The 61,886-nt window shown below is 34.3% G+C and overlaps 4 protein-coding genes across 7 annotated transcripts; 1 reads left to right on the top strand and 3 right to left on the bottom strand.

Moving 5' to 3' along the window:
* Positions 1 to 27,442: 27,442 nt before the first annotated feature.
* LOC11433738 (subtilisin-like protease Glyma18g48580) lies at positions 27,443 to 45,615 on the top strand. 4 transcript variants are annotated; one of them, XM_003624249.4, is made up of 12 exons: positions 38,948 to 39,130; positions 39,234 to 39,343; positions 39,441 to 39,538; positions 39,646 to 39,801; positions 42,283 to 42,406; positions 42,709 to 43,264; positions 43,371 to 43,465; positions 43,550 to 43,668; positions 43,759 to 43,945; positions 44,034 to 44,163; positions 44,261 to 44,477; positions 44,904 to 45,615. In XM_003624249.4, the coding sequence occupies exons 1-12, from the start codon at positions 39,038 to 39,040 to the stop codon at positions 45,446 to 45,448; spliced, it is 2,430 nt and encodes an 809-aa protein (XP_003624297.2). In that variant the 5' UTR covers positions 38,948 to 39,037; the 3' UTR covers positions 45,449 to 45,615. The 4 variants fall into 4 exon arrangements, with proteins under 4 accessions (XP_039683435.1, XP_039683436.1, XP_003624300.1 ...); XM_039827501.1 differs by lacking the exons at positions 38,948 to 39,130; positions 39,234 to 39,343; positions 39,441 to 39,538; ... (6 more) ...; positions 44,034 to 44,163; positions 44,261 to 44,477 and adding exons at positions 27,443 to 27,602; positions 27,713 to 27,822; positions 27,916 to 28,013; ... (5 more) ...; positions 31,567 to 31,696; positions 31,957 to 32,173 and having other exon boundaries at positions 44,904 to 45,608; XM_039827502.1 differs by lacking the exons at positions 38,948 to 39,130; positions 39,234 to 39,343; positions 39,441 to 39,538; ... (6 more) ...; positions 44,034 to 44,163; positions 44,904 to 45,615 and adding exons at positions 27,444 to 27,602; positions 27,713 to 27,822; positions 27,916 to 28,013; ... (5 more) ...; positions 31,567 to 31,696; positions 31,957 to 32,173 and having other exon boundaries at positions 44,261 to 44,388.
* LOC11427469 (MDIS1-interacting receptor like kinase 2) lies at positions 34,350 to 37,894 on the bottom strand. Its single transcript, XM_003624251.4, has 2 exons — positions 34,968 to 37,894; positions 34,350 to 34,852 (listed from the first exon to the last, which is right to left on the bottom strand). Exons 1-2 carry the CDS (start codon positions 37,789 to 37,791, stop codon positions 34,473 to 34,475), a joined length of 3,204 nt encoding a protein of 1,067 aa, XP_003624299.3. The 5' UTR covers positions 37,792 to 37,894; the 3' UTR covers positions 34,350 to 34,472.
* A 2,346-nt stretch (positions 45,616 to 47,961) lies between the features above and the next one.
* LOC11433737 (glucan endo-1,3-beta-glucosidase) lies at positions 47,962 to 49,021 on the bottom strand. Its single transcript, XM_024771013.1, has 2 exons — positions 48,946 to 49,021; positions 47,962 to 48,761 (listed from the first exon to the last, which is right to left on the bottom strand). The coding sequence occupies exons 1-2, from the start codon at positions 49,019 to 49,021 to the stop codon at positions 47,962 to 47,964; spliced, it is 876 nt and encodes a 291-aa protein (XP_024626781.1).
* Positions 49,022 to 52,376: 3,355 nt separating this feature from the next.
* Positions 52,377 to 53,432, bottom strand: LOC11437460 (glucan endo-1,3-beta-glucosidase; the record flags this gene model as incomplete). The annotated part of the gene is made up of 1 exon (XM_024771012.2): positions 52,377 to 53,432. A coding segment is annotated over one exon (978 nt), but the record flags the coding sequence as incomplete, so codon positions are not given.
* Positions 53,433 to 61,886: the final 8,454 nt, after the last annotated feature.

Raw genomic sequence — 61,886 nt, 5'->3', positions numbered from 1 at the left:
TTCACATAAAATTTTGGCATAGGGAGGTTACTTTGAAGTACCTCATTTAGGCCATTGGTTCGTTTTAGTCCGTTTTGTCAATTTTATTTTTTTGTTTCGCTTTACGTTTGGTCAAATTACGTTTTTTACTCAATTTTATTTTTAATTGCATTTTGGTCCCTCAATTGAGGTCCCAAAATTGCATTTTTGTCCAAACAGTTTAATTTCATTTCAGGTTTTTTTATTATTTTATTAATTTTGCGGTTTAGTCCTCAAATTTTTTGTTTTTTGCAGAAAGGTCCAAATTTCATTTTTTTTTCCAAGCCGTGCCATTTCTTCTCCAGGTCCAGGTGTCAATTTCCTATTGGTCCCAATGCACACATGGCAGCCTATAAAAGGCGCATTCAATGCACAGTCAAAAAAAAAAAAGTCAGAAATTCATCACAAACAGATTTCTTTTCTCTCTCCATTCAGTTACAGATCAAAACAGAAAAATCATAGAAGAACACCAAGAACAAAAACCCTAGAAAATTTTCCAGATCACAGTTCTCAGTGATTCATTGGAGAATCATCATCATCGAACCGAATCCTTCACAATTCTAGTGCGGATCCGTCACCAATAGCAACGAATCCAAGCACGATCGCGAAGGATCCGAAAGTTTGAGAAGAAGAGGGAAAGAACCGATTCGGACCAGCAAAGAGAAAGAAAGAAGAACCGATTTATTTTCGGATCCAAGCCAGAGAATCAACAAACCGCACCAACAATCAAGTTTTCCGAAGATCTTGTTCAAAATCTCCAGTCAAAAATCACAGGTAAACACGTGAAACTCATCTTCCTCCTTGAGGTTTCCGGCGAGAGAGGGAAGAGAGAAGTGGGAGCTTCTCTCACTAGGATGAGAGAAGAGAGAGAAGGAGAGGAAGAGAATGAGGAAAAAACCGGATTTCCCCCTTTGTATAGCCAGTGAACCGGACCGGTTTATTTCCGGTCCAGTCCCCCTTGTTCCTGGCCGTTTGATCTAGGGTTTCAGAATCCTAGATCAATCGTGTGGCTCCTGTGCAATCTGAGTTTTGAGTGTGGGCTTTGGGTTTGGGCTTAGTTTTCTTTCACGTTTTTTGCTTTTTTTGCTACTTGCACCATACTTGCCTACTGTTTGCACCCTCTGTTCATGTTAATTTTTATCAATAAATTCCAAGAAATTTACTATGTCATTTTACTATTTTTCTTGATAATTTTCAGTGGTATTTTACTTGGAAAAGTTGATAAAAATTTTAGTGTTGTTTTGTCAAGGGTTTTTACTATTTTAAGTCATTTTTCTCGCATTTCTACCCGTTACTTCATGTACATAATGTTCGTGTTCGTCATGTTTGATTTGCATACTATTCCATGTGAATTTTGCTACTGTTTGCTATGCATATGTCACTGTTTTGATGTGTTGAGTTTTATTCTTGCATCATGCGCATTATTCATCACATGTTTCCGGCTTATTTTCATCGTCACTTTACCGTCTTATGCCATACTTTCTTCTATCGCTTTATGCCATATTCTTTTTTTACCATTTTCTACTAACATTTCCTTTCATGTTGATCACTTCATAGCACTTCATTATCTTCACTATTGTCTCCGTTAGTTTAGTTTTCTTTTTTTTACAAATTGTAATTCATTCGGTGATGTAATATTTTACCATTGGTTTGTAGCTTGGCAAAGAGGCCATAGAATGTATTTAGGCAATGTTGTAATATGGACTATGTACACTATGACGCACCGGCACGCACACACTCACCTTAGATGTATGCATAGGATTGTATGGTTCGATAAGCGCTTAGGTTTAAACACTTAGAAAAAATCAACCTTTTTCCAAAACATGCAAATAATCTCACTTGAAAACCTTTTTGAAAATAAAATAGGAGTCAAAACTCCTTATTTCCCTTTTATTTTTTTTCTTAAGTAAAATTTTCAATAAACCTTAATCCTCCTTGGACTTTATTTTTGCAAAATGACTAATTCCACCTCACACTTTCCAAATCTTATGCCCTTGAGGCCTCTCATCTCTATTCTTCAAAATCTCTTTTCAAACTTAAAATCAACCAACAAAAACAAAAAACCATTTTTGAGAATGAACTACGATCGGTTTTGATCCCTTAAAAGGGTACGTAGGCAATGAGTCAAAACTCCTCCAAGCCGAAATAAAATCAAAATTCTACTTCTTCTCACCCCCATTCTTAACTAATCACACCTCCTTTTTTTTACAAAATAGCAATAAAACTAAAGCGTAGAAATCAACTTAGGAAAGCGGTTCTTATGGAATACCATAATCGCTCCGGGTGCCTAACACCTTCCCGTAGCGAAAACGACCCCCGAATCTAGAACTTTTTAAGGGTTTTTCTCCTTTTACCCTTCCCAAGAAAAAAGAGAGATATCAACGGTCAAAAGGTTCAAGTCCAATTAATGGCTTGGCACCCAAAAACCATGATAACAGAAATGGCGACTTCACTGGGGACTTTTTTTTTTAGCGGGTCGCGCCTAGTTTTCCTTAGTTTATATTTACGCTTTGTTTTATCGCTTACATGTGTGAATACTTGTTTACTTTCATTTAACGTGTGGGGTGAGAATATCAAAAGTCCTAACCCGGGCTGAGTGAACTTATGTTTAGGTAGAGATATAATCGACAATTCGATCCGGGGGTTGCCTCGTGTATTGGATTATGCGATCAATCTCACATAGCTGAGGCATTTTGAAGGTGATATTGTCGGCGTGTGTTGTCATGCTTAGACACTTCACTTTCAATTGTTCGACGAAGCTATGAACCGTAGTTACCAAACCCATCCTAGCCTTTTTTATGACGTAGTGCGGTGGCTAAATTGAGTGTTGTCTCAAACTTTAGTCGTCACGCGATACTACACTCAAACTAGACCTTCTCACAAATAATCATGGAACGGGTGTCGTCCTGTACTACCATGATATATGTGAGAGAGGTTGCAGTTTGGGAACTGTGTTAGAACCTTGGTTACTATTATCCAAAGCCTTAGTTCACCGGACGCCGTGTCCATCCGTGGCCCTGTTACTTTGAATCTCAACCCACATTGTAACTAAACAACACAACCATGCATACATACATTCATGCATAAACATTTTTCATGCATTCATCGAAGGGTTTAAACAAATGGAAATTTTTGTAAATAATCACAGGTATGAAGAAGACTAAGTGCTACAAGTTCAAGGAAGTGGATTTGGTTAGTTTGAGAGAGTTGGCACTCAAGGTCAGGAGTCAAACAGGTTTCCGACTTCGGTATGGGGGATTGCTTACTTTGCTCCGAACCGATGTGGACGAGAAGCTAGTGCACACTCTAGTACAGTTTTATGATCCGAGCTTCCGCTGCTTCACTTTCCCGGACTTCCAGTTGGTTCCTACTCTCGAGGCTTACTCCAATCTAGTGGGTTTACCTATAGCCGAGAAGACGCCTTTCACCGGTCCCGGGACTTCTCTTACTCCTCTGGTTATTGCTAAGGATCTCTACCTCAAGACTTCCGACGTCTCCAATCATCTTATTACCAAGTCTCACATCCGGGGTTTCACTTCGAAGTATCTTCTTGATCAGGCTAATCTCGGTACTACTCGTCAGGATACACTCGAGGCTATTCTTGCTTTGCTTATCTACGGGCTCATCCTCTTTCCGAACCTCGACAACTTCGTGGACATGAATGCTATCGAGATCTTTCATTCCAAGAACCCGGTTCCTACTTTGCTAGCAGATACTTACCACGCCATTCATGACAGGACTCTCAAGGGCCGTGGATATATTCTTTGCTGCACATCTCTTTTGTATAGGTGGTTTATTTCGCACCTTCCGAGTTCCTTCCATGACAACTCGGAGAATTGGTCCTACTCGCAGCGGATTATGGCCCTCACTCCTAATGAGGTCGTCTGGCTCACTCCTGCCGCTCAGGTGAAGGAAATCATTATGGGTTGTGGAGATTTTCTCAATGTACCTCTTCTTGGTACCCGTGGGGGAATCAACTACAACCCCGAGCTTGCTATGAGACAGTTTGGTTTCCCCATGAAGTCGAAGCCCATCAATCTTGCTACATCTCCAGAGTTCTTCTTCTACACGAATGCTCCTACCGGACAAAGGAAAGCTTTCATGGATGCTTGGTCCAAGGTTCGAAGGAAGAGTGTGAAGCATCTAGGTGTGAGGTCCGGTGTCGCTCATGAGGCCTATACTCAGTGGGTGATAGATCGAGCTGAGGAGATTGGTATGCCTTATCCAGCTATGAGATATGTGTCTTCATCTACCCCATCTATGCCTCTACCTTTGCTCCCCGCAACTCAGGATATGTATCAGGAGCATCTAGCTATGGAGAGTCGTGAGAAGCAAGTATGGAAAGCTCGGTACGATCAAGCTGAGAATCTAATCATGACTTTGGATGGTAGAGATGAGCAGAAGACTCATGAGAATCTGATGTTGAAGAAGGAGCTAGCTAAAGCCCGGAGGGAATTGGAAGAGAAAGACGAGCTGCTTATGAGGGATTCCAAGAGAGCCAGAGGACGACGAGACTTCTTTGACAGATACTGTGATTCAGATTCCGAGTCCGATGATCTTCCGACTACTTCCTATGCTTGAGGGCTTCAGTTGTTTACCTCATTGAAATTTCAAAGTCTTCCTTTTGAAAATGCTATGTAGTTTTGATTATTTGCAAGGTTTCTAATTTGTTTAAAAATCCTTCGATGAAAAATAAGTCTTTTGCATTTGCATTTGCATATCATGCATCATATGCATCATGCATCGGTCACAAAGGCTTCCAAGTGCTCACTATCTCCTGGTTCCTCTGCCACAGTTTGAAAAGTGGCTCGTGCTCAGAAGGTCTACGAACCCGATAGAATCGATCGAACCAGAGAATACAGAAGAAGGAAAAAGGCTATGGAAGAAGAGAACGCTCAGCTCCGTACCGAGTTAGCCACTCTAAGGGAGGAATTGGCTAAAGCTAATGATGTCATGACTGCTCTGCTAGCCGCTCAAGAACAATCAGCTACGGCTATCCCTATAGTCACAGCTGTACCGGTGACTACAAGCGTGCTCCCAATCGCATCTGCAGACGCTCGCTTTGCTATGCCAGCTGGGTTTCCGTATGGGCTTCCACCGTTTTTCACTCCTAGTACTGCAGCTGGCGTTTCTGGTACTGTCAATAATGGCCAGATTCCTGGGACGAACCCTGTCTCTGTCAATACCAGCTTGCCTCAGACAACGGCCACTCCGGATCGATTGAGCTATCGGGGAACTCCCTTGGGAATGAGCACCTTTCTGGTTAAAGCCTTCGACGGATCCCGTAAGAACATTCTTGGGGAGATAGATCTGCCAATAACTATCTGTCCCGAAACCTTTCTGATCACGTTCCAGGTCATGGACATCAATGCTGCTCAGCTACCTCCGTCGTACACGTATGCGCAATACTCTCAGCATCCCTTCTTTCCACCATTCTATCATCAGTATCCTTTGCCATCGGGTCAACCTCAGGTACCCGTTAATGCCGTCGTCCAGCGAATGCAACAACAGCCTCCAGCTCAACAACGACAGCAGCAACAGGCTAGACCTACCTTTCCTCTGATACCAATGTTATATGCTGAATTACTCCCGACTCTACTTCTCAAAGGGCACTGCACAACCAGACAGGGCAAGCCTCCACCTGATCCATCGCCTCCCAAGTTCCGTTCGGACCTCAAGTGTGATTTCCATCAAGGTGCTATGGGTCATGATGTCGAAGGATGCTACGCGTTGAGGTACATTGTAAAAAAACTCATAGACCAAGGAAAATTGACCTTTGAGAATAACGTCCCTCATGTCGTCGACAATCCTCTTCCGAATCACGCTGCTGTAAACATGATTGAGGTATATGAGGAAGCTCCCAGATCGGACGTTTGTAACGTTGCAACTCCTCTGGTGCCACTACACATCGAGTTATGCCAAGCCTCTCTGTTTGACCATGATCATGCCAGTTGCCCAGAATGCTTCCATAATCCTCGGGGTTGCTACGTTGTTCAGAATGACATCCAGAGACTGATGAACGACAATATCGATAATGACATCCAGAGAGAACTGAGCTGGCTGGCAAGTTAATACAACTCCTTGAGAATAAGCATAAAGAGGGTATCGGATATTCCCCAACTTCAGGAGTCTCCACAGGAATCTTTTACAGTGCTGAGTTTATCAATGCAATTACTGAAGAGGCGACTGGATGTAGTCCTAGGCCTATGTTTGTTATACCAGGAGGCATTGCGAGAAATTGTGATGCCATCAACATTCATTCAATCATGCATGTTTCCGAATAATGTGTCTTGTTGCTTAAGTGTTTTGTTTTTCAAAATAACAATCCTCTCGCTCTACCCGAAGCGAAAGTGATATTTCTGGAAGGGCGTGTTTGTTTCGGCATCGCCGTTATTAACAAAAATCGTCGTTTCTTTCACGACTTTTATTTTTTAGTGATTTTTTTTCTTTTTTTCTTGGAAATAATGGTAATACCAGAAAAAACCAAAACATCTTTATTTTTCTTATCAATTTCAAAGAACTGCATAAAAGAAAAAAAAAAAAAAACCATTTTCTAAAATCATTCAACCATTCTATGCAGTTTGAACCATAATAAACCCGTTGAACACAGTAATCCTACGGTTCCTCCAAATTTTGAATTCCCTGTGTATGAAGCCGAAGATGAAGAGGATGATGATATACCATATGAGATCACTCGACTGCTTGAGCAAGAATCAGCCTATTGTATGGAACGATGAATGCCAAGAAGCTTTTGATAGCATCAAGAATTACCTGCTGGAGCCCCCTATCCTTGTCCCTCCCGTGGAAGGAAGGCCTTTGATTTTGTATTTGTCAGTGTTTGATGAATCTGTGGGATGCGTACTTGGTCAACAAGATGAAACTGGAAAGAAAGAGCACGCTATCTACTATCTAAGCAAGAAGTTCACCGACTGTGAAACTCGGTATACAATGCTTGAGAAGACTTGTTGTGCTTTGGCCTGGGCCGCTAAACGCCTGCGTCATTATTTGGTGAATCATACAACTTGGTTGATATCCAGAATGGATCCGATAAAGTATATCTTTGAGAAAGCTGCTGTTACTGGGAAGATTGCACGCTGGCAGATGCTTCTGTCTGAATATGATATTGTGTTCAAAACTCAAAAGGCAATCAAAGGTAGCATTCTTGCCGATCATCTTGCTTACCAACCTCTCGATGATTATCAACCAATTGAGTTCGATTTCCCCGATGAAGAGATCATGTATTTGAAATCAAAGGACTGTGAAGAACCGTTGATTGATGAAGGTCCAGATCCCAATAGCAAGTGGGGTTTAGTCTTTGATGGTGCTGTCAATGCTTATGGTAAAGGAATTGGGGCAGTCATTGTATCCCCACAGGGGCATCACATTCCTTTTACAGCCCGAATTTTGTTCGAATGTACCAACAATATGGCTGAGTATGAAGCCTGTATCTTTGGGATCGAGGAAGCAATTGACATGAGAATCAAACACCTCGACATCTATGGGGATTCTGCGCTCGTCATCAATCAGATAAAGGGTGAATGGGAGACCCACCATGCTAAGTTGATTCCTTATCGTGATTATGCGAGACGTTTGCTGACATATTTTACAAAGGTTGAGCTACACCATATTCCTCGTGATGAGAACCAAATGGCTGATGCTCTTGCTACTCTATCCTCCATGTTTCGAGTAAACCATTGGAATGATGTGCCAGTAATCAAAATGCAACGCCTTGAAAGACCTTCGCATGTGTTTGCTATTGGGGATGTGATCGATCAGGCTGGTGAAAATGTGGTTGACTATAGACCCTGGTATTATGGCATCAAACAGTTCTTGCTGAGCCGTGAGTATCCGCCGGGTGCTTCCAAACAAGATAAGAAGACCCTGAGAAGATTGGCCAGTAGGTTCCGGTTAGATGGGGATATTCTGTACAAGAGAAACTATGACATGGTATTGTTAAGATGTGTTGATGAACATGAAGCAGAGCAGTTAATGCATGATGTACATGACGGTACCTTCGGGACCCATGCTACAGGGCATACTATGTCAAGGAAGTTGTTACGAGCAGGTTACTACTGGATGGGCATGGAGCATGATTGCTATCAGTACGCCAGAAAGTGCCACAAATGTCAAATCTATGCTGATAAGATTCATGTGCCTCCACACGCTCTCAATGTTATTTCATCCCCATGGCCGTTCTCAATGTGGGGCATCGACATGATTGGAAGAATTGAACTGAAGGCTTCAAATGGTCATCGTTTCATCTTAGTGGCAATTGACTACTTCACCAAGTGGGTTGAAGCAGCATCTTATACCAATGTGACCAAGCAAGTGGTAGCTAAGTTCATCAAGAACAACATCATCTGTCGATATGGTGTTCCCAGCAAGATCATTACTGACAATGGTACCAACTTGAACAACAATGTGGTGCAAGCTCTTTGTGAAGAATTCAAGATTGAGCATCATAACTCTTCTCCCTATAGACCTCAGATGAATGGTGCAGTTGAGGCCGCCAACAAGAATATCAAGAGAATTGTCCAGAAGATGGTAACCACTTACAAGGACTGGCATGAGATGTTACCCTATGCTCTGCATGGCTACCGTACTACAGTGCGCAGTTCAACCGGGGCAACCCCTTTCTCTCTTGTATATGGTATGGAAGCAGTTCTTCCTTTGGAAGTGGAGATCCCGTCTCTCCGTGTGATCATGGAAGCAAAGTTATCTGAGGCTGAATGGTGCCAAAGCCGGTATGATCAGTTGAATTTGATTGAGGAAAAACGTATGGATGCCATGGCTCGTGGACAGTCATATCAAGCAAGAATGAAGACTGCTTTTGACAAGAAAGTTCATCCTCGATAGTTCAAAGTAGGGGAACTTGTATTGAAAAGGAGGGTAAGCCAGCAACCCGACCCAAGGGTCAAGTGGACGCCTAACTATGAAGGTCCTTATGTTGTCAAGAAGGCCTTCTCCGGTGGTGCTTTAATCCTTACACACATGGATGGTGTAGAACTTCCAAATCCAGTGAATGCCGATATAGTCAAGAAATACTTTGCCTAGAAATATGAAAAGAACAGCGTGGTAGGTCGAAAACCCGAAAGGGCGGCCTAGGCAAAAATGCGCCTCCCGGTGGATCGAAAACCCGAAAGGGCGGTCCAGGCAAAAATAAGGGACAAAAGAAACAAATATGAAAAGCTCGCTGAGATTGCACGCAACTCAGGCAAGAATGAGCGTCTCGATGAATCGAAAACCCGGAAGGGCGGTTCATGCAAAAATGAGATTGAAACAAAAGGCAAGTAACTATATCTGGCTAACCACCGTCCCCCTTGGGGCATCTGCAGCTGTTAATGACCATCTTCATCTGAAGCTTCTGTACTTGTGAATTCAAAGTTTTTGGGAAATGTAATGATTGCTGTGTTCAATGTACCACCAACCAATAAAAATTACCATTTTCCAAGCTTTGTGAATCCGTGGAGTCACGCCTTCGGTTGACCACCACTCTTATACATCAATTTGAGCTTGTGCTTTTGTTTGAAATTCTATTTTTCTTCTACTTTCAAAGCTATATACAAAACATTTTCTTTCTATTTTGATAATGGCAATGCTTGAAACAAACATTTTTGAAAATTGAAATTTTTTTGTCTATTTTGAAAAGCAAACCTGAGCAACAGGGTACATTCAAACGAAACATGCATAAGCGAGAGTATGTCGATGTCTATTTCAATATATGTTACAAGCAGGTTCTCCTCCAAGATAATCTGTGGTCAATGGCAGGAATGAAAAAACAGAATGAAAATGCATGAAAATAGATAGGCTCGCTAAGTCGAAAACCCGGAAGGGCGGCTTAGGCAAAAATGAGCACCCCGCTGGATTGACAACCCGAAAGGGCAGTTCAGGCAAAAATGGGGCATTGAAAAGAATCTATTTCCCCGGTGGGTCGAAAACCCGAAAGGGCGATCCAAGCAAAAATGGGATGCAAAAATGATGAATGAAAATTGAGAATATAACATGCAAAAAGCATTGACCACAGATGCGATATCTACGACATACCCAGCGCTGACATGCCCAGCACAACGGCGTTTTCCCCGGTGGAGTCTCTCAAGATTCTATCCCCAAGCAAGTTGTTTAGCTACCTGCCCTCAGCCATGGTTCCGATACGTCTCCCAACGACGTCATCTCCAAAGAGGATTTCCAAGAATGTGTAATATAGCACGAGCCACTACGTGCCCAATACTCTAATGTCTTGTCTTCCCCGTGAAGTCGTGCCTACAAACTGCCAATAGTCATGCATTACAAGCATTCATACATGCATAATCATGCATATTACGTGCCCATGCATTTAATGAAACTGTTATATCATCCATGCATATTGCATTTCCAATGACAACATCAGTCTCAATTCAACACTCATGTCAGGTTCTCCGTCAAAACCTTGTGAGCCAATGTTATCAGTCAATTTCTACCTTTCAATTCAAATCGATGTCAAATCAATCTCAATCTATATTTTGTCAACCAAACCAACCTCCAGTGAATATGTTTCTGTTTGGTCAAGTGGCTAGTTCAGGTCCAAGAACAGCTTGTACCTATCAATTTGCTTATGTTATCGGTCGAGTGCCCAGCTCAATCCAAGAGCAGCTTGTACCTGTCAATATGTTTCTGTTTGGTCAAGTGGCTAGTTCAAGTCCGAGAACAGCTTGTACCTATCAATTTGCTTATGTTATCGGTCGAGTGGCTAGTTCAAGTCCAAGAACAGCTTGTACCCGTCTATCTGTTTCTGTTCGGTCAAGTGGCTAGCTCGATCCAAGGGCAGCTTGCGCCTGTCTATTTTGTATTTGTCTCCGGTGGAGTAACCAGTTCGCATCCAAGAACAAGCTCGCACCTGTCTGTTTGCCTTGCTTTCAGTCGAGTGACCAGTTCGAATCCTTAAGAACAACTCGTACTTGCCAATTTTCTCTTTTTCCCAGTCGAGTCATCAGTTCGAATCCATAAGAACAACTCGCACTTTCCAATATCCCCAAGTGAGTTACCAGTTCGAATCCATAAGAACAACTCATGTTTGTCCAGTAACCTCTATCCCCTGTGGAGTGACCAGTTCGAATCCATAAGAACAACTCGCAGTTGTCTGTTTGTCTCATCCCCGGTCAAGTGGCTAGTTTGAATCCAAGAACAACTTATACCTGTCCAACTTGTTTCTAGTTTCCCGTTACTCTGCTATTCACTATCTTTGTCAATGTCTACCAATCCCGCAATGGATGCGACATATTTTGTTAATTCCAATCCCCATGAGGTCTTGCATTCATAATCCAAATGATGCATGGCATGCATATTATTTGAAAATGGGTAGGCGTATTTTTTACGTCCAAACACAGTGCAAATGCTAATATTTAAGTATCTTCGTCCTGTCAAGCCAAAGACTCCGTCTCTTGACTCTCCAGACAAAGAAACTTAAATAGGGGCAGCTGTTATACCCTGTTTTTGGACCTAAAAATACTGGGCCCAATTTCATTTCAAAATTTATCAATTATCAAATTTCAACTGCACAGTTCAAATTGTCTCTGCCTCGCAGTATTTCCAATCACAATTTTAGCTATGTTTTTCTTGCATAAAACCTTTTGAAATATCTTTACTTGTCTTATAAGTCATTCAAAAGTGTCTCCGGATCATTACATTGCTTTTACCACAGTTTATTTCAAAATTTGCAAAAAGTCATACAGAAGGGTATTTTGGTCATTTCCTGCAGTGGGACCCATTTTCATCCTTGTGACTGTCTCTGAGTCTTTTCAGATTATTTTTAAATATTTCATCAGTAAACCTTGTTAAAATTCATTTCAAACTTGCGTCTGAGTCAGTGTCAAGTCAATTTCAATCTGTTTAGGTCGTTTTTAGCCCTAGGGGCATTTTGGTCATTTCACACAAAATTTTGGCATAGGGAGGTTACTGTGAAGTACCTCATTTAGGCCATTGGTTCGTTTTAGTCCGTTTTGTCAATTTTATTTTTTTGTTTCGCTTTACGTTTGGTCAAATTACGTTTTTTACTCAATTTTATTTTTAATTGCATTTTGGTCCCTCAATTGAGGTCCCAAAATTGCATTTTTGTCCAAACAGTTTAATTTCATTTCAGGTTTTTTTATTATTTTATTAATTTTGCGGTTTAGTCCTCAAATTTTTTGTTTTTTGCAGAAAGGTCCAAATTTCATTTTTTTTTCCAAGCCGTGCCATTTCTTCTCCAGGTCCAGGTGTCAATTTCCTATTGGTCCCAATGCACACATGGCAGCCTATAAAAGGCGCATTCAATGCACAGTCAAAAAAAAAAAAGTCAGAAATTCATCACAAACAGATTTCTTTTCTCTCTCCATTCAGTTACAGATCAAAACAGAAAAATCATAGAAGAACACCAAGAACAAAAACCCTAGAAAATTTTCCAGATCACAGTTCTCAGTGATTCATTGGAGAATCATCATCATCGAACCGAATCCTTCACAATTCTAGTGCGGATCCGTCACCAATAGCAACGAATCCAAGCACGATCGCGAAGGATCCGAAAGTTTGAGAAGAAGAGGGAAAGAACCGATTCGGACCAGCAAAGAGAAAGAAAGAAGAACCGATTTATTTTCGGATCCAAGCCAGAGAATCAACAAACCGCACCAACAATCAAGTTTTCCGAAGATCTTGTTCAAAATCTCCAGTCAAAAATCACAGGTAAACACGTGAAACTCATCTTCCTCCTTGAGGTTTCCGGCGAGAGAGGGAAGAGAGAAGTGGGAGCTTCTCTCACTAGGATGAGAGAAGAGAGAGAAGGAGAGGAAGAGAATGAGGAAAAAACCGGATTTCCCCCTTTGTATAGCCAGTGAACCGGACCGGTTTATTTCCGGTCCAGTCCCCCTTGTTCCTGGCCGTTTGATCTAGGGTTTCAGAATCCTAGATCAATCGTGTGGCTCCTGTGCAATCTGAGTTTTGAGTGTGGGCTTTGGGTTTGGGCTTAGTTTTCTTTCACGTTTTTTGCTTTTTTTGCTACTTGCACCATACTTGCCTACTGTTTGCACCCTCTGTTCATGTTAATTTTTATCAATAAATTCCAAGAAATTTACTATGTCATTTTACTATTTTTCTTGATAATTTTCAGTGGTATTTTACTTGGAAAAGTTGATAAAAATTTTAGTGTTGTTTTGTCAAGGGCTTTTACTATTTTAAGTCATTTTTCTCGCATTTCTACCCGTTACTTCATGTACATAATGTTCGTGTTCGTCATGTTTGATTTGCATACTATTCCATGTGAATTTTGCTACTGTTTGCTATGCATATGTCACTTTTTTGATGTGTTGAGTTTTATTCTTGCATCATGCGCATTATTCATCACATGTTTCCGGCTTATTTTCATCGTCACTTTACCGTCTTATGCCATACTTTCTTCTATCGCTTTATGCCATATTCTTTTTTTACCATTTTCTACTAACATTTCCTTTCATGTTGATCACTTCATAGCACTTCATTATCTTCACTATTGTCTCCGTTAGTTTAGTTTTCTTTTTTTTACAAATTGTAATTCATTCGGTGATGTAATATTTTACCATTGGTTTGTAGCTTGGCAAAGAGGCCATAGAATGTATTTAGGCAATGTTGTAATATGGACTATGGACACTATGACGCACCGGCACGCACACACTCACCTTAGATGTATGCATAGGATTGTATGGTTCGATAAGCGCTTAGGTTTAAACACTTAGAAAAAATCAACCTTTTTCCAAAACATGCAAATAATCTCACTTGAAAACCTTTTTGAAAATAAAATAGGAGTCAAAACTCCTTATTTCCCTTTTATTTTTTTTCTTAAGTAAAATTTTCAATAAACCTTAATCCTCCTTGGACTTTATTTTTGCAAAATGACTAATTCCACCTCACACTTTCCAAATCTTATGCCCTTGAGGCCTCTCATCTCTATTCTTCAAAATCTCTTTTCAAACTTAAAATCAACCAACAAAAACAAAAAACCATTTTTGAGAATGAACTACGATCGGTTTTGATCCCTTAAAAGGGTACGTAGGCAATGAGTCAAAACTCCTCCAAGCCGAAATAAAATCAAAATTCTACTTCTTCTCACCCCCATTCTTAACTAATCACACCTCCTTTTTTTTACAAAATAGCAATAAAACTAAAGCGTAGAAATCAACTTAGGAAAGCGGTTCTTATGGAATACCATAATCGCTCCGGGTGCCTAACACCTTCCCGTAGCGAAAACGACCCCCGAATCTAGAACTTTTTAAGGGTTTTTCTCCTTTTACCCTTCCCAAGAAAAAAGAGAGATATCAACGGTCAAAAGGTTCAAGTCCAATTAATGGCTTGGCACCCAAAAACCATGATAACAAGGGGGTATTCCAAAAAAAAAAAAATTTACAGGGGGTAAAACACCATTGACCCAAAAAATTAAAACATTATCCGATGAATATTATTGGACGGGAGCTTAATGATACTCTTTGAGTGGTTATGTTATTCAATTCTCTTCTTTTTTAAATGAAGCGGTCCCCACACATAATATGGGGATTTATTTCTCCATTAGATTGATTTAAATATTGGTATAAGAGCATCTACAATAGAGAGATTAAAATATTTTAAAATGATTAAAATACCCTTAAGTTTAAAATGATTAAAATACACTTTTAACACGGAAATCCATGAAAAATGCACTCAATGATGAATAATCACACACAAATACATATAAACATATAATAAAAGTAATTAAAATAAAGGGTTAATAGTGTTTTTCACCCCTGTAATATATGTCATTTCTGGTTTTCGCCCCTATAAAATTTTCGGTTTGATTTTCACCCTCGTAAAAATTTTATTTTCCGGAAAACACCCCTAATAGGCCATTTTCAAAATTTTTTTTCAAGAAATTTTGGTTTTTGAATGACCTATTAAGGGTGTTTTCCGAAAAATAACAATTTTACCAGGGTGCAAATCAAACCGAAAATTTTATAGGGGCGAAAACCAGAAATGACATATATTACAGGGGTGAAAAACACTATTAACCCTAAAAATAAATCTAGCTAAAAATCGGGCTGTTACAGGTACATCGTAAGTGATGAACGTTTCGGAAAAAAGGAGGCAGAGCCATAATGGTAGATTATAACAGAGGTAATCATACCTCTTATTAATTAGATATATTTTTAAGCAACATCGTAAAAATCGGGTTGTTACAGGTACATCGTAGTTGTACTTTTTCTCACTATTTTAAGCAAAGTTGACATGTCCCTGCCAACTCTGTCTCAATTTTAAATATGAAGATAGTACTACATAATATTGAAATTCTGAATGAAATCAAACTAAAAAAGTCAAATAATATCTAAAAAAACTTATTTATGTGTAAACCTTGTTAAAAAATTATAAATAAAATGTATCTCGTGGTTGGCACGGGGCGTTACACTAGTTATATAACATGTTCTGTCTTGTGCGAGCGCAACAAGGCCACGTGGCATAAGACGTCAGAGGCGCTTTAAATTTTTGAAACTTGTACCTCAAACTTAGATGTGCCTCAATTAAAAAAAACGTGTATGACAAAACCTGTCATTAAATATTATTTTTTTGGTGGATAAAAGTCTGGAAGACAACAATTTTGTTGTCAATTATGCATTGTTCATAGGAAAATGTCTATTTGTTTGTAGGTAAAAATCGTGTGTTTACTATTGTTCATTATATTTAACTACAACTTAGTTGTTTGTCATCAGAAGCAGTGTTGGACTTTGATTTTTAACATTTTTTAAATGAAAATTGTCAAGTTTATATAACCGAGCCTTCGAGTTGTTGGGACGGCCTTGGTATGTATAAAGGGAAAACATAATTTTCTGCAATGCTCAGTAAAGTACTCCTTATTAGCTTTTGGAGAACATCAAACTTCTTTCCTTTTGATGGTATAAGGCTCAATTTGTGGCTTATCATTATAAATTTCATAAATGATGTCGGAATCCATTTTTATGTTTTGGGTGATGGCTAACATGTAATTATTGGACTATATTCTCTTTGGCACACCTTTTAGTTATTGGACTATATTCTCTTTGGCACACCTTTTGCTCGAGAGATAGGCCGTCGGTATCAATATATTGCATTTTAATTTGTTAAAAAGAAAATGTTAAACTCATGTCGAATGAATTAAAATATGTGATTCATAATCCCCGTGAGCTTAACTCAGTTGGTAGGGATATTACACTTTATACGCAGGGGCCGCGGTTCGAACCCCGGACACTCCACTTCTCCACAATTAAATTGTGTGAGCTCTAGCCACTAGACTACTTGACCAAAATATATATATATATATATATATATATATATATATATCCCATATATGGGATGTATCAAATGAGAGGACATTTTATAATGAGAGGAATTAATTTAGACCGTTAGATCAAAATCAACGCCTTAGAGTTAATTGTTCTTCCAAGAGGGTCACATACCGTAACCTATCTTTCCTGTTCTCCACTTCGTCTTCTCTCTCTCCTGTTGCTCTCATTTCATGTGATTTTCTTCACGTTATTCTCAGGCCTTTCCATCTCAACAAAAAATAATACCCTTAATTAACACGTGAAAAAAATAATTAATCAACACTAAAATTCAGCAATTTACCATTAATTTTAATTTTTAGAAAAATTGGATAATCTTGTTTGAGAACATTCCACCATTAACGTGAATCTTCTTTTAACAAGCCATAAATGTAAAGCTTCCAGTAAGTATTTTAAGGTGCAATCCCTGATTATTCCGTCGTGGTTACCGGCGAAAGGGAAACGTTTGGTGAATGCTTTGGCGACGGCGAAAAAACGGTTGTCGGAGGATACGACGCTGTTACGGCGGAGTCATGGTTTTCAAAAGGGATCCTTTATTCTCTGCGCTTTTTTCCTCTATATTACCAGTCCATGTTGCTAAAATATAATCTATGCATCTTTTTCCAAACGAAGATCAAGAGGAGAGTGACAATAAAGAAAGAATCTGAGCGCAAGAGAGAAGCCATGGATACAGGGAGAAGGAAGCTGATGTTTCAGAAACCTATTGAGAGGAGAGGGTCACGATGAATACAAGGAGAAGGAAGCAAACGTTTCAGTTTCAGCTGGGGATAGGGAAAAGAGAGTATCATACGAGTCATAGAAGTAACATTTAATCACAGCCATCTAATTTAATCTAAGGGTCATTATTTTATCCTCTCACCCTCTCATTATAAAATGTCATCTCACTTGATACAACCCCTATATATATATATATATATATATATATATTGGTGAAGGTCATAAAAAAACAAAAAACAAAAGCTAACTAGAAATCGAAAGCATCAAAGTTGAGCAACGAGAGCAGCTCATCAGGAGGTGTCACCCAAGTTGTTACTCCAAGAGTAGAGTTCCTCCCCAACCTATCCAAAAAGTCTGCACATACATTGCCTTCACGGAGCACATGTTTGAACACCAAACATGGAAGATGATCCAACAAACTTGTTATTTTAGCTAGTAAAGAAGCATAAGCATGGAATGAGTGAGATTGTCTGTCCATAAGTAGGTTTATGATCTCAGTGGAGTTTGTCTCACACTCAACATGCAAGACCGAATTGTTTATCAACAAGACCAAACCGTTATAAATTCCAAACAACTCAGCAATAAGCGCATCACCACAACCATCATTAGATGAGAATCCTACCACCCAATTTCCTGTAGCGTCTCGAATCAATCCTCCTGAACCGATGACACCACTTTGGTCACAACTTCCATCCTCATTAAGTTTAAATTACCCGATGGGGGAGCTTTCCATTTGACCTTGCTTCTATTATTAGCTGCACATGAATCAATTGTAGATAACAAAACCATATCCTCAACCATGAGGTTAATTTGTCGGATCACATCACTAGCTTTCCAAGTTTTATCACCCAATACAATGTTGTTCCTCCAGCGCCATATCCACCATATAGCAGCAACAAACTTTAAACTTATTGGTCCAGTAGCCATGTGTTTTAGCAAAGTATTAGGAGTTTGATAACTTAAGAACCCATGAGATTCAAGTACATATATATGATTCATATAACTAATTTTTAAAATTTTGAATATATGTGTCAAAATATTAGGGGTGTATAAAATATGACTCAATCTTACAACCTGTCTTGATTGAACGCAATGGATAGGATCTGATCAGATAAAAAAACAAGACAAAAATATGAAACATGGATCAAATTCAGATTATTGGTCGGATTATCCGTCTTAATATGAAGATAATGACTATTTTTTAATATTATTTATTTTATATGCTCTCACCTTATTGTCACAAATTTACATCTCACAAATTGCTAATTTTTTTCTACAATGCAATTAAAAGTTGCCAACTGTGTCTCTGTTGGGAAACGTTTGTGATGCATTTGCTTAACTGGAAAAAACATTTTCCCATAAAAGGAGTATCTATATTTCTTTAAGAATAAAAAGTAGACAATCACAATTTTTAGCCAATATAATATAAATATAATAATAAAATGAAGGCTTAATTATCTTTTTGGTCCTCTAACTATTTAATTGGTATTGGATTGGTCCTCCAATTAAAAATTGATTTATTTCGGTCCTCTAAGTTTCTCACCGTTACTACATTTAGTCCTTTCTGTTTGTTTTATTCAAATAAACGTTAGGATTTGTGTTATGTAAGTATCTGACCTGCATCATTCGTTAGTGGTCCGTCACCCTCGTCTATAATCCCTCCACCCACAATTTCACAAACACACAGTTAAACTCATCTCTTGATCTCAGCTCTCATGTAAAACCCGAATTTTATCTCTCAATTTTCAGAGCGTGAATGTATCTACAACATAAACTGATAATATATGAGTGAGACAGATTTATTATGCCAATTTAGGAGCGGAGGTGAGATATGGTGTTAGAAAGAACAAAGGATGAAGCTGGCTGAATTGAATCAAAGAGGAAGCAAAAGTAACAACGAAATTGCAAAGAAAAAAGCTGAGAAGTTTGTGGCCGTAACGACGTTTCGCGATAGTAATGGTGTTTTGTCGCGGCCGTAAGGACGTCTTTCCTGTGATTTTTGTTTACTCCTTGAAAACACCCAATTACGGTATCGGTGGCTTCCGTGACTGTTTTGTACCAGCCGATATCCCTAACGATCCATTTTTTAGAACCTTGCACGGGGCATGATTTAACTGTGGTTGGTGTTGCTGTCATTTTGTTTGCATTAATTAAATAGTTGTTTGTCTTTTTAAAAAAAATAAAAAAATAAAAGAGTAGGTTATTAAGAGCATCTCGTGTTTCTTTGACTATTAGCAAATGTTGTTTAATGAGTGATGTGTATAGATAAAATCCACTTAAAAACCCATTTCAAAAATTCTCCATCGAAGATGTTTTAATTAAGTTACTCACATTTCTCTTACATATAATTAGAAAACTTTCATTATTTTGATGAATGAATATTGAACAATAAAATTTATGAAGAGGGTAAGTTCAATATTACAAATACATAAAAGCGTCAATTGGAAAGGAAAATTAGATGGAAGAGGGCAAAATGGTTTATGCTGTGGAAGAAGACCAACAATAAAACCTAAAACCTTTAAGTCAATATAAACAATTTCCTTCATTGGATAAAAAATATTGATTGAATTGAACCTTAAAGTTTATGTTTAAAATGGTATATGTCGCTATTTAGATAGATTAGACAGTTCCTTCAAAAAAAAAAAAAAAAAAAGATAGATTAGAAAGTGTCATTTGATTCACATATGCCAAACAATCACATATTTAACAACCGAAATGAAGACTAACAATCCACTTGGGGTATTAAAAGATAAATAAACAAAATATATATAGTTTTATTGTTGTGAATAAGAAATTATAGAGATTGAAACAAATAAAAGTACATTAAAAAAAATACTGTTTTTAGACTTGGTAAATAATGATAAATTCATGCTAAATTATTTATTAAATAATTGCGCATTTAGGCCTCGTAGCATGAATATTTATTTGATTTTTTTCCTTCCAATATTTTTTTATGTTATGTTTTCTAATTCAAAATTTTAACTGCTTTTTTTAGGAGAAAATTTCCATTCTTTTAGTTCCTAACAATATATTTCCATATATTTTTCCCTAAAAAAAAAAGTTTCAATATATTTTGTTTGGGGTGGCAAACAGAAAGCCACATGACATGCATACATGACATGTACATAAGATTTATGTGCCACATCAGCATCCAATCGGTAGTTGCTGGTACAGATGAAAAACAAAACTAAATACATTTACATGGATAAATAGCAATCAAACTATAAACTTATAATTATAATAAATGAAAACGACTATTTTTTTAATAAGCTAAATATTTACAAACTCAATGAAAAAACCAAGGGGAAAAACCTAATCCAGGAAAAAGAAAACAAGAATAATAAAACTATATTAAAGAGTATTATGAGAATCGTCCCTAGCTAGATCTTGTATTAGAAATAAAACATATGTACGTTCTATTTTTATTCATTTTTTTTATATATTTTAGGACGACTTAAGTAAACCTTGATAATATAGTGCATTGCCATGAGTGGTAGATATTTGGATCCTTTAATTATTTGGTTCAGAGTTTGATTCATGTATGATGCGTGGAAAAATATTTGTTAGGATATGTCAACTTTTCAAATGGATCTCAATACTTCGAGGGGATTAATTTTTACGGTTGCGTGCGGAAGATACCTTTAGTTTAAAAAAAAAACATGATTATAACAATGAGCAACCAAGATATCATCATTGCTCCCAATGTTTTCAACAAAAACTTTTTTTTTTCAATCCCGAGATAGAGCCTCTAAGAGTGTTGATTCATTCTATTAGCATCATCAATTGACCGGAGAGTTGTGCGAGTTGAGTCAGACTAGTTTATAATTAATGTAAAATAAAATAAAAAACCAAGAACTATAATTTCAGTTTTCAAATTATGCAAGTTTATAATGAATTCAAAATAATTATTTTTTTTGTATATTTTCTCTCATTTTTCTATTGTAAATGTAGTTTACTTTAAAAAATTATCTTTATTGTCCATAACTCTCAAAGAATTATCTCATTATAAAACTTGAAAGCATATTTTCTAATAGTTCATCAATAGCAAAACCATCACAACGCAGACTCAAAATATAGAGCATTAGTTATTCGTAATTACAATCAGGGCCGGCCCTAGGCATAGGCCGCGAGTGCGACGGCCTAGGGCCCATCCCGGTAGGGGGCCCAATTTTTTTTTTTAAGGTAAGGGGTGTATATAGAAATATTTGGATTTTGGAGGGTATATATAGAAACATTCTCTTTAAAGGCCCAAACATTGACATGATAAAGGAATGGGTTGATATCTGTTAGTATTTTTGGCCCTTTTAGTGAGATTTGCTATATATATATCCCATGTAACACAAAATTTTCTATATACACACTCCTATAAAAAATTTTGGTTGTTCTTGATAATATGCTCAAAAATTTATTATCGAAGAAATTTGTGATATTTTTTTGGGCACTTTGCTCCTAATAATGTACTTCACTAATATTAAAAATATCGACGATATTTATTATCCAAGAAATTGGGATAATTTTCGTAACAAAGCAAATTCTATTTTAGTTGAAAATAAGGTGTTAAAATTTCAGTCTACTTCACATGTGCTATTTTTCTCTACTTCTACGGTATTTTTATTTTGTTTCGGTGTATATAGAATATTTAATTTATTTTCAGATGTTGTTTAAAAAAAACATTTATTTTGTAGTGAAAAGCAAAATAAAAAAACGAAATGAAAAGCAAAAAAACACAACAATGCGCTAAAAAAATTATGATGCATTATGTAAGGGCCCTTTTTTCATATTATGCCTAAGGCCCATAAAACTCTAGGAACGGGCCTGATTACAATTAGTATGATCTTAGTAGGAACTATAGGACTTTCTTCATATCCGTATTTTTGAAAGAAAAATTATACTATTATGCAAACTCATACACATATTTAGAGTCTTGGTGAGAACTCGTGTTTATCAAGAAATGATATTTAAATCAAGTGATTGGACTCAAGTGGTTAATGAACTCTCTCTAAAATTAATCGTTCAGGAGAATCCGAGTTTGATTATTGATGGGAGCAATTCTTGGTCAGACATAATTATCTTCTGATCAAATTACTTCACATTAGTAGGATCTCTTTTCAAGATATAGGCGAGGAAGTGTAATACACCATTAAATTAACAGCTAGTAATATTTTATTTACTACTAATTTCAAGCATGTAATGTAATCAGCTGCTAGTATGAACGGGTATTGGGATTGATGTGAAATTTTCCAACCTGCTGCAGATTATTAATATGTGGCAAGGAGTTCAATTTTGTTTTATCTTCTGTTTTCTATGCCATTCATTTTCTGATTCGGAGGTTTTACATCATTTTTTCCTTGATTTTGAATAACTCTTGTATATCATACATATTTGGTATAATTTTATGAGAGATGCTGAATATCCATTTTGTGACAGGTCAATAGTCTTTGTTAACCAATTATTAAAATGATACATCATTAGATATAATTTCTAATAGATTATATGATGTCCCCCTCAAAATATAGATTATATCATGTCATTTGGTTCACATATACCTAACAATTTACTATTTTATCATCCAGAAAAAAGCCTAACACTTCTCTTCGTCTAGTAAAAGATAAATAAAATGTAGTAGTTGTTGTGTATAAGAAACAAAGGAGATAGAAACAAAGAAAATTGAGAGGAGAAACAAAAAATATATTTAGAGACCGTATTTTTAAACTTAATAAACTGGTGATTGTGGCGGAGATGTTCTTGTTAGGGTTGGGGTCCAGGGAGAGGTGTGGAAGTGGAGAAAGAGGTTGTTAGCTTGTGTGGAAGAGCAGATGAGTTGGGAATGCAGTGAAATGTTAACATCTATTGTTTTGCAGAATGGTTCGAAAAATAGGTGGGTCTGACAGTTACGTCAGTCGAAACATTTTTCTACCAGTAGTGCTTATTAATTCTTGACATCGCGTTGTGAATAATAAAATTCAATTTGTTAATTCTAATATTATTTTGATCAAAGTGGATCCCCTTAAAATTAGTCTCTTCGCTTGGCGTCTGCTTCTCAGCCGTTTTTCAACTAAATCTGATTTAGTTTGGAGATGGGTGCTTCATCATAATGATCAAAGGTGTATAGGAGGTTGTGGTATGAATGAAGATGTGGATCAATTATTTGTAAGATGTGATCATTTTGACCGAATTTGGTCCTATGTTTCAAATTGGTTAGGCGTTGTTATAGTGAATCGTGACGACACTTCGGAACATCTTGAACATTTTTTATGTTTAGGTGTTTTTTTTTTTTAAGCAGGATCAATTTAGTTTGAAGATTATTTGACGCTCTCTTCTGTGTGGGTTACCTGAAAAGAAAGAAACATACGCATATTTCAGCACATGGCGGGAGGAAAATATGCATATTTTATATGAAAAAAATTAAGCTTTAGTCTTGTTGGTGATTGAAAGCGAGATACACTACTTCCGTTTACCATTAGCATAACTGGTGGCTTAACCCTAGTGATTGAAAGCAAGATACACTACTCTCCCGTGTTTGAAACCTATCTCCTAACTGTTTCTTTTCTTTCTTGGTTGTTTTTTCGATTTTGTATGTAACATTATAATGACACTTTTAGTCTTTGTTGATACTGCCTTTGGTGGAAAAATCTTGTTTGATTTAGTTAATATAATCCATTTTAGCCATTTAAATAAAACTTAATAAATACTGATAGGCCAAATACCTTTGTGGGCCCTTTAAGATCAACAAAAATATCAGGTTAGTCCTTTAAGTTTTTTAAGTTTCAAATAGGTTTGCTAAGTTGTTAATTGATTGCACCTTTCCCCTACAGTCAGTCTTCGTTGAAAAACGATGATGTGGTCATCAAGAGGTAAATTTGATGCTGAAGTGGAAGGTTCTAGTCAACAGAAAAAGTAATATTTTTATTCAACCTCGACAAACTCATCAATCTTCATCTTCTTCCTTCCACCATCATACCATCTTCATCCTCTTTCTTCCATCTTCATCTTCAAATCCAAAAAAGTGATCATCTCCACATTCAAACCAAAAAAAAATAAAAAAAATTCAACATCTCTTTTCATTTTCAAAACCTAACACTACCAAGGTTCATAATTAAATTCTTAGGGTCTGTTTGATCACAATTTTTAAAAACTGTTTTCTGTTTTCAAAAACTAAAAAATTGAAAACTTGTTTGAATTGATTGTTTTGCAAAATAGGTTTTGAAAACTATTTTCACTTTTGCTGTTTTTAAAAACCAAAAACACAGAAAAAACAAAAACAGATAAATGCTGGTTTGCTTTTCACTTTTTCTGTTTTAAAAACCAAAAACATGGAAAAATCAAAAGTGATTCAAACAGGACCTTAGAGTTTCATAATCTAACAATCCCAAATTAAAATTATTAGAGTTTCAAAATCTAACAACTTAATCCTTTGATGGCTAAATCATTCTTGAGTTCTACCGTCATTTCTCTTCCCGCAAAATCTTTCAAGTAGCAGAAGAACAACTTCATAGAAAAACAATAAAGGTAAAAATCAAATCACGAGAACTAAGAAAAATAGAGAATTCAAAGAGAAGAAGAGACACAAGTGAAGAATAGGGGGAATGGTTTTGAAGCTTAACATCACCTTGCTGAAGGAAGAAGACATGAAGGGCAAACAAGGAAGAAAATCCAGAAGAAAAAAACTCAAATCCAAAAAAAATTAAAAAGCTATTATCTTCTTATTTATATTAACGAAATGTGTTGAGATGAATCTTGTGATATTCCTTGACCATTTTTGGAAGAACTGAAGCAATTTCTTTCATTTTGTCTTCGGTGTTTTCTATGAAACTTGAATCGATATTGGTGAAATCATCTTGATGGGTGTTTGTTGTGTTTTTTATTATTGTTTGGTCGATATTGAGATCTAGTGTTTCCGATTCCCTTCTATTTCTCTTTTTGTTTGCTTATTTTTCTATTTTCTCTTCTATGAAATTATAACAAATGGGTTGAAAAGGGTTTTTAATGAAAAGGGGTGAGATTTGGGTAAATGGTGATGATGAAGAAGATTAATGAACAAATGAAGAAGATAATTTTTTATAATTAAGAAGAAATACAATTTGCTGGCTGAAGCGGCGCTTCAACATCAAATTTTCCACATCAACATTTTTGTAATAGAGTTTGACTGGAGAAGTTCCATTTTAATCCCTCAATTTCATCTTTATTTGTTAATTTGGTCTCATTTTGTCAATTTTAACCTAAAATGCCTAGGGTTGATCAACATTTTAGGTGGTATACCGTAGAACTTATTAATTTATTTAATTTTAACATTTTGATCATTCTAAAACAAAGTAGACTATTGAACCTTGCAAGATCATTGAATCTAATAGTGAACCATCAACACAACTTTTCTTTATCTAATTCCTTCTATTTCTTCTTGATTTCATATGGACTTCATACCTTATTTATCAAGTTCAAGGACAAAAGTCCAGAAAAATAAAAGAACATAACCCAAAAGAAAGAAAAAAATCCAACACCGCCACCATAACCTGCAAAAAATCATACGCCACCACCATTACCACCACAACTCAGAAAAAAGAATTACAACAGCATCCCATCACCACACCATCATCAACAACAACATCTAATCTTATCACCAAAAATATTCAAAAACCAACATACCAAAAATCCTTCAAGATCCAACATAGATATGGAATTCTTGATCTTATATGCTTTAATTTCTTTAATCTATTTGTTTTCCTCGTTTAAATTGTTTATTTGTCGAAAGATGAAGATAGAATATTATGGTTAGCAAACAATGAATTGCAAAAGTTATAGCCGAGAATGCAAATATGAAACAAAGAGCAACAATCCTTTTTTTGGAATTAAAAAATATTCATTTGACAAGAGCAATGGAAATAAAATGAAGCAACATGAAGCTTAAAATTAAAAATTCATGAGAAGCTAAAAATGAAGCAATTAAAACAATATTCAAAGGGAGAGGACGTTTTTAAATAATAGGTTTAAACACACTTTTGTTCCCCTAACTTTCCACTAGTTATGAGTTCGGCTCCTATTAAAAAAACAACATTCCCCTAACTTTTTTCCCTTTTGCAACGTTCAATTTTGAGTTGGTCGAAACCTATGTGACTCCTCATTTAAGTGAAATGGACGCCAAGCAAGTGAGGAACAAGTTTTTAGAGGATCCGTGTTTTTTTTAATATCAGAATATTAAAATATAATGATAGAGTTATTGACGATTAATGAATTTTGTTTACGAAATTTGTGTAAAGTGTTGAATTGAAGAAAATGAGTATTTATTAGATACAACTGTTAGAAAATTATAAATGAATAATGTATAAGCTGTAAGTCGTACTTAAGTACCAAAAGATATATGATTCCGTTGTGGATGCTCTAACACTTCATACACCTATTTTCCAAAAAAAGAATTCCAATATCCAAAATAATACAAGCATTATGGTCTCAGCGAAAACTTGTATTTATTTATTGTAAGAAATGAGATTTAGGCACTACTGATTACAAATAAGGTTAAATAAATTTTTGAAGTAGAGGAAGTATAATACACTTTAAATTAAGGGTAGATAATATTTATCTACTACTAACTTTAAGAATGTAAGGTATGTAATCAGCTGCTGGTATGAAAGGGTGTTGGTACTGATGTGAAATTTTTCACTCTATTGCAAATTAGGAATGTGGCAAGGGGTGCGAATTTCTGTTTTGTCTTTTGAGAAATGATATTTATACAGATATTGTGTGACAACTCTCTCATACTTACATTATGTTTTTATATTTATTTTTTATTTCTCTCTATTGTTTTTGACAAATAAAAAAAAATTTGTCACAAAACTTATTTCAGATTATTGTTCAAATATCACTCCTCTTTTTACTCTGTTTTCTGTTCCCTTCATTTTTTGATCTGCCAGGTACTAAACCTCCTTTGCTGTTAAATGGTGGTTAGTCATTGGAAAACTTAAAGTCAACAAGGTGAATTGTCTTTACTAACCAAATTTTTTTCATCTAAAGGAGCCAAGATGACCAATCTAAATTGGTTACAATTTTTAGATAACTTAGGATATGATCTGTCTTCTATTATATATTTATATATAATACAATATCTTATTTAGCTTACCAAAAAGCTAAGAATAAGAATACTCTTGAGCTGTCTTTTCTCCCATTCTCATATATAAGCACAAGTTTGAGTAACACATGTAACATTGCACATGTTAAAATAAGTAAAAGTAGTAACTTTTTATTAAAAAACAAGAACTATTTATTAAAAAAATTATATATTTGATATAAAATACACAATTTCTCATACAAACTTACAATTTTGAACTTTTTACCATAAGTAAATTTACAAATGATCGGATAGAAAAACTCTATAAATATTTGTGCCTTTCATTACATAAGGAAATGAATTAGCATAGATCCCCTAAGCTAAGCTAACCACTTTCCATAGACAGAAAAATGGGTCGCTACATTTTATCTCTTCATCATCTTCTTTTCTCATCACTTCTTATTTTCATCTTGATGCTGAATCATGTTCATGCCAGCAAAAATGTAAGCTAGTTTTGCTTCTTAATTACATATGTACATTGTAATTAAGATGATCCTTTCATTAATTTCATAAGCTATTGGTTTTTTACTATTATTTTTTTTTTCTTTTTCAGTGCTACATTGTTTACATGGGAGCGCACTCACATGGTCCAACTCCTACCTCTGTTGACCTTGAAACTGCTACATCTTCTCATTATGATTTACTGGGTTCAATCGTAGGAAGGTATATATAATAACTGCTACAATATTCAGCTCAAGCTTTTCTTTAGAGGAAATTAAATTGATTGATTAACTATTGTATACTGATCATTCACAGTAAAGAGGAGGCAAAAGAAGCAATAATTTATTCTTACAATAAACAGATCAATGGCTTTGCAGCTATGCTTGAAGAGGAAGAAGCTGCACAACTTGCAAGTCAGAAAAACAAATTTTGTAGATCTATCTAAATGTTTTAATTTTTAAACCTCACTACAAGATATTTTCAATATATATGCAGAAAACCCAAAGGTGGTGTCTGTGTTCTTGAGCAAAGAGCATAAACTGCACACTACACGTTCTTGGGAATTTCTTGGATTGCATGGAAATGATATCAACTCAGCTTGGCAAAAGGGAAGGTTTGGTGAAAATACCATCATAGCTAACATTGATACAGGTACTAAATTTTATAATTTTACCACATTCAATGTTCTATAATCCAATCAAAATCGTTTATTTAATAATAATTACCACCAATACTTCATTTTATTTTTATCTGTCTTTCCATCACACCAAAAACTTATCACCTCACCTTCTCTTCAGTGGCGGAGCCCTTCATGGGCTGGGCCCAAATCAACGATTATAGGTCTATTTTACGAGATTTTATGCAATTTTGTGTCGGTTTTATGTTTTGGTTAATCCAAATTCCTGCAAAGTGGTGTAGTGGTCCACCCGAAAATTTAAATAATTCAATTATAGGTCTATTTTGCGAGATTTTATACAATTTTATGTCGGTTTTAGGTTTCGGTTGATCCAAATTCCCGCAAATTGGTGCAGTGGCCCACCCGAAAAATTTAAATAAATCAATTACAGGTCTAATTTGCGAGACTTTAAACAATTTTTCAATAGTTAATTTTAGTGGCCCACTCTGACATTTTTTTCTGGCTCCGCCACCGCATTCTCTTTGTCTTTTTTATCTTTGTTAACACTGTCTTATTTCTTGTCAATTATAGGGTTTTGTATATAAAAATAAATATATCAGTCATAGGGGATAGGATAGGGAACCTTGTGTACCTTTCTTTGGATTGGTGTATGAATCATCGATCCTATATTTGATTTTGATATATTTTTTAGATTTATGTCTTAAGTATAAGGTTTCAAGTTTCTCTTATTGATAACAGAAATTGGTGACTTATTCTTTTAAAAAAAATGGATTTAATTTTTCTCTCTCTCTCTCTTCAAATTTAGTTTATTTCTTATATTCTCATTTCTGGTGAGGTATGTATGATCCTAGAAGAATTGTGTAAATTTTCAAAAATTAATAGAAATTGACCACATGGATAAATTTTTAAGTGGTATTCATAAATTAATTTTTAATCAACCTGCGAATCCACCCATGTTCCTTTTAATTTCTTGTTAGATTATCACTATTCTTCAAGATTAACTTAGAGAAACCAACAATTTTTTTTTTTTGTTTATAAAATAAAATTCTTTGATTTTCATGCAGTTTTTATGTTTTTTGTCTTGCATTTGCCGGTCAATCTTCGGTGGCTATATTTTCACGTGACTTACACCAAATCTAAAACTTAAAGTTAATAAATCTCACTGTTCATATTAATGAATTAGAAAAATATTTTCGTTTTTGTGTCCTGTAGCTCGTGGGATCAATCTCACCTGTATCTTGTTTCACATCTCTACATCTTTGTTGTTCAACACATAACAGATGATCTTAATTTATATATTCCAAAAGCAACAGATTAATATTGTAATTCATTTGAGAAATTAATTGATATCAAAATAGACAAAAACAACAGGCTTTGTTTGAGTTGGCAAGATGCTTTCTTGACTTAATCATTGTTATCCAAATACTATATTTTATTTTATCACAATACATACACGTGGTAATAATTAAGTCAAGTACAGTTCACGAGTCAAAGAATTTCAATTATTTTTATTAAAATAGATGATAACATTGACAGATTCAATATTATAATCTCCATGTGAAAGATCTGTTTCTTTTTTATTAATGATTTAATTAAACTTAGATGACTTAATTATTCAAAATATGTATTACCCTACTGTTTGGATTAGGTGTTTGGCCGGAATCAAGGAGTTTTAGCGACAGAGGAATTGGCCCAATTCCAGCAAAATGGCGTGGGGGTAATGTCTGTCAAATTAACAAACTCAGAGGTTCTAAGAAAGTTCCTTGTAACAGGTTTCTCTTTCAACCTGCTTCCCTTTTTATGATTTTCTTTGACTATACAATTATGCTTAGTACTATTTTTCTTTTTAAATTGCACATTAAGTTTAAATAATATTAAAAACGTCTGTAAAAAAATATATTAAAAGGAGATTATTGACGGCATTGGATGATCGATTAAACTGGTCGGTCTGATGTTGTTGCAACAACATTGATGGCAATAGAGGAAGTTACTCTAACAATATTTCTGTTGATTAACTGCACTACATATACATATCAGGAAGCTAATTGGAGCCAGATTTTTCAGCGATGCTTATGAGCGATATAATGGCAAACTTCCCACATCGCAGCGTACAGCACGTGACTTTGTAGGTCACGGTACTCATACACTATCAACAGCCGGTGGAAACTTCGTACCAGGTGCAAGCATATTTAACATTGGAAATGGTACCATAAAAGGAGGTTCACCAAGAGCTAGAGTTGCAACCTACAAAGTGTGCTGGTCTCTAACAGATGCCGCTAGTTGCTTTGGTGCTGATGTATTATCTGCTATTGATCAAGCAATTGATGATGGTGTTGACATAATATCTGTTTCTGCTGGAGGCCCATCTAGTACAAATTCTGAAGAAATTTTTACCGACGAGGTTTCAATAGGTGCATTTCATGCACTTGCTAGAAATATATTATTAGTTGCATCTGCGGGAAATGAAGGACCTACCCCTGGAAGTGTTGTTAATGTTGCTCCTTGGGTATTCACAGTTGCTGCTAGTACAATTGACAGAGACTTCAGCAGTACCATAACCATTGGTGACCAAATAATTAGGGTATTCTTAATATTCTGATTTTTTTCTTTTTGACATATTTATTGTGATATTATTGCTGTTAATTTATTATTATACTTGTGAAATAATTGTTTTCTACTTTATTTTATATTAGGGAGCCAGTCTTTTTGTAGACTTACCACCTAACCAGTCTTTTACTCTAGTGAATTCTATTGATGCTAAATTTTCCAATGCCACAACCCGAGATGCGTAAGTGTAAATTCCAAAAGCTTCAATTGTATTCATCATCTCCTATTTTTTATGTTCACGATTATGATCGTGATCACACAAGTCTTGCTCATGGTTTCTTACCACTAATTTTTTATGTACATATTGTTGCAGTCGGTTTTGTAGACCAAGAACACTTGATCCTTCAAAAGTGAAGGGTAAAATAGTGGCATGTGCTCGAGAAGGGAAAATAAAATCAGTTGCTGAGGGTCAGGAAGCTTTATCTGCAGGTGCAAAGGGAATGTTTTTGGAAAATCAACCAAAAGTTAGTGGGAATACACTTCTTTCTGAGCCTCATGTTTTGTCTACTGTTGGTGGAAATGGGCAAGCAGCGATTACAGCACCTCCTCGTTTAGGCGTAACTGCCACGTAATTATTAATTACATGAACCTTTTTTTAGTGAAATTATATGCACCCTTCTTTCCTTCAAAAAAGAAAATGTACCCTTCTTGTAACATCATAAAATCACATGTTACAAGATTAAGGGAACTATTTATACATAATCATATATTTTTATTTGCAGGGATACAATAGAGTCGGGTACAAAAATAAGATTTTCCCAAGCAATAACACTCATTGGAAGAAAGCCAGCTCCAGTTATGGCTTCATTCTCATCTAGAGGTCCAAATCAAGTTCAACCATATATACTCAAGGTGTTTATTGTACACTTGGATTTGTTATCTACTCGCTATATAATGCATGTTAAGTGTGAGTCAGAAAGTCCATATTGAATGAAAAAGTAGACGTTGAGCAACGTATAAATGAAAACACTCATATACTTGTATAGTTGCTCTTAATCCAATGTGATAAATTTATGCAGCGTTGCTCTCCTGAAAGTTTCAACATTATATAGCACTCCTTTTTAATTTATGTTAATTTTTCAATATTGCTTTGCTTTTGTTTTTTGTTTCAGCCTGATGTAACTGCACCTGGTGTGAACATACTTGCTGCCTATTCATTGTTTGCTAGTGCATCTAATTTACTAACAGACAATCGCCGAGGTTTTCCCTTCAATGTAATGCAAGGAACTTCTATGTCTTGCCCTCATGTTGCTGGGACTGCTGGACTTATCAAAACACTTCATCCTAATTGGAGTCCAGCAGCTATTAAATCAGCTATTATGACCACTGGTATTTCCTCTCTCATCACTCACATGCTACCTATAAGAGCAAATCCTAATCATATATTAGTAATTGATAGTGGATTTAAGTTTAAGTTAGAAAATATTGCATATTCATATGTATGATTATTTATCAAGATTATATATGATTTATAAAGTGAAAATATAAATTCATGAGTAATCCTATCAACAATCACTCTAACATTTTCTTTCTAACATCCATTCTCTTATCCATTGAAATTCATGTGGGTCTTACCACTTTATTATGTGGGGATCATTCACAAAATGGTGTCAGAACCAAATGATTTCTGGTTTTTAAAATGATTAGTCATTACTTACTTGTCAAAATATGTTGGCTTGCAGCAACCACGAGAGATAACACCAACAAGCCTATAAGCGATGCATTTGATAAAACACTGGCAGATCCATTTGCTTATGGTTCAGGACATATTCAACCCAACAGTGCAATAGATCCTGGACTTGTTTATGATCTAGGGATTAAGGATTACTTAAACTTCTTATGTGCCTCTGGATACAACAAGCAACTCATTTCAGCACTTAATTTCAACATGACATTTACTTGTTCAGGAACTCATAGTATAGATGACTTGAATTACCCTTCAATCACATTACCAAATCTTGGATTAAATGCTATTACTGTCACTCGTACAGTTACCAATGTCGGGCCACCAAGTACATATTTTGCTAAAGTTCAATTGCCTGGATATAAAATTGCTGTTGTACCAAGTTCCTTGAATTTCAAGAAAATAGGTGAAAAGAAGACATTTCAAGTTATTGTTCAAGCAACAAGTGAGATTCCAAGGAGGAAATACCAATTTGGAGAATTGAGATGGACAAATGGAAAACACATCGTAAGGAGCCCCGTTACTGTTCAACGCAAATGAAAGATTATTTCTGAGTTGGTTCAGTTATGACAATAAAATGTAGATGCATATGTAAATGCATGTTTGGCTATTAGATTATACCAGTTTGCTTTTGTTATTTCATCAATGTTGTTGTTGCTTGGGTATGTATGGTAGTCTAATGAGTTTTATAATAAGTATATGTGCTTAGTAATGAGTATTATAATAACTAGTGTATATGTACCCTAATAATTGATGTATATGAGAGTGTGATATCTATAGATCGTGCACAACCATAGGTGATTTGAAATTATAAGTATTTTTTTCTATTTTAACTTTCACACTGATTTTATATGTACTATGTATTTAGATAAATATTGTTTAGTAGACTAGGTTATTAATTTGACGCAAATGCTTAGTGGACTAAAGATAAAAATGAATTATTCAATCTTCAGCATGCGTCATTAAGGAATGTGACGCATGCATCATAGTTTTAAAAGGATATTTCATAGTTTTAAATTTCGATTCACCATTTTTAAGTCATCATCTCCATTTCTTTTTAAAACACATGCATGCAGAACTTGTGTTGGCATATGCCGCAGGAACTCCCCAAACGGCTCCGCCAGTTTCTTACCCACCTTCTCTGTCACATGCCTTGCTGATATAAGTTGTGATCTGTATCCAAAAAGGCCCCTTATACAGCTGCACTTGTGACGTCTCCTCTTCTCTGTTCATATCTTCGATTATCAACATGTTTATTGAAAAACCATGGCCCTCCTATCAAAACTTTTTGGACATCAAGATGGTGAAAAAATTGGAATAGGAACTTCAGAAATTTGCTTCCTTAATTGACACAAACTGGAGAACTTACGCCTGCCTTGTTTTCCCTCAACATATGCACTCTCCCGTGTCTGTCTGTGAGGAAACGCCCAATCAAATTACATCGCCGCATCTACACAATTTGTAACCAACATTTTCCGTGCTTTTCTACTCTTTTACAGAAATCACAACTCCAGGGAGCCAGTTAGCCAAGCATGTCGTGATAAATAAAGGTAAGAAACTCTTCCCCGTGTGATCAATTTTATTCGCTCAATATTTAGACATGATTTCTAAATTAAATTCGTTCATTGATTTCTTCTCCATTGGTTTAATTTTCTACACCTAATTAAATGATGAATTTATTAAAAGCACTTTTGCATTTAAAGGATGAATTTATCACCATTACTACTGCTGTTGAACCTTTACTACTGTTGTTCATGAATGAATCTGTTTTTCATGTTCATTTTGAGGTAGTAATTGGTGCAATAGAAAGGGAGAAAGAAATCGGTGCAAATTTGTTCATTTGTACAATCTTTCCATATGAAATTTTCAAAGTCAAACTCTTATTACCACAAAGCTTACAACTGAAGAAACAACAAAAGACAAGGATCTTAGTATCATTATTATCTATGTACAGTAGACTATTTCATAGTGAAGTTGTTCTAGTCTTATCATGTGAAGTTGCTTTCCCACCAAAGGTGATTTTCCTATTGCAAGCATCTTACAAACTTGACCCATGCTTGGTCGTAAACGTGGATTTTGACTCAAGCAAGCAAATGCCAACCTTGCAATCAAGATAACCTCCTCATCAATTGGTTCCATTACTTGTTGAGGTCTTTGATCTAAAACATCTGTTAACAACATATTGTTAGCCATCGGTCTCGTAGAAGGTGACAAAAATAATGAAATGAGATCTCCTGGATGTTTTCCCATTATGGTTTCCAAAGCAAGTACTCCAAAACTGTATACATCACATTTCTCATTCACTTCCATTGTTTGTGCCAACTCTGCAAACAAACAAATGTACTTGTAAGTTATATGTTGCACAAATCAATATGAGTTTCAATATTAAATGAAAAATGATAATATCAATTTCTATATAAGAGGGGAAATGGATCTAACCTGGAGCTGCATACCCAAAAGTGCCTGCAAATTGTGTCCAACTATGTAGGCCAGGCTTTAAAAACTTAGCTGTCCCGAAGTCGGAAACATGAGCTTCATAGTCAAGATTAAGAAGAACATTCTTGCTTGATATATCGCGATGAATTATAGGAGGCGAGCAATCATGATGCAAGTAGGACAAAGCATTGGCCACACCTTTAACAACATTCACCCTCTTTTCCCAATCAAATGCAACGGCTTGTGTGTCATTGTTTAGTATTTGATCTAAGCTTCCACCTTCCAAGAACTTGTAAACCAAAAACGAGAATTTAGAATGTGAGCAAAATCCATGAAGTTTTATGATGTTCCTATGTTTAATTCCTGTCAAGGTTTCAATCTCACTCATAAAAGACTTTGAACTGAAACATGACATTTCTTCATCTGTTACTAGATGTAGCTTCTTCACAGCAACAACCAAACCTTCTGATAACTCTGCCTTGTAAACATTTCCTTGACTTCCGACTCCAACGAGATATTTGTCATCAAAATTTGCAGTAGCTTCAATAATATTTTCAAACATCATTTTTCCATCATGACTCCAAATGGAAAATAGTACTCCCCTCTGCACTTCTTCAGTTTGACTTTCTTCATTTGGTTTTTTTCTTCCACACATTATATACATCAAAGCTCCAACCACACACAACACTAATATTACAGCTCCTAAAGCAATGAATACCGGTCGAAGGACATTTTTTCTCTTTCGACTATGGCTTGTAGCACAAGGATCCAAACCTCTGATATTTCCGCATAAGTGATTGTTATTTTTTAATGATTCAAATGAAGCACTAAGAAAAGCCGGAATTTTTGGTAGTGGACCTTCTAACTGGTTGTCTGATATATTAACAAAAACCAAATTCCTTCCAAAATTTTGAGGAATGGTTCCTGAAAGCATATTATGTGAGAGATTCAACTTTGACAACCGCACCAAGTCTGCAAGACCTGTTGGTATATTTCCTTTCAAAAAATTGCCACTGAGATCAAGAGATTCTAAACCTGAATCAAACTTAATTGGAATAATTCCTTCAATTTTGTTTCTGCTCAAATTCAGCATTCGTAAATTCGGTAGCTCTACAAGTTCTTTTGGTATCTTGCCACTCAACTCATTTCCTCCGAGATCCAACTCTTGAAGTCTTTGCAGCAATCCAATTTCTGATGGGATGTTATCTGAGAAATGATTGTTGCTAATCTTGAGATCAAATAATGATTTCATGCCTCCTAGTACTTCCATTGGGAGTTTCCCAGTCAATTGATTTGAAGAAAGATGAAGCACGCCCAGCTTGGTTAAACCAATAAAATCTAATGGTATAACACCAGAAATATTATTGTTAGATATTATAAAGGTCTGAAGATTAAGAGACTTCCCCCAGTTTGGTGAAATTTGTCCATGAAATTTATTGTCACTCAGATCTAGATATTGCAACTTCGGATATACACCAAAATCTTGTGCTATATCACCTTCTATTTGATTCACCTCCAGCGTGATTCTTTCAATGCTAGAACAGGTTTTCAAACTTGTTGGTATTGGACCGGTGAAACGGTTGTGATCAGCATTTAATAACCTTAACGATCCACCAGAGCATATTTGAGACGGCAAATGTCCAACAAAATCATTTTCGGACACAACAAAGGAAATCCAATTGGTTATGTTATAAAGACCATTTGGAATTCTACCATGAAGTTTATTGGTAGCTACTTCAAAAACAGTGAGCCACTTCAAATTTCCAATTGAAGCTGGAATAGTTCCAGTGAGATTGTTTTCTTGGACACTGAGGACTTGCAAATTGATCAAATTTCCTATAGAGGCAGGAATTGGTCCAGAAAGATTATTACTTCCCAAATACAACTTAATGAGATTTTTCAAGTCTCCAATAGTGGAAGGAATGGATCCAGAAAGGTGATTGATATCAAGTGCAAGTTCCTTCAAATTAACCAAGTTTTGTATGGAATCAGGGATTGAACCAGAAAGACCTATGTTATCAAAGTAGAGTACGGTCAAGCTAGACATGTTCCACAAGGAATGTGGAATTGGACCAGACATCTTGGTGTTATTAGAAAGAACAAGTGTATCTAATTTGCTCAAGTTCCCTATGGTTTCAGGAATACCACCAGATAGAGAGTTTTTTGACAAATCAATATATGCAAGATTTGTCAAAAACCCAATTTCTTGTGGAATGGAACCGACTAGGTTACTTTTTTGAATTGCAAGATGCAATAAATTGTTTAATTTACCAATCTCAGGAGGAATAGGTCCACCAGACCAATTGTTGCCTCCTAAAATAAGATATGATAGGTTGGTTAAGTTTCCTATGGATTTAGGAATTGCTCCATTTAATTTACAAAAGGAAATATCAAGGAATTGTAAACCTGTTAATGTACACATTTCTTGGGGGATGGAACCATCAAAATAATTATTTTTAAAAGTCAAAATACTTATGTTTGACAAGTTACCAATCTGTGCGGGGATGGTTCCATAAAAGGAGTTGTTACGGATGTCTATCATAAGGAGGTTGGGAAATGAAGAGAAGGTGAGAGAGTGAAGTGTACCTTTTAATCCTAAATTTGCAAGACCTATGGTAGAAATGAAATTGGATTTGTCACACTTAATTCCTCTCCATTTGGGTTTGCATGGATTTGTGTTATTTTTCCAAGTTGACAAGAGAGTTTGACTTTGGTCGTCAAAGCTATCTTTCCATTTCAATAGTGCTAATTTTGCTTCACTATCTTCAGCAACAGAGAGTGTTGGAAGGACACACAGAATCATGATCAACGTGGGTAGTACCATCATTCAAGTAGCTGGATTTATTTTTAATCAATATTGGTGGATGATTTACAAATTTTTCACAGATCTGTATATATAAGTTTGAGCTTAAAGCAAACAAACAATAATCACGTGGCTATATGTGTGAATATTTTTTTGGTCATAGTGGGTAGGGTATGTGTGAATATGTGATTACTTTTTTCTTTTGACTGGATAATAATATTACATTTTTAAAAAAAAATGATTCTTTGATTCAACTTAGTGGTCAAATTAAGTCTGCCTCAAAGGTAGTGTAGTACTAAATAAATACATATTTATTGGATTCCATGGGAGCTTCTTCATTTTTTTATTTTTTTGCCACGTTCTTTTGTGGTTAATCTTTCATTTTTTTAATCAAACTGTCCCCACTGCACGTAAATATGGGATCAATTTATTTTTATAAATATATTAAATTTCATTTGTAGTCACTCTATACCGTGCTACATGTGCAACCTGCAACCTTTAACTGTGGAAATCAAATATATTGATGGAAAATATTCGGAGGACTATTGTTTGAAGGAATTTTTTAGACGGGTTAAAAATGAAAAATGATACATATTTATAGAGATCGAAAATTTCTTTTAAAAAAAAACCAAAAATTTATTTAACTCTAAAATTTCACATTGCATTTTGAAAGAAAAAGAAAATTGTAAGGGAAATTCTAATCGATAATGGTGTCACTAATATTCATTTTACAACACTCTCATTTTAAAGTTAAAGGTGAAATTTTTTACACTAGCCTTTGTTTGGGAGTTTGGGTGGGAGAGGAATGAAAGGCTTGGGGGGATATAAGGGAAAATTGAGAAATCTTTCACATTTTTATAAAAGAGTGTTTTTTTAGAGAGTGATAAATATTTTTAATTATTAAATTTGAAGAATTTATATAAATCATCTCAAACCTCCCCAAAACCCTCCTCCAATACAATTTTTTAGTTCCCCAAATGAGGAGGGTTTTATATTTTAAAGAAATTAAAAATAAGCCCCCAAAGCGCATCCTTCCAATATTCTCTATTTCTTCCACTTACTCCTTCCTTTTTTTCCAAACATTTCCTTCCCTTTCCCTCCAAACTAGCAAACAAAGCCTAAGTTGACAACTCTCATGGACATAATACTTTCATTTAGCTTTCCAAAATGCAAAGAATAAATTAGCATTGAGCTTTCTTTTATTGTCCCGTATGTTATTATTATATATTTCAGAGGGGAACTAAGCATAAAGCTCTAAGCTAAGCTAAACATGACTTTCCAAAAACAGAGAAGAATGGATTGCTCCATATTATGTCTTCTTATTTTCACTTTGTTGCTGAATCATGTTCATGCCAGCAAAAAGGTAAGCTAGTTTTGCTTCTTAATTGTATATATAATTTGTAATTAAGATCATGATTTCATTAAATTTCTTAAGCTATTGGTTTTTTAATATTAATTATTTACAGTGTTACATTGTATACTTGGGAGCACATTCACATGGTCCAACCCCTTCCTCTATTGACCTTGAAACTGCTACATCTTCTCATTATGATTTACTGGGTTCAATCATGGGAAGGTACATACAATAAGAAAATGAACCATTACAATATTTTACTTGATCTTTTCTTTAGAAGAAATTGATTGATTAACTAATATATATTGATCATTCACAGCAAGGAGAATGCAAAAAAAGCAATAATTTATTCATATAATAAACAGATCAATGGCTTTGCAGCTATACTTGAAGAGGAAGAGGCTGCACAAATTGCAAGTCGGAAACACCATGTTTTTTAGATCTAGTGATTTAATTTTCAACAAAATGATAAACCTCATTAATCCAAAATGTTGATGAACAAAATGTTTTCAACACATATGCAGAAAATCCAAAGGTGGTGTCTGTGTTCTTGAGCAAAGAGCATAAATTACACACTACACGTTCATGGGAATTTCTTGGATTGCGTGGAAATGATATCAACTCAGCTTGGCAAAAGGGAAGATTTGGTGAAAATACCATCATAGCTAACATCGATTCAGGTATTAAACTTTGGCCATGTTAAGGAACACAAAAAGAACAACTTTACATTGGAGAATATAATATTTTAACTTTTAAGAAGTTGAATGTACGACTTTTAATACATACATATATTTCTATAATGAATTTCTTAACATATATCTTTAAGGGCGTAAGTTAGCATTTCCCTTAAATTTTCATTTTTCCCACATTAACTATATGCTCTATAATCCAATCAAAATCATTTATTTAGTTATAATTACAATTTTCAGAAAAACATTCTCTGTTTTTTAATAAGACAAAATGAAATAAATTAGTACCAACAAAAATTCATCTCCAACACAAAGATTATAAAAAATAGAATTTAAGGTACTATAAAGAAAAACATTATATGTTAATTATTGATCACCGTCAAAATCTGTTGAGAAATATATCGACTACAAGTCTACAACAAGTGTTGTCAAAACACGCAGAACTTCCAGCTGAACCGGAAACGGGCCATTCTGTTGGTTGGTTCAACTAAATACATAAGAGTCTTTTTCTTTTTTTTTTGGCACAAATAGATAAGAGCTTGGACATAAGCTTTTGGATACATCATTTAAGCACTCACACATAAAATACATTTTATTTGATTAACTTCCCTAAAAAAAATAATTTTTATTAACTCACATACTTAGGAGAACAATGCGACCTCCTAAACTCACATACTTATTGCCCCAAGAATTCAATTTACCCTTCAATTTATCCAACAAAGGCTCCCAAGTTGCCACTTTCTTCGCGTTTGCACCTACGGGAAGACCCAAAGATTCTCCACCGAAGCCTCTCCAATACAAAGGGTAAATTACACCACTAAAACCTTCGACCACGTGAAGATGTGAAGATGTGATATCACCGTTCCCCCCTCTTAACCTCAAAGCCTTTGAAGAGATTCCGATTAAAGACATTCGACATTACACCACTAAAATCTTCGACCACTAATAAAAAGAGAAAGGGTGCCAAAGGATCACCTTGTTTTAAACCTCTTTGGATACAAATTTCCTTCACCGGACTACCATTTATTAGAATGGACATATTACCCCCAAAAACACACACCTTCATCCAAAGTATCCAAGTATCACACATGCCCACCCTCTTCATCATGTATTCCAAAAAGCCCCAATCTACCGAATCATAAGCTTTTTCAAAATCCACCTTCAAAATCAAACATTCTCTTTTCGGCTTTTTAGCTAAGTCAACAACCTCATTTATCACCACCACGCCATCAACTAAATTTCTACCTTTTAAAAAGGCCGATCGAGAGTTTGAAATTATTGATGCCATAACCTTAGAAAGCCGACATGCCAAGACTTTTGAAATTAATTTATACAAACTTCCTAAAAGTGAGATGGGCCGAAAATCCATCAAGGAAAAGGGGGACTTAACATTTGGGATTAATGCCACAAAGTATGAAAGGAAACTTTTAGGAAGACTTGTATTACCATAAAATTGATCAAACAAAATGTGAACCTCATGCTTCAAAAGATACCAAAATTCCTTCAAAAAAACATTGTTAAAACTATCCGGGCCCGGACTCTTACCACTATCACTTTCCTTCACCACCTTTTCGATTTCCTCCAAAGTGAAAGGAGCAATCAACCCATATTCTCCTCTTGCGAAAGAGTAGAAAACGGAACACCGTCAAACCTTGGCCTCCTCCTCAAAGTAGTCGAAACTTGCTTCTTGAAATAATCCACCACCACCCGGCGAACATGAATTGGAGTTTGCACCCACTCATCTTCAACCTTAAGCGCCTTAATACTATTCCGGCTTGCCCTCGCCTTAACACATCTATGAAAATATTTTGTATTGGCGTCTCCTTCACTAAGCCAAGATGATCTTTCTCTTTGACAAACAATAGCATCTTTACTCTTCAAAAGCCTCCATAACTCACCAAACATCCCCTTTCTACTCTCTATTTCTTATTACACACTAAAGAGTGTAATAAGAGCACTCTTTAACAGTTTTCTATTCACCATTAGTTTATCTCAGTGACTTGATAGACCATCAATGTTGAGATAATGTTTGTTATAGAACAATTGGATGTTTTGCCTTTATTCTTTCTTAGATTAATTAACCTATATGGAGACAAAAACCACATGCTTTCTTTAAGTGGGCAAGATGCTTTCTTGAGTTTTTAATATAAAAAATATATTTTGTTTCACCACAATATCTTTGTGCTTTGTTCCTTTAGTTGAAATTTGCGAAAGGGAGGATTACATTTACATGCATGTTGTAATTATTAATTCAAGTAGGTCACAAGTTACAAGAATTCCAATTTATCATTTTTATTATTGATTATTGTATGAAAACGTGAAAAGATAACATTGACAGATTCAATATTATAATCTTTTTTGTTGCTAATATTATAATCTTCATGTGAAATATCAGTTTCTTTTTTAATTAAATAACCCTAGATAGATGCATAAATTATTCAAAATATATAATTATCCTATTGTTTGGATTAGGTGTTTGGCCCGAATCGGCGAGTTTTAACGACAGAGGAATAGGTCCAATTCCAGCAAAATGGCGTGGGGGAAACATCTGTCAAATTAACAAACTAAGAGGTTCAAAGAAAGTTCCATGTAACAGGTTGAGTATTTACTTAATTTTTACATAAATAAAAACATCGTATTGATTGTCAGAGGCAAATTCCTCATGCACAAGCAAGTAGCCCCAAAATAATCTTGCTCCAATCTGTTTTTAAGAATTACACTCCTATTACATTACTCTTTCCACCACCAATGATTCCTCTTTGAATCTGATTAAGAATAAAACAATAATTTAATTTTTATATTGAGTTCAATTTTTTCTTACGAATAATCTGATCTAGTTTTTAACAATAAATTTGTTCCTTATGCACATATATATATATATGTGCATAAACAAACCAGGAAGTTAATTGGAGCAAGATTTTTCAACAAAGCATATGAACTTGTTAACGGCAAACTTCCTCGTTCGCAACAAACAGCACGTGACTTTTACGGCCATGGTACTCACACACTATCAACAGCTGGTGGAAACTTCGTACCAGGTGCAAGCATATTTGGTATCGGCAATGGTACCATTAAAGGTGGTTCACCAAAATCAAGAGTTGTAACCTACAAAGTGTGTTGGTCTCAAACAATTGCAGATGGAAATAGTGCAGTTTGTTATGGTGCTGATGTATTATCTGCTATCGATCAAGCCATTAGTGATGGTGTTGATATAATCTCAGTTTCTGTTGGAGGCCGATCTAGTTCAAATTTTGAAGAAATTTTTACCGATGAAATTTCAATAGGTGCATTTCAGGCATTCGCTAAAAACATATTATTAGTTGCATCTGCTGGAAATGGTGGACCAACCCCTGGAAGTGTTACTAATGTTGCTCCTTGGGTGTTCACTGTTGCTGCTAGTACAATTGATAGAGACTTCAGCAGTACTATAACCATTGGTAACAAAACAGTCACGGTAATATTCTGGCATTCTTTGTGTTTGAAAAAATTATTATTGATGTTATTAATTAATCATCATCATAGATTTCGAATAATTGCTTTCTAACTTTATATATTACTAGGGAGCCAGCCTTTTTGTAAACTTACCACCTAACCAGTCTTTCACTCTGGTGGATTCTATTGATGCTAAATTTGCCAATGTGACAAATCAAGATGCGTAAGTGCACATTCCAAAAGTTTTTTTTTATTATCTTTCAAATAATTTGTGTATTTTATTTTAGGAATCTTTCAATTATTGCAGTCGATTTTGTAAACCGGGAACACTTGATCCTTCAAAAGTGAGTGGTAAAATAGTGGAGTGTGTTGGAGAAAAGATAACAATTAAGAACACTTCTGAACCTGTATCTGGACGTTTGTTGGGTACCTACTCATCATATAACGTCATATTATTCGTTTTATATTTAAATATTTTAAAATATATTTTAATATTTAGATTAATTTTACTTCCAGGATTTGCCACAAACTCCGTCTCTCAGGGTCGGGAAGCTTTATCGGCCGGTGCCAAGGGAATGATTTTGAGAAATCAACCAAAATTTAATGGGAAAACACTTCTCGCTGAGTCTAATGTTTTGTCTACTATCAACTATTATGACAAGCATCAATTAACAAGAGGACATAGTATAGGCATAAGTACCACGTAATTATTAACTATTAGTGAAATTATGTATACCCTTGTGATGACAAGCTTTTAAAAATACGTGACAAAATAAAAATTTATTTTGCAGGGATACAATAAAGTCGGTAATTAAAATTAGAATGTCACAGCCAAAAACTTCATATCGAAGAAAACCAGCTCCAGTTATGGCTTCATTCTCATCTAGAGGACCAAATCAAGTTCAGCCATATATACTCAAGGTGTTTATACTACACTTGAATTTGTTAGTTACTATCTAATAATCCTCATTAATTTTTGTTGATATATTAAGGAGATTGCTTTTGTTTTTTGTTTCAGCCTGATGTAACTGCGCCGGGTGTGAACATACTTGCTGCCTATTCATTGTTTGCAAGTGTGTCTAATTTAGTAACAGACAATCGTCGAGGTTTTCCATTCAATATACAACAAGGAACTTCTATGTCTTGTCCTCATGTTGCTGGCACTGCTGGACTTATCAAAACACTTCATCCTAATTGGAGTCCAGCAGCTATTAAATCAGCTATTATGACCACAGGTATTTTCTCTCACCACACAATATTATAGGAATGCATGTACAATCACAATCGATTATATGTTTAAATAATTTTGCATTTTTATGTATGATTGTATATCAAGATTATATATCAACGATAATTATCTCCTTCCTCAATTTTTTTAAAATCAAAATTATATTCCCACATTGAGTCTAACCCTCTTACATGATGCACTCGTTTTGCGTGCGTGAACTCGTCAGGTGCTAATTTCTCGTGATTCATGATTGTAATACAAGGTTTCTTTCAAAAAAATGATTGTAATACAAGGTCATATGCGAATCTTTTTTTTTTTGGGTACAAATGTGACTTTTAATCTTTATATCTTTATATGATATATCACTGGATTTGTTATAGAATAATCAATTTTTAAGATGATTACTTACTTGTGAAGAAATGTGGCCTTGCAGCAACCATAAGAGATAACACCAACAAGTTGATACGCGATGCAATCGATAAAACATTGGCAAATCCATTTGCTTATGGTTCAGGACATATTCAACCCAACACTGCAATGGATCCCGGACTTGTTTATGATCTAAGTGTTGTTGATTACTTAAACTTCTTATGTGCTGCTGGATACAGTCAACGACTAATTTCAACACTACTTAATCCCAACATGACATTTACTTGTTCAGGAATTCATAGCATAAATGACTTGAATTACCCTTCAATCACATTACCAAATCTTGGGTTGAATGCTGTTAATGTCACTCGCATAGTCACCAATGTTGGGCCACCAAGTACATATTTTGCAAAAGTCCAATTGCCTGGATATAATATTGTTGTTGTTCCAGATTCCTTGACATTCAAGAAAAATGGTGAAAAGAAGAAATTTCAAGTTATTGTGCAAGCAAGAAGTGTGACTCCAAGGGGAAGATACCAATTTGGAGAACTGCAATGGACAAATGGAAAACACATTGTAAGGAGTCCCGTTACTGTTCAACGCAAATGAAAGATTATTCCAAATAGTTGGATTTAATGTGGTATTATTGGATTATACTAGTATGCTTCTGTTATTTCATCGATTTTGTTGTTGTACTTGTTGCTGTTGTTTGGATATGGTAGTGTAATAAGTTTTGTATTAATTAGAGTAGAGAATGTGTTATGTGTTATTATTCAGGCTCAAATCACACAATATTGAAATTTAGATCTAATCTTAGCACCTTATGTGTAAAACAAATCCACAATTAAAGCAAGAACAATAAGATAAAGAGAGTAGAGGAACAATAACATTAAGTGGGTTATGCAGCTCGGCCCAACAATGATCAACGTCTAGGGGTGAGAGCAGCTCAGATCCACAATCAATGAATTTCTTGCAAGGAGATACAAAAGAGGTTACAAGAAATTAACTTCAAGAGTTCTCCAAGTACAACTTAATTTGTACTATTTTCCTATCTCTTTCCATGAACAAATGAACAAGAGACTCAAAAAATTTCACTCTTCCAAAATGTTTACAATGTTTCGAAGCCAATGAATCTCACCCTATGACACTCAACTTTTAACCTCTAAGTTTATAAAATTTCCCTCATTTGGTTTCACAAAATTACACAAGAAAGAGAAAGGAAAAAAAAAAACACTTAAATAGAGATCCAAAATCCGAGACACACGCCTAGATCATGCCTCCACATGACTAGTGCAAAATTGTAAGTTGCTTGAAGCGCATCGGGCCTGCATCATGCGCCTCAGACATATAGGTGTGTGCCTCGCACACAAGACAGAAATGGCAAGAAGCATAAAACCCATACACCTCGCGCATGAGACAGAGACCAACAAAAATTAACTTTTTTAAAACCTTCACTTTTGCACATGATGAAATTTTAAGTCACGCTCAACAATTTTTTATATTTCAGCCATAATATTTTCCATTCTTGCAAACTCACCTTATCCTCAAGCTATAATAAATTCTAGGTGGTTTGCGATATGGATGTGTTTGTCCTCGAAGTATTTTAAAAATAGTAAAAATTAGTCATAAAATCATAAGAAATGATATGAAGTTATACCCGAGTTACATGAATGCAATTATGGAGCACATGAAGAACAATTTCATCATCATTACCACAACATTGATAAGTGGGTGAAATCCCAACACTCCATCTACTTCTTCGAAAGTTAGTAATAATGTGGCCACGTGAAATGCAATGCATATAAATGAATTAAATTCTTTCAGAAAAATGAATTGAATTTACAAATATTTTGAATTAATGGTTTGTTAATTTTTTAAATTTAAAATGATATGAAACAAATTCCATTTCTGTATTCGTTAAGTAAATAAAATAATGAATAGAGTGGTAAATAAAAATATATTTTATTCTTTTCTCTCAAAAAATATATATTTTATTCTATATCTTCCAAGTTATCTAGTAGAAAATAATTAAAAATTTACCATTTTAAAATCTCGAGCAAAAATGATTATTAATATTAAAGTTTGTTACCCTTCATTCTATCATTTGTTTTTTCTTGAACAAACCAAAATAAAATATCATTAACGGTAATATTTTTAGTACAATTCATGTCAGAGAAGATTACCAAGAGTTACAACAAGTCCTAAAAAACTGAAGAAACAAATCACAGAAGAAGCAAATCAGCTAAACAAGTTTTAACATATCATGTTTTTTTAGAGGAGTTTTAACATATCATGTTGAAGTTTGATTTATCTAGGAGAAAATAATAAAAAATTTAAAAAATACATTTTTAATATCTCGAGCAAAAATGATTAATAATATTAAAGGTTGTTGGCCTTCATTCTATTTATGGACTTTTAACCTATTATTTTGAAGTTTGATTTATCTTGATAAGAATATAATTTCGCTAAAAAAAAATTATCATATATTATATAATGTTTGAAAAATCAGACAAAATCGGTTGATTCAACTGATTGAACAGAGAACCGATTAACATATCAATTGGTTCGATCTTTTTGAACATTTGTCTGATTGAACGGTTAAACCACTACATGAATACTTTTATTTGTTTTTCGTTTTACTTTTCTTAATACTTATTTATGTACTTATTTATTAAATCATTTGATTAAACCATGGGAGAACCGATTGAAGCATATGATATGGAGTCTCGCCAATCCTATCTTTAGTTTCATTTTTAAGAAATTTCATTCAATATCATCGGCTACAGACATCAAAGTTAAAAAGAAAAAAAAATCAACATCAGGCACACCATTTTCGTTGTAAATCACAATTTTCATTTATTATCAAGTGGTTAATTTCATCATACAAGATACAAACTGAACCAACTGGTTTATGGCGCTACTTTTAGCCATCTAAGCAACACAATTCAGTACAATTTGATTTATTCAATGTTACAAATCAACAACTTAGAAGAGGATAAACAGGAGTCATGTCATGATAAAAGAGTCCCCAATTCTGCTCCACTCCAGCTGCCTTCTGGTCCTCATCGAACATCGCAAATATTAACACATTTATAGCTTGGTTTGGTCTTCTTGGTGTGCCTTTACCACTCTGCAAATGTTTGAATCAAGTTTGTGTTATATGTCTTGGCATTTTCCTTACTTGTGTAAGGGTCATTCCCTGCAGCAGGCCAACCAGTTTCTCCAATGATTAGAGAAACATCTTTTGCATCTATTTTTTCCAATGCTGCGTAAATTGAATCAACCATTGCATCGAAAAGTTTAGTATAACTCAATTCACCGTCCACTACAGGAGCTACTGCTTGAAATGTGGCATATTCTAACTTAATATCTTTTGGATTTGATGCATAAGCAAAGTAAGGGTACACATTAACCATAAGGGGTGCTCCAGTTTGATGTAGATAAGCAGTAACATCTTTCATAACATTCACCACATCATTAGTAAATGCACCTGCAGATGGAGGGTAAGACGATGCAAGTCCTTGCATATAAAATGATGTGGTCACTTTAATATCAGTTAAGCCAATGGAAGTTAATGCATCTTTAATATTTTGCATGGCTTGAGTAACAAAACTTGCTTGAGCACCTGGAATAATCTCATTTCCCAATACAATCCATTGGAAATTTACACCACCTTTGTAAGGTGCAACATTAGTATTGACCCATTGGTTAGCAGCCTCTTTGGTTGATGCTAAGCTTTGCAAATCTTGATTTCTTACTCCAAGACTCACTTGTATGTTAGAACCTTTTAATGCTTCTAATATATCAGGACTTGGCTCAAAAAGTTTTAGAAGCTTAATGCCACATTTGTTGTAAAGGCCTACAACATTTTGAGGGGATGGAAGATTGTCACCATTCCTCCCAAAGTTGACACCAATGCCTTCTATAATTCAAAACAAACAAACAAAAATTGAATTATTAGTCAATCATATGAACAAGGATATAAAGATTGTATCAATGCAATTGAGAAGCTAATTGATTAAGTGAAGTGAATAATTTGAGGGTGTAGTGCAAATTTCTTGGCTAAAGTACTTGTACAAATGATATATAAAAAATAAAAGGCTGACCAGTAGAGAGAGGTCGTTGAACTGTTAGGATTAAAGCCAAAGTCAAGAAAATGGACTTTATCCTTAATGAAGCCATGAATTTTATGTATTTGCAACAATCACTCAGACTACAGGAAAATACTTTTGAATGTGTTTTGAGTCTTGCAAGGTTTAGTGATTATATAGATTTTCTCTTACCCAGTGTTATGTCATGTTTGGCTCACATCTTATCCTAAATCAAATTAATAATTATTGAGAATCCAAATTATTCATTAAGTTGCCTTGATAAATATTTCTTGTGATGCAATTCCCTTGATAAAGACTTTTTATGAAACTATTTCTTTTGATGCAATTCCCTTGATAAAGATTTTTTATGAAACAGTTTCCTTAGTAAAAAGATATTTGAAACACTTGCCCTAATAAAAGATATAACAGTTCAATATTTTCTAATTTTATTCAAAAAAAAAAATATTTTCGGTTTATTATGTTTTAATAAATAAATAAAGATATGCAATTTTTACCCATGAAATGAAACAGTTGCCTTAATAAAAGATTACAAATCAATATTTTCTGTTTATTATTTTTTAATAAAAAAATAAAGATATGCAATTTTTACCCACTCATGAAATTAATTCTCGTATTTTATAATTCTTCGGTTTTAGTCTATTGGTTAGATTTGTTGACTCAAAAATGATGGTGTGAAATGTTTTCAATGACACGGCTTACACCAGCTGATGTAGAGAATCATTGAAATAGATTAATTATTTACATATCGTTAATTAATTAATTATTTACATACCATTAATAAAATTACCAAAAATTAATAATTTTTAAAGTACAAACTGAAATTTGTAGAGGATTTTCTTGCATTCATGGATGTTGATCATTTAAAATAATCAAATATTGTATATTACATCACCACTTTTGAATATAAATTTTTTAGGGAGAGACCAAAATTGAGGGTCGAAGTCAATTTCATGAATGACTAAAAAAAGATTAAAATTACAATTCAGCCAAAATATAATTAATATCATTCTTTAAAACTTCAAATCTTAAAAAAGAAATAATGTCTTTCTTCAAAGATAGAATAAAAAATTTAATGTCATAATATTCATGAATGTTTTCAAAAAATAATAATTACTTCATTGTTATTATAAAACATGTAGTAAAATGATCGCTAGTACAAATATTTATACCATTATATAATTTATTTTTGGCTTAAATATGTGATTTGTCCTTGCAGTTTCACTCATTTTTGGCTTTGATCCCTACACCTTTTTTTTTTTTGCTTTGATCCCTACATCTTTTTTTTTTTTGGCTTTAGTCCCTGCAGTTTGAAAAAAATATTGCAATCGATCCTTCTGTTAACTTCAGGTTAAAAAAATAAACCAAAACTAACTGTGTGCCACGTGGACCAATCATTACATGCCACGTGGCACACTAAAAGATAAAATTGCAAAATTAAAATAAATAATATAAAATAATTCATTTTTAATTAGTTTTTTATTTTTATTGTTTAATTAGAAGGGTGCCCGTAATAATAATAGTTGGTTGACGCTTCTTCAACCTTGTGCCACAAATCAATCAACACTGTAGACCTTTGTTGTAGCAGGGATTTTTATTTACGGTAGAAATGTCAATGAATTTGATTTGATGAAACACCTCCCTTCAATGTACAAGCTAAACAAATGGCCAACAATTACCTTAAAAGAAAAAGAACACAGATATCCATTAACAGAAGAAAAACAGAAACGAAGCTCAGTGGTAATGGGATTTAAAGAAATCGCGAACAGAATCGAGAACGGGAATGAAATCGCGAAATCGAATTGAAACCTGATGAATGAAGGTCGAAATTGAATGGCAACTAATGGTTCAAGTTGAAACCCTAAAATCACTTTCTTCCCTTTTCTCATCGTTAGTATTTTTCTTTTTTCGATATCTAATAATAATAATAATAATAAATAAACTAATTAAAAATCAGTTATTATTTTATTTTAATTTTGCAATTTTGTCCGTGTCACATGGCGTGTAATAATTGGTCCACGTGGCATACAGTTAGTTTTGATTTTTTTTTTTAACCTGAAGTTAACAGAAGGACCAATTGCAATATTTTTTCAAAGTACAGGGACTAAAGCCAAACAAAAAAAAGTGCAGGGATCAAAGCCAAAAATGAATGAAACTGCAAGGACCAATCACACATTTATGCCTTTATTTTTTTGTGAAGTTAAATCATAATATAATGACAACTCCAAAACTAACTAACTCATATAACTATTTCTTATCAGACTTTTTCTTTAATAAATTTACCATTAACAACTCAATATATTTTTTTCCAAATTTAAATTTATATCAAATCATAGGGAACACAATAAATAATTAACTTCCTATTTGATGCTTATCTTAAAAAAAAAGTAAAAAAAACTATCTACCCGTTTAACTTGAATATTTTTATGGTTCAAACTTATCCTTAATAACATAACTCTTTCTTCAATACTTCTATACTAAAATATAAAAAGACAACTCCAAATTTGAAATCCACATAGTTTTACTCCATTTTTTCATATCTTTCAACTTTGAATCACTGATTGACATATTTTAAATGACGTGACATTCGGATTGATGATGGAAAATTATCACAACCATAAATTATCACCCACCCTGAAATTACTAAAGATTTCAATCTAAATACGATATATCACCATTTTTAACCAAATATTAATAAATTTAGAGGAAGGCTAGCAACACATATTTTAACATACACTTTTTAATATACTCTCTTTGATTGGTTAAAACTCGCATGGGTCCACCACTAAAATAAGTAAAATTAGAGAGGAAAATTAGTTATGGAAAAAATAAAATTTCTCACAAATTCCTTGGTCGCAAAATTTAGTGACAGAATTAGAGAGGGATTTCACGTTTTCCCTCTCTAAAATTCCCTCACTAATTTTTGCTTTTTTAGCAGTTGTCCCACCAAATTTATATGGGTCTCACTTGATTTTAGTGGAACTCGTGTGAATTTTAACCAATCAAAGATAATGTATTGAAAAGTGTGTGTTAAAATATGTGTTGCTGCCATTTCTTGTAAATTTAACTTACCAATCATTAATATTTCTTGCGCATATAATTTTTAGAAAAAAAAATTAAAATTATCATTGATAAATATATATTATGTCTTTTTTAAGTATCAGTGACAATTATTTGTCCTTTGTTTCTTTTATATTTATCAAATTTTTGTGTATCGATGGAAAATATTTATCCAAAAATTTTCATGTGTCAACCATACATATTTGTCCATTACTTTTTCTGTATTTATAAATGACAATTATTTGTTCCGCATTTGTTTATATATCACTGACAAACAGTTGTCTCGTGTATATTTTTTAAGATATTAGTGACAAATATTTATCTCCCTTTTTTTGTTATCAGGGACAAATATTTGTTATCAGGGACAAGTTTTTTCGCATTGTTTATGAATGAATGACAAACATTTATATCATATTTATACAATTTGATTTATTCAATGTTACAAATCAACAACTTAGAAGAGGATAAACAGGAGTCAAGTCATGATAAAAGAGTCCCCAATTCTGCTCCACTCCAGCTGCCTTCTGGTCCTCATCGAACATCGCAAATATAAACGCATCTATAGCTTGGTTTGGTCTTCTTGGTGTGCCTTTACCACTCTGCAAATGTTGAATCAAGTTTGTGTTATATGTCTTAGCATTTTCTTTACTTGTGTAAGGGTCATTCCCTGCAGCAGGCCAACCAGTTTCTCCAATAATTAGAGAAACATTTTTTGCATCTATTTTTTCCAATGCTGCATAAATTGAATCAACCATTGCATCGAAAAGGTTAGTATAACTCAATTCACCGTCCACTACAGGAGCTACGGCTTGAAATGTGGCATATTCTAACTTAATATCTTTTGGATTTGATGCATAAGCAAAGTAAGGGTACACATTAACCATAAGGGGTGCTCCAGTTTGATGTAGATAAGCAGTAACATCTTTCATAACATTCACCACATCATTAGTAAATGCACCTGCAGATGGAGGGTAAGACGATGCAAGTCCTTGCATATAAAATGATGTGGTCACTTTAATATCAGTTAAGCCAATGGAAGTTAATGCATCTTTAATCTTTTGCATGGCTTGAGTAACAAAACTTGCTTGAGCACCTGGAATAATCTCATTTCCCAATACAATCCATTGGAAATTTACACCACCTTTGTAAGGTGCAACATTAGTATTGACCCATTGGCTAGCAGCCTCTTTGGTTGATGCTAAGCTTTGCAAATCTTGATTTCTTACTCCAAGACTCACTTGTATGTTAGAACCTTTTAATGCTTCTAATATATCAGGACTTGGCTCAAAAAGTCTTAGAAGCTTAATGCCACATTTGTTGTAAAGGCCTACAACATTTTGAGGGGATGGAAGATTGTCACCATTCCTCCCAAAGTTGACACCAATGCCTGTATAATTCAAAACAAACCAAAAAAAATGGATTATTAGTCAATCATATGAACAAGGATATAAAGATTGTATCAATGCAATTGAGAAGCTAAATGAATAAGATTGTTGAACGAAGAGTGATGCTAAACATCACGAGAAAATTTCCCACGAAATCCTCACAAAAGGCTAATTGCAATAGTAACAAAAATAAAAAGGAAAAACAAGTCGAAATAATTTCTTAAAGTATGTTGTCGCTATAAACAGCATTTCTCGTTGAAAGAAAAAATAAAATATAATAGTTTAGTCAAAATAAAATGTTTGTATGTATAGGAAGTCTCCCAACGACTACTAAAACATTCACTTAAGTGAAGTGAATAATTTGAGGATTTAGTGCAAGTTTCTTGGATAAAGTACTTGTACAAATGATATAAAATAAAAAATAAAAATAAAAAAGGCTTACCAGTAGAGAGATGTAGTTGAATTGCTAGGATTAAAGCCAAAGTCAAGAAAATAGACTTGATCCTTAATGAAGACATAAATTTTATGTATGTTGCAACAATTACTCAGACTACAGGAAAATACTTTTGAATGTGTTAAGTCTTGCAAGGTTTAGTGGTTATATAGAATTTCTCTCGGCCAGTGTTATGACATGTTTGGCTCACATCTTATCCTAAATTAATTAATAATTAATGAGAATCCAAATTATTAATTAAATTTCTTGAATAAATATTTCTTTTGATGCAATTCCCCTAATAAAGATTTTTTTTTTGAAACTGTTGCCTTAATAAAAAGATTTTTGAAACAGTTGCCTTAATAAAAAGATAACAATTCAATATTTTCTGTTTGTTATTTTTTAATAAAAAAAATAAAGATATGCAATTTTTAACCTTGAAACAGATTCCTTAATAAAAGATAACAATTCAATGTTTTCTGTTTATTATTTTTTAATAAAATAAATAAATATATGCAATTTTTACCCTTGAAACAGTTTCCTTAATAAAAAGATGACAAAAATATATTTTTTGTTTATTATTTTTAATAAAAAAAAATAAAGATATCTCCTTCAAGATGTAGACCATTATGACAGTGGTGCGACGAGGCACGACCTCCGCATCACCTCACCTCACCTCCGTTGACCTTTGTACCAGTGTGATTTTAGGAGGTTGTAGCAACAGCTCGCACCGGTGACTCCTAGTTATTCTCCTGGCGGCTGGTTTTCATGGATGTGCTGGTTTTCGTTTCGTGGTGGTTTTCAGGGATGTTCGTGGTGATTTTGCGATGGATCTGGTGGTGGCTCGTGGTGGTAGTTTTTAGACCCGGATTTGGATCTAGATCTAGATCCGTTTTGTGGTTGCTGTTGAGAAAGCGAGGTGGTGGTTGTTGGTGGTGGATTGAGAGTAAGGATTGTTTATGTGTTTTTTGTGTGGTGGTGACATTTTGGTGATGATGATGAGCATGGGGCAGTTTTCGTTTTTTGTAGAAGGAGGGTTATTGGTTGGTGATGCTGGAGAGGGAGAGTTTTATGGGTAGATGCTTTAGTTTTTCAGCCGCTGTTTGGATTTTCTTGTAAAATAATGTGGTTTACTGTTGTTGGGTTTGGAGTTTGAATGTAAAGTGGTGGTTTTTAGTGGTGATGCTCATGGTGGTTGGTGTTGGTTTTTGGTGGTGATACTCGTGGTGGCTGGTGCTGATTTTCGGTGAGGAGTAATGGTGGTTTTTGTGGTGGTTAATGGTAGTTTTGGTGGTGGTGTTGTTGGTTTTTGTGGTTGTGCTTGTGGTGGCTAGTGGTTAGTGGTGGTGATGTTAGACTATGGAGCTTGTTTCAAGAATTGAGCTATTTCTAGGTGGTGATTGTTATTTGGTAGGTCTGATGGTTATTTTGGAGGGAGGTTAGACTTGTGGTTTTGGGGTTTTAGTTTATATTTGTTTCGGGGGCCTCAGTGGAGGTTGTTTTTTTTGTTTGTTCTTATAAGTTTGCATTTGATGTATGAGTGTTTGTTTGAGTGTTCCGTGTATATACGACACACTTTTCCTTTGTATGTTGCTATTTAAGTATCTTAGCCTAGCATTCCTTGTGCTAGATAAGATTCTTTACGTTTTAAATAAATTTCATTTTAGCTTCTTCAACAAAAAACAATAATAAAGATATTCAATGTCCTCGTGAGCTTAGCTCAGTTGGTATGGACAATGCATATTGTATGCAAGGTCTGGGGTTCAAACCCCGGCCACCACCAAAAAAAATCTTATATTTTAAAATTTTTGGTTTTAGTACATTGTTTAGATGTAGAGAATTATCGAAATAGATTAATTATTTACATGTCGTTAATAATATTACAAAATTTAATAATTTTTTAAGTACAAACTGAAATGTGTAGAGAATTTTCTTGCGATTCATGAATGTTTTCAAAAAAATATATATATCACGTCACCTTTTTTTAGTATAAAAATCTTAGGGAGTAACCACTAACCAAAATTGAGGGTCGATGTTTTAAATTGGAAATCAATTTCATGAATGACATAAAAGGATTAAAATTACAATTAAGTAAAATTTTAATTAATATATCATTCGTTAAAGAGAACTAATGTATTTCATTAAAGATAGAATTAAAAATTTAATGTCATAATATTCATGATTATTTTCAAAAAAAAAAAAAACAATTACTTCATTGTTAATATAAAACATTTGCAGTAATTAAAATATTCATGAGTGTAGATATTTATACCATTATATAATTTACTTTTTGGTGAAGTTAAATCATTATATAATGACAACTCCAAAACTAACTAACTCATATAACTATTTTTTATCAGACATTTTCTTTAATCAATTTACCATTAACAACTCAATATTTTTTTCAAATTTAAATTTATATCCTAATCATAGGGAACTCAATAAATAATTAACTACCCATTTTAGTTGAATATTTTTATGGGCCAAACCTATCCTTAATAACATATTTTTTCTTCAATACTTCTATACTATCATATAAAAAGACAACTCCAAAGTTAACCGCCCTATAACTTGTTTTCCTTATTCGTGTGAGTTTAACTCAGTTGGTAGGAACAATGCATAATATATACACGGGTCGGAGTTCAAATGTGTGATCTCCATCCACTAGACTATTTAACAAAAAAAAAAAAAAAAAAAACTTAATGTTACCTCTGGTCCTATATACAAGCACATCTTTGTTTTTTCATTTTATTAAGAAAAGTTTGTAGTGTAGTTAATATGTTCATTTTATGTATAAAAGGTACATAAAATACCTGTTGAATGTAGTAAATATTATTTAAGGTCGGTTTGGCTCGGGATTTTTGAAAGGCATGGGAGGGAGTATTTCAATTTTCATGTGTTTGGTTTAATTTTTAGATTAGAAGGGGAAGGAACCAAAAAGTGAGTATTGATTAAATAACATGGGATGTATGTTGGACATTTTAATGAAGATGGAAGGATTTGGAAACAAATTGAGCAAAAAAGAGTAATTAATAGGGAACCAAGTATCACATGTGTTTCTTTTTCCACTTTTAATATAGATCTATTTTTTTATTATTGCCCAACCTACTAGTGATTATTTGATTGCATGTGTCTAACTATTAATTGTTAGATGAATATACACTCTGAATTGCTCATTAACCAATCTCTAACTTACTACTATAATTTTAAATATAAGCAAAAGTCAACCTTAGACAACATTTGTTTTCAATTACCCTCCAAACCCAATAAGATGTTCTATTGGTTCCTCTTTACAATAGCAACACATGCGCCTTATGTTGAGTTAATTGACTTGCAAACAACTAGCAAGTCATGTGATAAAAGTAACAACAAATAGATAATATAATTTCAACCAAAAAAATCAAATATGTTTCTCCTTTCTAACAATAAGATTACTATTGAACTTAATTTTGTCAATGCAATAGGCAACAAACTTGTAATTCTTGCGTTTCACTCTAAAAGTTTGGAAAATCTCTCAGTTTCTCCTATATATCCTTAATAATTTAGACAACTATTAAATGTGTGAAAAAATACCCCCAACGTTTTGTGCTCCATTGAACACTAAAGAACACTTTAATTTATAACAAAGATACCAACAGAATTATTACCTATAGAAGCATTCTTAAGAATTTCTATGCTTGTAATTTGGAGACACACCGGTAAACATTGACATGAAGTGTAAACATTATACACATAAGAAACTTATGATAAACTTGAATCTGAACATGAATAATGGAGTGCAAGAAATAGAACATCAAGCTTTCTTCAATTGAAAGTGATAGATTTTACCTAATAAACCAATAAATAAATTACATCATTCTGAAATATAACTCACATCTATCTACACATAAATGATGAGAATCTTCCATTGCTCACAAACTGCAAAATAAAAATAGTATTCAAAGCAATTGCATCAACAAAACTGGCATTAACAGAATAGTGAGTACCAAAACTAATAGCAAATGAACTCCTATCACACACCATTACACATATCCACCAACAATAGTAAAATAGAATTAACATGTTGCAATATAGATGCACTATCATTGTCTAGTGATGTAATGCACTATCATTGAAAAATAACTCCAAAGGGGCGATTTTAACCCCCAGCTAGCCCGGGCACGCGCCCGGGCTCAACCCATACTTTACCTACAAGGCAAATTTCCGTCACTATAGGGAAAATTTCCGTAGTTAAATATGTCTGTCATTGTCAAATGACTGTCACTACAAGTTTTCCACCTTTACCTACCGAAAAAAAACCGTAGGTAATTCTAAGGAGACCATTTTAAAAACATCATGACCTCTACCGACGGTTGCGGCTGTCACTAAAATTTATCATTGTTTTATTTTGCCCAGACTCCAAAAAAAATTCCTGGCTCCGCCACTCAAGGTGAAATGAGCAAGAAATCCATCGATCACATTCACTTTGTTTAACATGTTGAAAAGGTTCTTATCAATAAAAAAAACCTAATCAATTGGATCATGCATGGTTAAAAACTTGTCAACAAACAAGATATATAGCAATGGTTAATTTTCACAACCATAATGGAAACAAACTCAAAATAAATGTGCCTAAAGGATCATGTATAAGCACCCAAAAAATAATGTTAAGTACTTTTGCCATGGTAAGTCTTTTAACACCATTTCCACACACTTTACTATGTACCTCTTGCTACTAATTTTGTTAGTAATGACAACATTAAAGTTGTACCTATACACTTAGCTAAGTTAGCATATATGATCATCATGAGTAAGGCACCTCAAAATCAACAAAGCAAATAATAACTAAAGCATTGTAAGATGTTACATGAAAATAATACAAGGTCAGATCAAATCATAAAATATGTTTACTTCTCAATATTGGTGATCCTTGGTTTGCCAATGTGGATCAATTTCACTATGAAAATCCAATCCTTATTCTCATCATTGAATGTTTTGTACCATAAAAAAATATGTGTAATACAAATCCTTATCCCACGGTGTGGCACTGAGGGTCAATTTCACTCTATGAGCCATATACCCATCGTTATCCTTATTATTGGATGTTTGTTGCATTAAAATACATGCCTAAATTCACAAATGTAGGCAACTCCTTTGATAAAGTGTTTGTTTCCAATTCACAAATATTTTGAATTTAAGCATATGACATATACCCGTTTTGGAAAGAAAAAAAATAGAAGTATTAAACGTTCTTCTCAAATTCTCTAAACAACAAAAGACACACCACAAATTTTAGAATAGGCATTTGATAACCTCATATCAATATGTAAATTCTTGCATTTCTCATTATGAAAAAGAAGATAAATAAACACTACAAAGTTATATCCCCACTATGTTCTCTTGTGATGGACTCATAGCATCATATGTGCATGTTCTTATTTCGAATCTCCTAACCATAACCACACATAACCAATCAAAGTCTGTAACAAGTAAAACCAACCAGAAGAAAGAAATCAGCAACAAGAATATAAGAAAAAGAATAAATTAGGAAACAAAACTCTAGACCTATAAAAAAAATACAGCAACACAATAGGAAAGGAGGAGCCTGTTGGATCTAACCTTAGCACCACTCATAGTTGAGTATCATATTGTGACCTGATAAAATTAGGGATTAGTGGAGAAAAAAAAATAGATTAGGGGAAATGATGGATTGGTCTCGTGGTGTTGAATTGAGACCATATTTGAGTGTGCTCCTCTTTAAGATATCAGATTCGATTTTGCCCGGTGTCGATTTGGGTAGGTTGGTTTAGCTTCTTCAAAACAAAAACAAAAAACCAGGGGGAAATATATTAAACGGATCAATGAATTCTACCCGACACAAGGAGTGCTAAGAAAGAACTCAGAAGTCTGAGCAAAGTTATAAAACCCACAACAAACAACACAGAAACAACAAAACAAAAAAGCTAAGTGAGAAAACCCAAGTACATTAGGGGGTCAAGCCACCAATTATGAAAATCAAAAACAAAAGTAATATTCTTCGCTTTCAACCACCAAAAAGATTTAAGTTTAATTTTATCCAACAAGTGCTACAACGATTCCTCCTTATGCTGGAAAAATGTGGCTATTCCTTTCCTTCTGAATCACCTAAATGCACGATTACCAAATCAAATGTAAAGAAGACAAAAGAAATTTCGAAAAACCTCCCAAGTGACCAAATTGAATGAGATTATCCGATAACCGTAATAGAATTGCTAAGTAGATGCATATCCATTGCCTAACAAGCTTCCATATGCTCCCAATAAATCACAACCCAAAAGCAAATGTTCAACACTTTCCCACATACCACAACCCCTCACACAAAGCAGAGAATTAGAATGAATGATACTTCGTCTAACCAATTTATCTTTGATAGAAACCTGATTTCGAAGAAGACGTCACGCAAAAAAAGAAACATTTACCTACTTTATTCCAAATAATATTAGTAATGTCAGAATTGTAAGGCTGATCCACCAGAGCCAACAAATGATAAACTCGACTAACTATATAGCCTTTGACCGGCTCTAAATATCCTCTCTATGTGTCCTCCATGCCAACCTGCATAACAATATGATTCAACATATCACAACACTCCCTCACCTCCTCTTCCTCCCGCGCCAACAACCTTCGTTGTCATTTTCATGCCTAACCGCTCACACATTATCCTAAAGAGTCCATATCAGCAACTTTCATCGGACGGTTCTCTACTAAATCAAAGAGACATATGAACCTATCACGCAACGAATCACCCTCCAACATCCATAAAAAAAAAATTATATATATATATATATATATATATATATATATATATTTGTCCCCATCACCTACAACTTGGATCAATTTATCTTTAAACCAATTATCCACTCCTGATCCCACACAACTTTGAATGCTCCTCAAGTCTTTCCACCACACTGATCCTAACGACCCTCCTTCATTAATCTGCCCATCTTCCTCACTGTAACGTGCAACTAAAACTTTATACCACAAACACCCATCCACATGCATCATTCAACACCATTTACCTAGCAATGTCAAGTTAAACTCTCAAATTCTCCTAAACCCCATCCCCCCACCTCGACACTCCTTTTCTGAGAAAACTGTATCCCAATTAACCCATGGAATTTTCCTAACATCCTCACATAATATATATATATATATATATATATATATATATATATATATATATATATATATATATATAGAGAGAGAGAGAGAGAGAGAGAGAGATACAATAGATGAGATGATACATGAGAAAGCTTTGAAAAAGCAAAGAAAGTAAACCGGAAGAGATGACATAACATATTTCAGAAGAACCAAGCGACCATCCAATGATATGTTTCTACTTTTCCAACCTTATAGTCTATTTTAATACGGTCAACAAATGGATACCAAAAATTTAACCGGCGCAAACTACAACCAATAGGAAGCCTCAGGTGCATAACATGAATGAGACCAGTTTTAAAATTCATCGCCATAGATGCCTTTGCCAGCCAAGAGTCTGGAACATTCATCCAAACCAACATACTCTTGTGAAAATTTACCTCCAGCTTCAAAATTACATCAAATAAAATGAAAACTACATTAAAGCTCTTATATTTGCTCAAATTTTTTCACCCAAAATTAAAGTATCATTCGTAAATTAAAGGTGAAAAATATGAATAGGCTTGGTTTGACTAACCTTATAACTTGTAAAAATATATTTGGTTTTTACATCACTGTCATAAAAGCCATCTTTGTGGGAACCAAAGAAAAATTGAAAATAAAAATCACTCATTAAGTTCAAATTTTGAGTGTTTATATAATACTTTTTCCCCTCCGTCCCTTGAAAAATGTCTAATTTACATTTTTACTCCGATTTAAAATAATTACCACTTGAGATTTGTAATGTAACATTTTTCTTACTATTGTATCCTTATTTATTAAGTCTCATTTAATTTAACTACGGTTATTAAGGGTGTTTTATGTCACAAAGGGAGTACAAAATTGTATGGTTAAAGGGGTATAGTTAACAATTTTTCAGAAGAATGCTTTATCGGCATTAAATG

This window comes from Medicago truncatula, chromosome 7 (assembly GCF_003473485.1).
Source record: "Medicago truncatula cultivar Jemalong A17 chromosome 7, MtrunA17r5.0-ANR, whole genome shotgun sequence".
In the NCBI taxonomy this organism is placed as follows: domain Eukaryota; kingdom Viridiplantae; phylum Streptophyta; class Magnoliopsida; order Fabales; family Fabaceae; genus Medicago; species Medicago truncatula.
The sequence above is the reverse complement of the archived record's forward strand: the minus strand, read 5'-3'. Positions and strand labels throughout refer to the sequence as shown.

Bases quoted from the DNA above. Each gene is read 5' to 3' on its own strand.
- LOC11427469 (XM_003624251.4), bottom strand. From the start codon at position 37,791: ATGATGGTACTACCCACGTTGATCATGATTCTGTGTGTCCTTCCAACA. The intron at 34,853-34,967 runs GTTAGATCCATT...GTTTGTTTGCAG, and splicing joins TTTTGGGTATGCAGCTCCAG to AGTTGGCACAAACAATGGAA.
- LOC11433738 (XM_003624249.4), top strand. From the start codon at position 39,038: ATGACTTTCCAAAAACAGAGAAGAATGGATTGCTCCATATTATGTCTT. The intron at 43,466-43,549 runs GTAAGTGCACAT...CAATTATTGCAG, and splicing joins AATGTGACAAATCAAGATGC to TCGATTTTGTAAACCGGGAA. The intron at 44,478-44,903 runs GTATTTTCTCTC...GTGGCCTTGCAG, and splicing joins ATCAGCTATTATGACCACAG to CAACCATAAGAGATAACACC.
- LOC11433737 (XM_024771013.1), bottom strand. From the start codon at position 49,021: ATGGCTTCATTAAGGATAAAGTCCATTTTCTTGACTTTGGCTTTAATC. The intron at 48,762-48,945 runs GTCAGCCTTTTA...TTTGAATTATAG, and splicing joins TCAACGACCTCTCTCTACTG to AAGGCATTGGTGTCAACTTT.